The sequence below is a fragment of the Zootoca vivipara genome, chromosome 13 (assembly GCF_963506605.1).
Source record: "Zootoca vivipara chromosome 13, rZooViv1.1, whole genome shotgun sequence".
Classification (NCBI taxonomy): domain Eukaryota; kingdom Metazoa; phylum Chordata; class Lepidosauria; order Squamata; family Lacertidae; genus Zootoca; species Zootoca vivipara.
The window spans coordinates 6640565-6712653 of NC_083288.1; positions in this window are offsets into that span (position 1 = coordinate 6640565).

A 72089-nucleotide genomic window follows, 5' to 3' on the forward strand; every position below is an offset into this window, starting at 1 on the left:
ATATCGCTCAATGAGCAGGTGGGTATAATGCTGCTGGGGAATGGGTCCTGTGGGTGATGGTACCCTTAAAAAGTTCCAGTAGGTTCTCCCTCCTCCGCCCAGGTATGATTGAGGCTTCCTCCAGAATGGGGATGGGGCAAATTCATCCCCCCTAAAGGACAGAAAAGTGGCATTCTGAAATGCACAGTCTTAATTCTGTTTTTCAAATAAAATGCAGGTGGCTTTTCTTTGTATTTTGCCTCAATACAAAGGAACCTGTCAGGAAGCTGTGAGAGAATGGCGAACCAAACCAGAGCAACGCTCTAACTTCAATTGTCTATACATAGACAATTCTGATGTACGTGTTTGTTTACCTGATAGATTGTAATTGGTTCGGAATAGTCCTTTCCAATGAAATAAATGATTAAGGGCTTCGTCTAATGTGCCTGATTTTTTTAAAAAACAAAAACAGTTGACAGAACTTTGCTTATTCATTAATTGGGAAATATCTGATTCCTCTTCTTCTTAAAAAAACAAACAAAACCTTAACGTGCATTTCAGAAATTCAACTCCCCGCTCTTGTTTTGTCTAGAGAGCATGCAACCATTTATTCTGCCAGGAGCTGAGAGAAAAAGAAAATTACCTTGCCATCCTGAGAATGGAGGAGCATGTTGAAAACATGGGATTTCCCACATGCAATCAACAGAACTCCATGCTCTTTGCCACAAGTCTAAGTTTGATTTAGAAGTTCTAATGAACATCACATCTGTTTTAATAGAGTAGAATGGTACCCCCATCACAGCTAATCTCACACTTCAAGGAGCTCGGCTTGCTGAGCCAAAGCTACTCTACCCTAGAATTGGAGATGGGAGGATAGAATCAAATCTGGATGAAATCCACCCTGCAGAACCTTCCAGCAAAAGCAACTGGTGGTTGTTGGAGCATTCCAGGACTTATGAGTGAAGATCTGCCTACTTCCTGGGAAGAACCCCAATACACCATCCGGAAAGGCACCCAATAAATATTTATAATTTGTTTATTATCTGTATACCCCCACCCTACCTCCTACAGGAGCCCAAGTAATAAAACATTAATATAAGTCTTTAAAACAATTCCAGTACAGATGCAGAATGGGAAAGATCTCAACTTAAAAGGCTTGTTGAAAGGGGAAGGACTTCAGTAGGCACCAAAAAGACAACAGAAAAGGCAGCTGTCTAATATAAAAGGGGGAGGGAATTCCAAAGTGTGGACACCACAAGTAAAGGTAAAGGTAAATTGACCCCTGGCAGTTAAGTCCAGTCGCAGACAACTCTGAGGTTATGGCGCTCTTCTCTCTTTACAGGCCGAGGGAACCGGCGTTTGTCTGCAGACAGTTTTTCCAGGTCATGTGGCCAGCATGACTAAGTTGCTTCTGGTGTAACGGAACACCGAAACCAGAGCAGCGCATGGAAACGCCGTTTACCTTCCTGCCGGAGCAGTACCTATTTATCTACTTGCACTTTTTGGCGTGCTAGGTTGGCAGGAGCTGGGACCGAGCAATGGGAGCTCACCCTGTCGCAGGGATTCAAACCGCCAACCTTCTGGTCAGCAAGCCCAAGAGGCTCAGTGGTTTAGAGCACAGCGCCACCTGGGTCCCTGGCCACCACAAGTACTACAGGCCTAATCCCTGCATGATATGGACCTCTTTATAAGGTGGCATTTGCAGGAGGCCTTGCAGGATTACCTTGCCAGCCTGAGAACGGAGGAGCGTGTTGAAAACATGGGATTTCCCACATGCAATCAACAGAACTCCATGCTCTTTGCCACAAGTCTAAGTTTGATTTAGAAGTTCTAATGAACATCACATCTGTTTTAAAAGAGTAGAATGGTACCCCCATCACAGCTAATCTCACACTTCAAGGTGTGCAGAGTGCAGTGATTGATTGGGTATATAAGGGATGAGGTGATCTAAAGGTATCTTGGCCCCAAGCTGTATACGGTTTTATATACCAAAATCTGCACCGTGAACATAAGTCACCACTATTAAACCACAGAGCCTAGGGCTTGCCGATCAGAAGGTCGGTGGTTCGAATCCCCGCGACGGGGTGAGCTCCCGTTGCTCGGTCCCGGCTCCTGCCAACCTAGGAGTTTGAAAGCACATCAAAGTGCAAGTAGATAAATAGGTACAGCAGGAAGGTAAATGGTGTTTCCGTGTGCTGCTCTGGTTTGCCAGAAGTGGCTTTGTCATGCTGGCCACATGACCCGGAAGCTGTACGCTGGCTTCCTCGGCCAGTAAAGCGAGATGAGCACCGAAACCCCAGAGTCGGTCACGACTGGACCTAATGGTCAGGGGTCCCTTTAACTTTACCTTTTTACATCTGTGACGGAGCTCTGCTCCCACCCAGCCTTTCTAACACCATGCCAAACATGGGAGGAGGCAGACAAATTCCAGGACATCTCCACTTTGTGCAAATTCTCTTCCTACCTGAGCTTCATTTGTTGGAAGAAGGCCAGGGGAAGGTGTACTAGGGGAAGCAACATCCCTCTGATCTTAAAAACCAATTATCCGTTACAATCAATATCAGAATCCAGCTGCACAGTCCTTATCAGCTTCATCAGAGATGACATTTTCTTAATAGCATGCCAAAAATAGCCTTTTGACAGGACTATATTCCAGCAAGCATATTGTTATCAATGAGATAGAAATGTTAGGAAATTCGGAGTTGGGGACATTACCATCAAGCTGATTTCTGGCGCAAAGGTGCTCAGTGTACAAAAATGGAAAATAAATATCAATTATTTAAAAGGTCCCCCCCCACACACAAAGTGAATTTCATGTAGCTTGCAAAAAATACTATTAAATAAAAACACCACACAATAATGATAGATCCAGCCTAAATCATCCACTTTCCAAAAGTACACAATTACCAAAAAAAAAAAAAAAAAAGGAAAATGAAGATAAAATGAAATAATCATCAGTTATGGATATAGTTTCTATAAAATAGCAAAGCCAAGATTAATTAAATGCCTTCTGGGACAGCCTTATCCTTCTCTGATGTCTCAAAGAATAAGGTGCCAGGGCCTGATGCAGCTCTTTCAAGGAGGGCATTTGCAAAGTGAGTTCTGCTACTGAAAAGGTGCTTTTCCTCAGCCCATCTCATTTCACCAAGGTATCTGGAGCAAGACCTCAGGTGTTGAGCAGAATATGCAGGGAGGAAGATATGAAGAGAGGTGGCCTTGAAGTTACTCAATCCATTTAGGGCTTGAAAGGTCAAAAGCAACACTTTGAATTAAAGCCAGAAAACAACCAGCAACTACTGCAGATCTAACAAGAGAAGTGTGATATTGAATGCCTGACTCCAGCCACTAACATGACGGCAACATTTTACAGAGGTTGAAATTTCTGGATGTTTTTCAAGAGCAGCTTCATGTAGAGCATATTACAGTAGTATAACCAGGAGATCACAGTGTTGTTGTTTTTTCTGGGGGCACTTTCTTTTTCTTCAAATGTTAAAAGTGTGGCACTTTTTGTTTATAATTATTTTTATTAAAGATTTTCTTGGGTTACAAAGATAGTGCAATGTCTCATTTTTTTTCCTTCATGCATCATTTTTACACATCAATTTTACTTGTTGAGAGATAATGAGGAAGGGGGGAAAAGAGGTGGGTGGGTGGGATGGGAAGTTGGATGGGAAGTTGGATGTGGTGGATTACCGATGTTTCTGTTTTTCTTGATATGTGTAGGGGTTCGGTGTCAGCGTCGCTTGTGCAGGTTCTCTGTTGTTTGTTCGTGTTTCTATGTTGGTGAGAGAGGTCAGGATTTGTCTTAGAATGTGATTGTTCATTTGTGGTTGGCTTTGATGATCCTTAGTTTCTTGTGTGAGTGGGGAGGGAGGGTGTTTTGATTAGGTTAGCCATATTGATTTGTATGCTGATGGTAAGTTTTTGTCGTTGTCCTGTTGGGCTGTATAAGTGATGAAGGGGAACCATACTGGGGTGAAGGTGTCTTCTTCTGTACTTATTTCAACAACTTCATGGTGAGTTCTGGTACCTTTTACTCCAGAGAGAGAGAGAGAGAGAGAGAGAGAGAGAGAGAATAAATAAAAAGGATAAAGTGAAGCAGGCATTTCAGATATTTGGGAGGAGGGATTTTTTCTAGCAAGAATACATCACCAACACTGCTCTCAGGTCATATTGGCCTTGACCCATGCCTGCCCTGTAGATATAATTGGTTAAAGTCCAGTGTCAAATCTAATCAGACAATGTACCAAGTCAAACTCTAGGTATGTTTTACTGATTTTGGAAGGATGTCCTAAATTCACACTAGATCTTCGAGATTATCCTGACATTTCTGATGTTTGGGCCCATACACAGCAGGGGCAAAACTAATTAGGCAGCCTTTTAATTTTACAATGCACTCAGGAGCTAGGGTACAAAATTGCACAGACCAAGTTAATTAAAAGTCACAGCATCCTGTTCATTTGTCCTTTAATTAACTTCTCAATAAAGATAAATGACTGGTTTGTTTGATATTTGTATTATTTGTTGCATGTTCTTCCCTCCTTTGTGTGGTTCTGTTTAACAGACAGATGTTTTATATGTACAGTATGTTTTTAGCTGCTTTTAATCAACTTACAGTGGTACCTCTGGTTATGAACTTAATTCGTTCCTGGAGGTCCGTTCTTGAGCTGAAACCGTTCTTATCCTGAGGTGCGCTTTCGCTAATGGGGCCTCCTGCTGCACACATGCCTCTCGTGTGCATAGCTGCCAAGTCTCCTGTTTTTCACGGGAAACCCCCATATTTTAAACCGATTCCCGCTGGCAGCCTGGATTGGGAAAAATCCCGTAAATCCCCCAGATTTCCTACCTGCCAGGGAGGTCCATTTTGGGTCCTGGCGCTGCCCAATTTCCGGTGCCGCTCCGCCCATGCCTGGGCACAGAAAATTGGGTAGAGCGGCACCAGAAGTTGCTTCTACATGCGTAGAAGTGACTTCCGGTGCCGGCGGCATATGATTTCCGGTGCCCATACATGGGTAGCGCGGCACCGGAAGTTGCTTCTACGCATGTCCGGACATGCATAGAAGCGACTTCTGGTGCTGCGCTGCTGCTGATCCCACATTTTTCAACGGGATACTTGGCTGGTGTGTGATTTCCATTCACATCCTGGGGCAAAGTTTGTAACCAGGAGCAGCTACTTCTGGTTTGGCGGAGTTTGTAACCCAAAGCGTTCATAACCCGAAGTGTTCGTAACCAGAGATACCACTGTATGTGTAAGTGGCCTTGAGATACATGTTCACCAGACAATTAATAAAGCAATGATAATAATAACAATGCTGATACATTTTGAAGATCATTTTAATAGTATCTTCTGTGCCTTTTTATACCCCAATAACAAAGTCTGGTGTAGATTTTGTTGTTGCTGCTGTGTTCATAGGTATTTCCCTGAAAGGTCCCCCCCCCTTTAGTATACTTTAAAATATACACATACTGTATGTTTGGGACAAAATGTGGTTGAGATATAGAACCAGTGGATCAACAGGGGTGGAGTGATGTTGCGTGAGCAAAAAGCATGGCATCAGGATTGGTGATGCACACAGTCATTGAGTGAAGGCTCTCCATTCGGAAGTGTCATGGTACCCCAGCTACAACCTGGTCCATAGGAGGAAGGGGCTCCAGGCCAAACAGAGTGTTCCCCTCCCCTCCCCTCTCCTCTCCTCTCCTCTCCTTTCCCATGGAATTTTAACATGCACACAAACCAATCCCCAAAGGTGCAACAGAGTACAGATAATAAAGTAGGATAACTGTATATAAGGGTCTGGTGAGTTCTGTTTCAGTGTATCTGAAGAAGTGTGCATGCACATGAAAGCTCATACCAATGACAAACTTAGTTGGTCTCTAAGGTGCTACTGGAAGGATTTTTTTTATTTTGTTTCGACTACGTCAGACCAACACAGCTACCTACCTGTAACTAGGATAAATGTATTCTTCTTAGTTCTAACTAAATGGTTCCTAACAGTAAAAATCTTTTGTCCCAAGATCCTCCCTGATCTGACTGCCATTGCAAGTAGCTAGCTAGTTATTAGGCTTCTTATCTTCCAATCCACAAACGTTCCAAACATCAAAGAGGTACATTTTTCTTAATCCCGTACATAGAACTGGTCTGCTGGCATCAATCATTTCTCATTAATTTGTAACCCCTTTCTAAACAATTTATAAGACAGCAAAGGCTAGCAGCAGGATGCAAATTTCCCTCGTAATTTCCAACTATAAACTATATTTGTTATTTCTTTTTAACAGCCCAGTCCCTATAACTTGATTTTGTATCACTGGAGAACGTGTGTGTGTGTGTTTGTCTTTGTGTCTATTTTCAAGAGTTCTTCATTCCTGGACCATAAGATCTGACTCTGCTTTATGTGTTTGAATCCCCTAAATTCTTGTTTTATACGCTTTTATACTGCTGCTCTATTGGTTTTAAGTTGTACTTCTGTTTTCATGGTTTCATTTGTTTTTGATATTGTACACTGCCCAGAGAGTGGCAAAGGACTATTCAGTAGGTCCCAGCTCACTTGCCTCACCACCAGCCACTACTGTCAAACAGTCACGTGGCAAAGCTTCTGCCACTACGTTGGGCTCCCTGGGGCACCTGCCCATCTTATGCCTCATTATGAGGAAGAGAATCCTTCCTCAGAGAAAGCTATTCTGGGAAATGTAATGGAGAGAATACTTGTGCTGCTGCTTCATTCTGGCAACCACAAATTATATATAATGTTATGAAGGTTGTGCATCACCCCCAATCTCCAGAGTGCAGTAGCAGGATTCCAGGGGGTTCCAGGCACTCACCCAGGATTGTTGGGGAAATGGAGGCACAGCTGAAGTGTGTGTCTTTAAGAAATATGGTTTATTTTGCACATAGTTACACTGAAAGTCTTCAGTAGATGGGGTGCACAACATGATACCCCAGGTTTGTCTCTCATTGCCCCTCTCATAGCTTCAGCAAGCTTGGGTCCAAGCAGCAGTCCGTCATGGTATGCAACCTCCTCCAGCTAGTGGAGTCTCATACAGTGGTTCCGCTCCTTCCTCCTGGGCCGTGTTCAGAAAGTGGTGGTGGGGGGGTGAGTGTTCAGACCCCTGGGCTCTCACTTGGGGGGTGCCTCAGGGTTCTGTCCTCTCCCCCATGCTTTTTAACATCTATATGAAGCCGCTGGGAGAGATCATCAGGGGGTTTGGGCTGGGTGTTCATCAGTATGTGGATGACACCCAACTCTACCGTGTTTCTCATATTATAAGACATGTCTTATATTTATTTTTTCCTCAAAAAAACACACTATGGCTTATTTTCAAGGGATGTCTTATTTTTTTCCTCCTCCTCCTGCCGCGGCCGGCATTGCTGCTGCGCCTATCTCTATGTCTTATTTTCGGGGTATGGCTTATATTCCTTGAATGCTTAAAAATCCTGCTATGGCTTATTTTATGGGTATGTCTTAAAATATGAGAAACAGGGTATCTCTCTTTTAAATCAGAACCAGTGAAGGCGGTGAAGGTCCTGTGTGAGTGTCTGGAGGTGGTTGGAGGATGGATGGTGGCTACCAGATTGAAGTTGAATCCTGACAAGACAGAAGTACTGTTCGTGGGGGAAAGGGGGCAGGCAGGTGGGTGTGGGGGGATTCCATGGTCCTGAATGGGATAACTGTGCCCCTGAAGGACCAGGTGCGCAGCCTGGGAGTCATTTTGGACTCACAGCTGTCCATGGAGGCACAGGTTAATTCTGTGTCCAGGGCGGCTGTCTACCAGCTCCATCTGGTACGCAGGCTGAGACCCTACCTGCCCGCAGACTGTATCACCAGAGTGGTGCATGCTCTGGTTATCTCCCGCTTGGACTACTGCAATGCGCTCTACGTGGGGCTACCTTTGAAGGTGACCCGGAAACTGCAATTAATCCAGAATACGGCAGCTAGACTGGTGACTGGGAGCGGCCGCCGAGACCACATTACACCGGTCCTAAGAGACCTACATTGGCTCCCGGTACGTTTCCGAGCACAATTCAAAGTGTTGGTGCTGACCTTTAAAGCCCTAAACGGCCTCGGTCCAGTATACCTGAAGGAGCGTCTCCACCCCCATTGCTCAGCCCGGACACTGAGATCCAGCGCCGAGGGCATTCTGGCGGTTCCCTCACTGCAAGAAGCAAAGCTACAGGGAACCAGGCAGAGGGCCTTCTCAGTAGTGGCGCCCGCCCTGTGGAACGCCCTTCCATTGGAGGTCAGGGAGATAAACAACTACCTGACATTTAGAAAACACCTGAAGGCAGTCCTGTTTAGGGAAGTTTTTAATCTGTAATATTTTAATGTATTTGTTTTTGTATTTGTTGGAAGCTGCCCAGAGTGGCGGGGAAAACCCAGCCAGATGGGTAGGGTATAAATAAATAAATAAATAAATAAATAAATAAATAAATAATAATAGTGCCAAAATGGTTCTTCCTACTTCCTCCTCCTCATTCCCAGAACACTTTTTGATGACACAGGACACATTTTCCTGGAACAGCACTCCCTACCCTCATTGCAGCAACCTGCCAATTATCCTGACTCTGTCCACTCCTCAGAGCTGGGGCAGGGCAGGGGAGGGGAGGGGAGGGCAATTCTTTTGCATTGCCAATGGCCCTTAATGGCTCAGTACAGTGGAACCACAGTTGTCAAAGGCTTCGGAAGTCAAACATTTCGGCTTTCGAACGCCGACAACCCAGAAGTGAATGCTTCCGTTTTCGAATGTGCCTTGGAAGTTGAACAGCTTCCGAGGCGCCTTTCTCAATTTTTCCCCAATGGATTTTGCTGACTGGCAATTGCGCCTCGGTTGTTGAATGTCTTCCAGAATGGATTACGTTCGACGACCAAGGTTCCACTGTACTTGGTTCCCAATTATTCCTTAATGGCTCAGCACTTAGCTGACCTTGTCAGGCTCATTGCCGGATTTACGTATAAGCTAAACAAGCTATAGCTTAGGGTCACAATCTCTTGGGGCCCCCCAAAAAAATTAAAGGGAAAAAATGGGTGTACATTTCCAAAATATAACCGTGTTTCTCATATTATAAGACATGTCTTATATTTATTTTTTCCTCAAAAAAACACACTATGGCTTATTTTCAAGGGATGTCTTATTTTTTTTCCTCCTCCTCCTGCTGCGGCCGGCATTGCTGCTGTGCCTATCACTATGTCTTATTTTCGGGGTATGGCTTATATTCCTTGAATGCTTAAAAATCCTGCTATGGCTTATTTTATGGGTATGTCTTAAAATATGAGAAACAGGGAAGATAAAAAACAAATAAAATAAAACCAATGTGATAAAATATTTTGTTATGTGCAAATGGCTTTAGATATCTACAGTGGTACCTCTGGTTACGAACGCTTCTGGTTATGAACTCCACAATCCCGGAAGTAGCTGCTCCTGGTTTCAAACTTTGCCCCAGGATGCGAACGGAAATTGCACGCTGGAGGCATGCGTGCAGCGGGAATCCCCATTAGCAAAAGTGCATGTCAGGATAAGTGCACGGTTTCAGCTTAAGAATGGACCTCCAGAACAAATTAAGTTCATAACCAGAGGTATCACTGTATTAAAGGTACCCCTGACCATCAGGTCCAGTTGTGTCCAACTCTGGGGTTGTGGTGCTCATCTCGCTCTATAGGCCGAGGGAGCCAGCGTTTGTCCGCAGACAGCTTCCGGGTCATGTGGCCAGCATGACAAAGCTGCTTCTGGCGAACCAGAACAGTGCACGGAAACGCTGTTTACCTTCCCGCTGGAGCGGTCCTTATTTATCTACTTGCACTTTGATGTGCTTTCGAACTGCTAGGTGGGCAGGAGCTGGGACCGAGCAACAGGAGCTCACCCCATTGCAGGGATTCGAACCGCCGACCTTCTGATCAGCAAGCCCTAGACTCTGTGGTTTAACCCACAACGCCACCTGGGTCCCTTACCACTGTATTAGGTCCATAAATTACCATATAGCATATATTCAACACAAAAAAAAACAACAGTGACAATTTGTTGCTGATGAAGGACAGCTGGACATATAAAGGGCCCCATGACCTTCAGTAGCTTAGGGCCTCATCAAACCTAAATCCGACCCTGGTCAGGCTGGGTTGCATAAACTAACCCAGGAAATTATTCTATGGCCCAGTTCCTCAGCTTGTATTTTCCCTACATATCCCAAATATCTAAATGCTGGATGTGAGGGACAGGGGATATCCCCTCCGGCCACTGTGACACTACCTTTTATTAATTTCTACCATTCACTAACAGTCTATGGCAGTAACAGATCTATGGCAATAACGTTTAACAGATTTGCAAAGAGAATTTCTAGTCACCGTGGCAAAGTGGTGGTGGTGCAGACACTCTTCCAGTCATCTCGCCCAGAATACCTCAGCCTGGGAAGGAATTGGGCAGAGAGATCACCTGGGCTGCTGCGCTGTTCCTCAGCAAGCAGAGCCAGGCTGCACATGAGGTGGGATGAGGTGGCCGCCCTTAGTGGCACCCCCCCCCCAGCTATGCGCTGAGTCGCCCCAGCCCCTAGGGCAAGAGAGGGACCAGCAACAAAGCTCTGCAGAATGGGTCCCCTCCTGTCCAGTCAGTGAGAGGGGAAGCAAGCACAAAGCCTTGCTGCTGGGTGGCAGAAGGGACCATCACAGATGATCCCAGCTGGAGAGATTTCAAACGGGCTTCTGAAGCCCTTAGAGAATTTGCCACCCTCTACATCACAGGGGCGGCAGCAAAGCATTTCGACTCAGGCGCCTAAACGCCTTGGGCCGCCCCCTGTCAACAAGGCATTTTATTCTCTATGCTCCTCTGTGCCTAATTTTATTCAATAATGCTTCCCACCAATTTACCCTGGACAGATGCTACACTAACAAGCCTGTCATTCTGTGGCTCCCACCTGGAAGACTACTTTCTAAATTGACAGTATGTTGCCTAATTTCTAATCACTGAGTAAGGAGTCCCACTTTAGTGACGAGTTGAATATTTTTGTCAGGTGATTAGTACGTTCATATCTGAATTCTTAAAATTAAAAACAATAAACTTCCCAGAAGTATTTGGTTATTCATTCCATCTCTTTTCACCTTTGTTTGACTCAGGTTTACAGGGACTCTGCCTTTTAAAAAGTGGTTCAGGCATGCAGAAAAGTCCAACACAAATAATTCTGGTTCCCTGACAAGGAAATACTTTAGAAGTATTGCTTCTATTGATGATGATTAATTTTAGAATTTATACCCAACTACTTCAGCCAAGGGACGAGGGTGGCGCTGTGGTGTAAACCACTGAGCCTTGGGCTTGCCGATCAGAAGGTCGGCGGTTCGAATCCCCACAACGGGGTGAGCTCCTGTTGCTTGGTCCCTGCTCCTGCCCACCTAGCAGTTTGAAAGCATGTCAAAGGGCAAGTAGATAAATAGGGACCACTGTGGCGGGAAGGTGAACGGCGTTTCCGTGTGCTGCTTTGTTTTAGCCATAAGCGGCTTAGTCATGCTGGCTACATGACCCGGAAAAACTGTCTGTGGACAAACGCCAGCTCCCTCGGCCAGTAAAGCGAGATGAGTGCCACAACTCCAGAGTCGTTCGCAACTGGACTTAACTGTCAGGGGTCCTTTACCTTTACCTTTTTACTTCAGCCAATAAGGCTTACAGACGCTAATTAGATTAGATTGGCAGAATGACAGTTCCCCACATGAAAGGGGAGGCACATTTTGCGCGGTCGCATGCAGCCCCCTGGGATCCCTGGTGTAGCCCTGGAAGTTCGGAGGCCGGCACCTCCTTCCCGGGCTGGATAGTGGTGATCTCCGCCCCCTCACAGTTACCTGTCCAATCCAGCTCGGGCAGGCGTTGCCGGGGGGATTGGCCAGGTAGGAGGAGGTAACCTTACCTTGAACACTGCTGAAGCAGAGTCATTCCTGGGAAGCAGTCAACAGTGGTACCTCGGGTTAAGAACTTAATTCGTTCTGGAGGTTCATTCTTAACCTGAAACTGTTCTTAACCTGAGGTACCACTTTAGTTAATGGGGGCCTCCCATTGCTGCTGCTGCGCCGCTGTGCGATTTCTGTTCTCATTCTGAAGCAAAGTTCTTAACCCGAGGTACTATTTCTGGGTTAGCAGAGTCTGTAACCTGAAACATCTGTAACCTGAAGCGTCTGTAACCCAAGGTACCACTGTACACTTTAGTGGTGTTTGTGGTGTTATAAGAATTTTGAGGTCACACATATATAATAAATGTTCATAAATGTACCACGTCGCAAACAGTACAGGAAGACAGGCCTCAAAACCATTTTGACTCTCCCAAACTGACCAGAATTAAAGTGATATCCATCTTGTTGTAGGAATTTCCCCCACCCCACTGAATCACACACACACACACACACACATTTCCACATGACTAGCAACTTGGGAGCCATAATCCTGTCAGCCGGAGGCTCTGCCAACTGGACATTTCCCCATCAATGGTGTCAGACTGCTAGCCATCTCATTCACAATGGAAGACACCTCCAAACAAAAGACTCTTATGAAAATGTTAATTTCTCTTTGTGTTTAGGAATTCACACCTGGGAGGGGTGAGAGGAGGACTAGGAGGTGTCAAAAGTGCTCAGATTTCTACCTTGAACCCTCCTTTTTTGTGAGGTATTGATTACATAGCTGTGATGTAGGAATGATGTATTGGGGGTGTTTCTTGGTGATGGGAAAACTGATAAAAGCGGAGGTTCTCTTTTGTTCTGGGTTCCTTGTTCTCCTGTATGAGGGGAAGGTCCCTGTTGCAACAGCAAAAATAAAGGATTTGCTTCTCAAAATTCTCTGGTTGGCCTCTGTTACATATTCTCCAACCGATGGAGAACCCAATAAGGCTCTTGTGTACCCCATAAGGGAACAAGGGCAGATTTTTGCTTTTAACAGAGTGATCTTAAACTAATATAATACTATTATGCAATTAAGTGTCCTTTCTGCAGCTGAACAAGTTCATTGAACTTGAACAACAAGCAAAGCAGACGTATTTTACTTTATTTTTAAAATATATTACAAACTCATCAAGGGAGAGAAATATGCTATAAAGATGATCAAAGGAAAACCTAGATTCTTAAAAGGAAATGGAAATGGCTGCTAATCAGCGACATGCTTCTGCCCTCAAATTAGCATACTTTCAAAATGCAGGTAGCAGGGTGTTTCTAGATAAAGGAAATCTTTGGAAAATGTGACGGATGGCTGATAAAACGGATCTGCAGAATATACTCATGCCCATTGCTCCTTTTAATGGTACATATTTTAGACTAAATAAGTCTGGAGAACAAGATAGGGCTCCTTTTGATCACTGGAAAATATTATCATAACTCATGCAAAATGCAAGACATAAGCACTCAGGTAATGTATGCTAGGAAAGAATGTGCTTTCATTAAAGAGAGCACTCCTGTGGATCCACTTCCAAGACACTTCAAACACACACACACACCCCTCCTAAATAACTTTAGGCAGCCTTCAGAAAACCATATCAAAGAACTCCTAAAAGGTTCAAAGGAACTTTGCTTATGCATTTTAGGGTGGCTGAGCTGAACCGAAACACTTCATTGATCTAAGATGCAGCCAAAGATAATATAAAAAATGTCATTTTAAAGATCCTTGATGTTAAGGAAATGAATGGATAAGCTGAATTCATTTCAGTCTTAACAAACAATGACTTTTGAGAAATCTGCCTGGCATGAACATAGACTACAAACAAGAAAAATGGGCAGGTGTGGCTTGATTTATTCTGTTCCTGACAAAGCTGTTTCTCTTTTGTTACTTCTTAAATGTAAAAAGCTAGACTTCTGCCGTGAGTACCAAACAGATATGACATGGGAGAATGGTGGTAATTCAATATATTTAGGAACTTGCCTTTAAAAACTAAGAATATGCAGGTGAGGTGGGAAAGCCAGCTCTTTACTGGAGAAATGTTGTGTGGTGGAGGAGGTTTAACTTTTTCTGCCTGCTGTTTCCCTGTTTCCCTATCTAAACTTCCCTGATGTTACGTATAATTGGTTGAATTGACATTTACTGGCTAATTGTGTACTGGTGAAAAGGTTTTAACATGGGGATTTCCATGGGGATATATTAAAAGCAAACCGAGCTGTCTCTGAGCTTTAATTTGTTGATAATCCACTACTGTTGTTTTCTGCTAGCAAACACTTGTGTGTTGTAACCTTAGATCAGGTGACAAAGGCATTGAGCTGCAAATTTGCCATCTTGGAAGGGTGGTGGCTGGAGTTCTTTGGTCTCAAGACTCTGTGGTGTTAAGAAAAGCTATCTAGGAAAACAGCTCCAGGCAAAATGGATGCTCTTGGTTTGTTTGGGTTATTTCACATTTTCTATGATGCTGAGCCTGTGCTGGACAGGACAAAATATTGTATGGATATTTTTTTATGTATCTTTGATGTTTTTGTTGTGTTTTAAAGAAAGTTCTGCAAGTAAAATTTTGAATAATAAGTTATGGGTCTGGACAATTATTCATTCCAAAAGGAACAGGTTTTTTTAATGCACCCACTCACTTCAAACTATGCAATATTATTCAAACTATGCAATATTAATATTTGCAATACCTGAAACTACTAATAGGAGGAAGGGGATTCTGGTGCCTCCCAGTGTTAGAAACTCGGATAAATAAGCTAATTGACCAGTGGCACCTTAAACATAGGTTATGTTTGCAACAATGGAATGTCTAAGTGTCATTTTCTCACTGATAACATTTATTACTATTATTATTGGAATTAGAATTATAGAATCTTAGAGTTGGAAGGAACCCCAAGGATCATCTAGTCCAACCCCCTGTGATGCAGGAATCTCAGCTAAAGCATCCGTGACAGATGGCATCCAACCTCTGTTTAAAAACCTCCAAGGAAGGAGAGTCCACCACCTCTCGTGGGAGTCTGTTCCACGGCTGAACAGCTCTTACTGTCAGAAAGTTTTTCCGAATGTTTAGTCGGAATCTCCTTTCTTGCAACTTGAAGCCATTGGTTTGAGTCCTACCCTCCAGAACAGGAGAAAACAAGCTTGCTTCCTCCTCCATGTGACAGCCCTTAAGATATTTGAAGATGGCTATCATATCTCCTCACAGTCTCCTCTTTTCCAGGCTAATCATACTCTGCTCCTTCAAGCGCTCCTCGTAAGGCTTAGTTTCCAGATCCTTTTTCATCTTGGTTGCCTTCCTTGGCACATGTTCTAGCTTCTCAATCTCCTTCTTAATTTGCTGTGCCCAGAATTGGCTACAGTATTCCAAGTGTGGTCTGACTAAGTGGTACTATTACTTCCCTTGATCTGGACACTATACTTCTGTTGATGCAGCCTAGAATAGCATTCACTTTTTTTGCTGCTGCATCACACCATTGACTCACATTAAGCTTGTGGACCAACAAGACCCCTAGATCCTTTTCCCTGGTACTGCTACTAAGCCAGGTGTCCCCCATCCTATATTTGTGCATCTGGTTCTTCCTGTCTAAGTGCAGAACTTTACATTTGTCCCTACTGAAATTCATTTTGTTAGCTTGCGGGCAGTTCTCCAATTATTCATATCATTTCTATACTGCATAATATTTTAAAGAAAACATCTAAAAGATCTCCTCACCTGCATGACCACCCACTACCAGTTGAATGCTTCCTAGCTACTGTAATTGTGAAAAGCAGGTTACACATTTAGGATTCCAGGTGTGGGAGGGTTTCCTTTTGTACACCCTACTCAAGTTTTGCTGCGAATTCAAGCTGTAGGAGAGCTGCAACAAAGCACTCCACTGGCTTCCCATCCCACACAAATGGTCCAAGGGTAAAGTCCTGTATTCTGATGCAACACTGTTCTCGTTGTTGGGGGAGAAAGAAGAGACTGTCTCCTCCAGAGCAAACGTTGGAGACATCACTCACAGTTTCCAGAAGCTGGGGAAGAACAACAGTAAAGTATAATCCTGGCTGCATTATAGTTAATACCCCCATTATTATTGCTGGAAGGGAAATTTCTATTTATTAATACCGGCCTAGCTGGAGATGAGAGCAAAAATTAAGGTGAATGTTTCCTGCTGAGTAACTCTCTTCACCTGTTGCTATCTTTAAAGCCCCCAGCTGTTTATTCAGAACCATTAAATTAACCTTCGGGTTCCTCAAGATGAGTCAGCTTAAGGAAAAGTTGATGCTTCCTCTTTGGCATTGATCTAACTTGCCTCATCTCAGCCCTCCTCACAAACTAATCAATTGACATGTAGGCATGGTTCTTGTGATTCTTCCGTAAAAGAGAAGGACCTGGCCATCTTTTAAAATCAATCTTTTTAAAACACAACAACTGCGTATGCCAGCCTATAGATAAATATAGATATAGATTATGCATTTTCTTAAGGCAAAGTAGGGGGCTCAGTTTCAAAAGCGTCCTCTTGGTTAAATACATTTAATTGCTTCAGTCCTGCAAAATTTATGTGAAGAATTTAAATTAGAAAGTTGCTGAGTTGGGCTTCTGGTTGAATGTAGCTTTTTTGGTGTTTTACACTATTTGCCTATTGACTTCCTTCACTCCCTGATTGACAGCATAATCCTATGCGCCTTTACCCAGTATTATTATTATTATTAATTAATTAATTAAATTGTTATACCACCCTTCATCCAAAGATCACAGGGCAGTTTACAATATAAAAACACAAAAATATATAGCATAATAGCAAACAAAACTGTTAATTTTTTATACCCTGCTTTTCCTCAAAGGAGCACAAAGAAGAATACATGGCTCCCCCCTTTCCAATTTTATCCTCATAACAACCCGGTGACGTTACATGCAAGAAATTGTGACTGGTCCAAGGTCGTCCAGTGAGCTTCATGACTGGGATTTTAAATATGAATTTCCTCAGTTCTCCTATGACACCCCAGTATAGTCATGTCAAGGCTTACTCTCAAGGACCTCCCAGCCTTAGGTCACAAGCCTGGGCACACCTACCTGAGATTAAATCCCATTAAATGTGTTGGGATTTACTTCTGAGGTAATATGCGTAGGACTGAGTAGCACAAGATGTGAGAGCTAGAGGTCTGGAGATACTACATGACACATTTGGGCCTACTGACATTTCCTTGTAACCTCAAGAGGTGACGGGGGTGGACTTTGGTAATATTTTGTAAAAGAGCACCCTGTGCAAGGCCAAAATTTGGTTCCTCCACAAATGGATCTTCTCAATTATGGATCTTCTCAATGCTGTGCCTCCTCGGCTTGACACCCTGTGCAGGACAAGAGCTCACACTGCCCTAAATCCGGCTCTGGAGGTGACCTCAGATCCCCTGTCTTGTAGGTGCAGCAGAGTTGCTGGAGGAAGTGAGGTAGAAGAAGAAGAAGAAGAGTTTGGATTTGATATCCCGCTTTATCACTACCCGAAGGAGTCTCAAAGCGGCTAACAATCTCCTTTCCCCTCCTCCCCCACAACAGACACCCTGTGAGGTGGGTGGGGCTGAGAGACTTCAGAGAAGTGTGACTAGCCCAAGGTCACCCAGCAGCTGCATGTGGAGGAGCGGAGACTCGAACCCGGCTTACCAGATTACGAGTCTGCCGCTCTTAACCACTACACTACACCACACTGGCTCTCTGGTCACACAAATATCATCGGAAGTTTAATGTGAACCAATATTTTGACAACTAGCAAATATGTTGAGAATCTGCAATCACCGTATTTGCAGAAGAGGGTTTTTTGTAAGTAAATTTAGTTGTCTTCAATGCATTGTTTATGTATGAAAGGAGTTGTGTGTTAAAACTTCTCTCAGTGCACTAAGCTGGGTCCTTCTCCTTATCTTACAATATGAAGTTTCATGCATGCTGATGGAGTTTTCAAACTCTTGGTGATAATAATTATTTTCCTTTATTGTTAGCACAGTTACCGTGTTTCTCATATTATAAGACATGTCTTATATTTATTTTTTCCTCAAAAAAAACCACTATGGCTTATTTTCAAGGGATGTCTTATTTTTTTCCTCCTCCTCCTGCCACGGCTGGCATTGCTGCTGCGCCTATCACTATGTCTTATTTTCGGGGTATGGCTTATATTCCTTGAATGCTTAAAATCCTGCTATGGCTTATTTTATGGGTATGTCTTAAAATATGAGAAACAGGGTACTCTGGGGAAATTCTGTAACAATATGTTATTAATCAACAATGATGATTTGGCCATTTGTTTTAATACTCCATGTCTGAGGCTATGTTTTGGAAATATGCTAAAACAAAATTGCAGGAGCAGGTAAAAAAATGACACCATGTGGATGACACCATCACCCGTCTTTTGACAAAACATCTCCTGTTCTGTTTCCTTTCAGATAAACAGAAATTAACTTCAAATCATCATTGCTCCCCTTAAGTTTACATCACACATTCAGTAATGGGAACTAAACTGTGAAGTTTCAATGTGAAAATTAAATTCTGGCACCTTGGAGAATTAACATCTCAGTGAAATCCCAAAGCTGCAGCTAAATTATAAGAAAACAAAACAGGAAATTCATGTCAGCGCATTGCGTGTTCAGACCCAGAAACCTCCCCACTAAATAAATTCACACATGACTCAAATTTTGGTTTGGTTTTTGGCAGAATTTAAGCCACAACTTTATTGATTACAGAAAGTGAGTGGTTGCATAGGCTCTGGTTCGACTAGCTCCCTGCACCCTTGCAGGTAGCGCTGATTCAGAGCACCAGCATAGGTGAGCCAAGGATAAACAGGGTAAACAGAAAGCTGGGAACAGGCTATGTCCACCACCCAGATATCCCCCTGGACTCATATGGGTTGACCAAACCATTTGAGTCCCTGGATTCCTTTAACAGAATACCCTTCACATAGGGATGGCGAGAGCGTTCTCCCATCTTACCCCCATAGCAAGGTCAGGGCTATGAGTCTCCTAGGCTGGAATTTAGCTTGGTATGCAGTTTCCTCCTTAGTCGCAGTAGAGACACATGCCTGTGTGCCTGCTGGCAACATTTCTGGGCTTTCATTCTGATCGGCCATGACTGGTCAGGTAAGTGTCAAATTGGATTTCCGCTGCGCTGAACACCTTGCCCACATTTCACAAAACTCTTTTCCGGCACTTTCACCAGAAAGCAGGGCAGCGGGGAGAGTCTGTGAAATATTCACAGGGGCTTAACTATTCTTGCTTTTTCACCTTTTGAAAACTTTACGAGGTTGGCTGAGTGATTTGTGTTCTTGCTTTACCTTTATGTATTTGCACTGCACTCCGACCCTCCTCTGCCTTGTGCACTCCCTGAAATGACTCTGAGAGGAGTCCTTCCATGGGCATTCTATTAAATACGGTGGGCCTGGTGGCTGCTCGAAGAGTACAATGGTACCTCGGTTTACAAACACAATTGGTTCCGGAAGTCTGTACTTAACCTGAAGCGTACTTAACCTGAAGCGAACTTTCCCATTGAAAGTAATGGAAAGTGGATTAATCCATTCCAGACGGGTCCGCGGAGTACTTAAACTGAAAATACTCAAACCGAGGCGTACTTAAACCGAGGTATGACTGTATTGGAGAGCATGGGGGATTTATTTATTTATTTATTTATTTATTTATTTATTTATTTATTTAGTGTATAAGCTTTTACCTTTAAAACAACAGCAGGGCTCTCCCACAGGCAGCCTTCAAACTTGTGTTGTTGTTTTTTTGGAAATAATTTTTATTTGATTTTACAAATTACAACAATAGCAAATACATACTCAAATTTAGCGATTCCTATGAATTTCCCCCTCTCCATGGGTCCTATTGTCTACATTTTCAACTGCATATTATTTCATCATCCATATTTTCCCTATTGTCCAATGTATTTGTGACATTGCAAGTGCTATTAAAATCATGCTAATGTTTTCATTTGCTTACAGTGCTCTCTTAAATACATTATACAGTCATACCTCGGTTTAAGTACGCTTCGGTAATGAAGGATTCCACCCAAGGCCATAACTGCCCAAGGCAGACAGATGCCAACAATGGGAACTGAAGGGGTCTGAGTAGATGGGAAAGGAGGTTATGGGACTCATAGGAGATAGAGTTTGGGGCATCAAATTCAGTTTGGCTTGGAAACAAAACAAGCCACGTCCTACTTTTACAGAGGGAGAAAGGAGAGACTCGTGCTTCACTAATTCCTGATGGCTCCTAAAAGAGACACCCTGGAAGTTATTCCCAGCCACCGTCCCTTTCCTGCCATCTTCCCTTCTGTGCTATCCCCCAAATTGTGACTATCACACACATCCCCAAACAATACACGCCATTCCTATTTAAAAACAACATCCATCATTTAATTGGCCTGCCCTGTATGATTTATTGTATATTGGAAATTGATTTATATGTTGACTGTGCTCTCAGCCTTTTGTTTAGCTGCTGACAACCATGGAAAAAGCAGATGATCTAATGTTTTCCTATGAGATAATGAATCATCAGAATGGGGGAGAGAGGGAAAAAAACTCTTAATGAACATAAATTAAGATGAAGCCATAACATCTCTGGTTCATTGCTTTGTTAATTAGATTATTAGGCTGCAAACTGGTTTTTTTTTTAAAATGTGTTTGCTAGAAATGGAAACTTAACCTATCCATGCCCACTGTATTCATGAGTGTTTAGTTGCGTGGAGAGCATGGTGGAAGGGGAGAAGCCAGCAGCAATTCCTTTGAAGATCTTCAGCAGAATTTCCTGCACAAAACATTATGCAAAACTGTAAATAAACAAACAAACAAATCACTAAGCAAAAAAGATTTATGAAACTAGTGAAGTTTTTCAGGCAGTTGTGTCACAGTCCTGTCCACAGGAAGTCATTGGACCATAGAGTTGGAGGAGTCTTGTAGGCCATCTATCCCAAATCTTTTCTTAGTGTAGGAAATCCAGAGCTAGAGCATTCTCATGAGATATCTGCCTCCCCCCTTTGCTTGAAGACCTCCTGCAAGGAAGACTCTACTTGGTTTCATAGTTAAGCTGCTCTTGCCATCAAAAAGTTTATCTGAATGTTCCACTGCAAGCTTTCCTCCTGGAACTTAAATGTGTTAGAAGTAGCTCTGCCCTCTTATTGTATCCTGTTTTCTGAAACGAAAATACGGGGAAGTCAGGAAAGAGAACAAATAGGAATTTCTATTCATCCTTCTTTTTGATAAAGGCGTAATTGCAAGATTCTATGACCTTTGGTTAAACTTGGACCATAACCTAGATACAAGTATGAGAAAATGGGTGTGAGATTTGGACCAGGACATAATGGAACTGGATTTAGGATAACTTCCGTTCTAATTTAATTGCAACAGAGCTAAAGGAGAACTATTTTAAAACTCTATTGATGGTACTTAATGCCTTATAAAATGAATTTAATATATATGCTAGGATTGGGTAAATGTTAGAGATGTGGATTAAAGAAAGCAGGTTACATACATATCTTTTGGAATTGTTCTCAAATGAAAATATTCTGGAAATCCAGACTAATATTTCTGATATTTTAGGATATCATATACCCTTGGAGCCTAAAATAGTTCTACTTAGTCATCTAAAAGATGTTATTCCTGAAAATTAGCAAGACATTGTGTTCAACCTTATAACTGCTGCTAATACTATAATTGCTAAACATTGAGAAGAAAGCATATATTCTGCTTTCTTTGTTTTTTTAATAAATATTTTTATTTTGCAATAACGTAGAAACAGACAAAAACAAAAGAAAAAGAAAAAGAAAAATGAACATACATAAAAAGAAAAGAAAATAAGTAGAAAAACATATATATACAGCATATATTTTTACAATTTGTCAAGCTATACTGATGCTCCGCCGAGCCTGTGACTTCCTTCCTTCTCTACAATGGTTTTATTTTGCATTTTCTATATTTCTTTTTTTTTAACCATCATTTTTTATTTTATTTAAACATTTCTAAGTTAGGTACATACAGCAGTAAAATTAATATATATACAGAAATAAAAACAAACATACAAATCTGTGTACCTTTCCAATAAACTTACATTTGTACAATCAAACTTTGGTTGTGTCATATTTATCTTTACTTCTCTTATAGCGTTCATCTTCTCCACTTGTTCTTTCGAACTGGACTTCCTCCTGTTTTCTTTCTTGGTTTTATTTATAATTTCACCGTTTTCGGTGCCATACTCTTTCTTGCCTGTCCATTTCCCTTTATATATATATATATATATATATATATATATATATATATATATATATGTGTGTGTGTTCTTTCTATTTATTCTCATCTGTGTTTAACACATAGTTTTACTTGTATTTTTTGTGGACAATGGCTTATAATTCTTTGTTGTATTTTAAATGTAATTCTACTAGTGTTTTTAATCATTTGACATAATCCTTCAAATATTTCCTAAACTTATTCCATTCTTTTCGGTACCTTTGTTCTTTTTGGTCTCTTAGACTTCCTGTCATTTTTGCCAACTCTAAATATTCTGTCATTTTCTCTCTCCACTCGTCTACACTTGGGACCTCTGGTGTCTTCCACTTTTGGGCTAAGACGATTCTCGCTGCCGTAGTAGCGTACATGAAGAGGTTTTGGTCTTCCTTCTTAATCTCCCTCCCCAGTATACCCAACAGCATTTCTTCAGGTTTCTTTGGGAAAGTGTAACACAATAATCTTTTTAATTCGTTGTAGATTAATTCCCAATAGATCTTTACCTTGTTGCACGTCCACCAAAGATGGTAGAAATCCCCATCTTTTATATTACATTTCCAACATTTCTTATTATTTGTTTTATATATTTTAGCCAGTTTGACGGGCGTAAGATGCCACCTGTACATCATTTTCATGATGTTTTCCTTCAATATTATACAGGCAGTGAACTTGATCTGGTGGTTCCACAACTTTTGCCATTGATCTATATTTATATTATGGCCCAGGTCCACTGCCCACTTAATCATACATTCTTTTGTCGCCTCGTCTTTCGTGTGCCATTCAAGTAAAAGATCGTACATTTTGGACAGTAGTTTCTCGTTACCTTCCACTAATTCTGATTGGAATTTAGATTTTTTGTTTTCAAATCCGTGGTTCTTCCTATCTTTCATGAACAGGGCATTAATTTGATGATACTGCAGCCATCCTATTCCTATTTCTTTTAGTTGTTCGTATGGCTTAATTCTCCAGCCTTCTTTCGAATCTATGAGGATATCATCATACCGTAACCAATTTGCCTCCATGTTTGTCTTTTTTATACTTAGGACCTCTGTTGGCGACAGCCACCTTGGAGTTTTCCTTTCTAGGAGATGTTTATTTCTAACCCAAACCTCATATAGTGGTTTCCTAATTACATGGGTTATAAACCCTTTATGTCCCATTTTTTTCTCATACCAAAGGTAACTGTGCCAACCGAACACGTTGTTAAACCCCTCGAGGTCCAGGAGGTCAGTATCTTTAAGTGTCACCCATTCTTTCAACCATGTAATACAGGATGCCTCATAATACATTTGGAGATCTGGTAGTGCGCTTTCCTACATTTACCCCTGTCCCTATTACCTTTTACTCTCCTCATAGTTCTTACGGTCAGAGATGTTTATGTTGATGGTTGCCGGCATTATGTAAGACCTGTCAGTGTTTTCAAATCTTTATAATACTTTTTTACATATTCGATAAATTTACTCCAATCCACCCAAAACCTTTGATCTTTTTGATCTCTTATCCTTGCGGTCAATTTTGCCAATTCCATATATTCTATTAATTTCATTCTCCATTCATTGATTGTTAGAACGTCTATTGATTTCCATTTCTGCGCTAACTTCATTCTAGCTGCTGTGGTAGCATATAGAAATTTGATTTTTGATTTTTTTGTTTATCTCTTTTCCAACCATACCCAGTAAAAATGCTTCCGGTCTTTTGGGAAACATATATTGTAATATTCTTTTAAATTCATTGTAAATTTGTTCCCAAAATCCCTTAACTATATCACATAGCCACCACAGATGATAAAAGTCTCCTCCTACTTTTTTACACTCCCAACATCTTTTATCCCTCATTCTACATATTTTTGATAGTCTTACTGATGTTAAGTGACAGCAATACATCATTTTCATGATGTTTTCCTTTAGGACCGTGTAGGCAGTAAATTTCATATTTTGATTCCATAATTTGGACCACTAATCAAATTCTATATTGTGCCCCAGGTTGATTGCCCATTTTATCATAGCCTCTTTCACCACCTCATCTTTTGTATTCCACTCTAATAAAAGATCAAAAACATATATTCTACTTTCTTTGAATTTGGTCCATAACAACGATGGGGTAAGCTGACATTATAAAAGAACACATATAAACCAGCCTAACAAGTTTATGGGGAAATTGGTAGTTTAAAAAAATGTTTTGGTACAAGTTCAATGATAATGTCAAACCTTATTCTGCTTTCAACCTGCTGTAACAGTATTTCTTCATGTTCTTTACCTTTGGTTTATTTTGTTTAGGAAGGAAGGAAGGAAGGAAGGAAGGAAGGAAGGAAGGAAGGAAGGAAGGAAGGAAGGAAGGAATAGCTCTGCTCTCTGAGGCAGCAGACTTGATTGACTATTTTTGTTGCCATTCTCTGAACCCATTCCCATGCATCATTCTTAAATGTGGTGCGCAGCACTCTAGATGAGCTCTGACTACTGTGGAATAAATAGAAGTATTATTGCTTCTGACTCACCTTCAGGTTTTGATCAACTGCAGTCTCAAGATCCTTTTTCTCAGGAACTCATTTAGATGGTTCGTGCAAGTCAACTGCTTAGAGAACCACCGGGTAGCTTATTGGGAGACCAGGGCCAGTGAAGAAATTGCCACTAACCCCAAACTTACCTCATTTCATGTTTCTTTTCATGAGTGTTGAAAACTGCTTCCTGCTTTCAGCTAATGTTGTGGGCAACGTGTTTATCCTGTTGTTTTTCTGAGGCGGCTGGTTCCAGTGTCACTTTCCTGCTGTTTAATCGGATTGCTGTTGTGTCCAACATGATTTTGTCAATTACATCACAAACGGCTATCTGACAGGATGATGTTAAGGATCAACCTGAAATGGAAAACGGGGTGCCTCAGGGTTTGGTCCTGAGCCTGGTGTTGTTCTGCAGCATCATTCATGACTTGCGCAAAAGGAAATTGATCAGCTGTTTTGAAACTGCATTCAATGGGCTGCAATATAAGAAATAAGAAAAGCAATAATTAAAAAACCAATTAAAAACCATACAGCATCTAGCACAGCAGACTATCATTGCTACAAGATGCTGGGTGGGGTGGGGGATTATTAAGTGATCTGCCAAGACACACAGTAATTTTCAAATGGTCTGTGGGATTATTATTATTTTTTTAGAACCACTGATCTAGCTGTTTTGGTAGACTAAACATGAGTTAGAAGTGCAATGCAGTGGCATAAAAGACTAATGCAGTTCTAGGTTGCCTCAACAGAAGTATACGTCAGATCACAAGAAATAATAATGCCATTCTGTTTCCTTTGCTGACCTGGAGCACTTTGTCTAGTTCTTGATGCCACAGTTTAAGAGGGTATCAACAAACATAAACATTTCCAGAGGGTTTGATGAAGATGTTGAGGGGCCTAGAGGAGACCAGACCCCATGGGAAAATGTTGACACTCAGGTATATTTGGCCTGGAGGAGATAAAGAGAAGATATGATAGGCACCTTTATGTTTTTGAACAGCTGTCCCCTTTCTGTTTCTGCTGCTCAAGAAGTAGGATGCAAACCAATGGGTTTAGACTAAACTTTAGGAAGAACTTCCTTCAGCAGAACAAACTGCCTGAGAAAGTGGTAAATTCTCCTTTGTCACCAATTTTTAAGCGGAGACTAAGTGACCACCTATGAAGGATGCTACATTTATTTTTAAAATTTGTAAACCACTTAATTGTTGAAATTTGCTGCATTGGCAGGGGGTCGGACCACATACCTTTGAAATCACTCCCAGCTTTATTATGATTCTATGTTTATGAACCAAAGATACATGCTTTGCCACAATTAAAGCCCCATCTGCACTGTTCATTTAAAGTACCATCATACTACTTTAAACTGTCATGGCTCTCCCTGCAAGAATCCTGGAAACTGTGGTTTTTTAAAAGGGAACTGAGACTTGTTAGGAGACCGCTTCCTTTCCCAGAGCTACAATCCCCACAGCACTTAAACAATTAATCCCTATTCCCAGGCAACTCTGGGAATTGTAACTCTGTGAGATGAATAGGGGGCTCCAAACAACAACCCTTAACAAGCTTTAGCAAACCACAGTTCTCAGGGTTATTTGTGGGAAGACATGTTTTAAGTGGCAGGATGCTATGTTCAATGTACAGTGTAACAGAGGCTTGAGTGACACTGAAAAGAAGCAAGAGAGAAAAGGACAGAATTACAGTGTTTCATAAGGTGAAATTTTGTTACAGTATTGGGGTGAATTTGTCCAGTGGCATTAATTCTGTCACTTTTGAGGTAAATACTGACATTAGAAACTCTTCAGAGCAATTATAGAAGGGACGGCCAAGTCGGTGGGCTAAATGAATAAGGTCTAGTACCTCTCTCATCTTGAAGCTGTTTTGCTTCAGCACTCGATCTTAGCCAAAAGGCGAAGAAGCAATTGTATAGTACGTTAATAATACCATCGGTTATTAATAATCATATATGTATTAGGACAATAATATTATTTATATAGCCAAATGTAACTGGTTATATTTAGTGTACTATACTGTTTCTTTCTTAATGTATTTTTTGTGCATTCATGTGTTCTTTCATCACTTCATTTTCTGCAACTGAAATTATTTAAATAAAATATTAATTTAAAAAGAAGAAGCTGTTTTGCTTCAGTTACAACTCTTGGAGGCAAGATAAATTTGAGAGGAAGAGAATCAGAGCATCTACAGCCCCAAGAAAGGTCCTGTCCTGAGGTGTGTTTAAATTTTGGGAAATTCAGAATGACTGCCACCATACAAAATGGCCGCCTTCTTTACTGCTCACTGGGGGTTGCCATTATGGTAAGCAGGAGTAGAGTATATATTAGAGAAACACACACTTTTATAGAGTGGGTGGTGTGGGGTTTGGCCATTCTTTGGGGATACATTTGTATTGGGGGAGAGAAAGGGTTAATAGGTTGACCAATAAGAAAGCCCGGAGGAGGAGCCTACCTGATTTTGAGGCTCAGCCCAGAGGTTTTGACAGTTATTTCGGGTTGGTTCTTTTTTTCGGGGGGGGGGAGGTAGAGGAGTCAGAGTGAGTTAGAGACAGGGACAAGACTGAGAGGGAATAGAGTCACAGCATTTCGAATATATTTTAAAACTTGTTTGTGTTTGAAATAAACCTTACTCTTCATTGTTAACTCTACCTGGCTAGGACTCAGTAGTTCACTGGGGAGCCCTGGGTTTCCCCCCACAAAATTGGTGGCAGCAGAAGAATAAAGTAGTGGTGTACAGGTCAATAGTCTGTGAAACAACCGGGGGCTCTGTACGAACGCCACAGGGTGGGTCATTTCTTCTCATTTGACTTGAAACTTGCAGTATTGAAAGCCCCTCCAAAGAAAAGACAGTGGTTAATGTAGGTTTGTTAAATAATGTACAGTAGTACCTCGGTTTATGAACACAATTGGTTCCAGAAGTCTGTTCATAAACTGAAGTGTTCATAAACTGAAGCGAACTTTCCCATTGAAAGTAATGGAAAGTGGATTAATCTTCCAGACGGTCCGTGGAGTACTTAACCTGAAGCGAACTTTACGATTGAAAGTAATGGAAAGTGGATTAATCCATTCACAACGGGTCCGCGGAGTACTCAACCTGAAGCGTACTTAACCCGAAGCATGGGTGTAATTGGTTCCGGAAGTCTGTTCATAAGCTGAAGCATTCATAAACTGAAGCGATCTTTCCCATTGAAAGTAATGGAAAGTGAATTAATCCATTCCAGATGGGTCCGCGGCGTTCATAAACTGAAAATTCGTAAACCGAGGTGTTCCTAAACCGAGGTTCCACTGTATGTAAAGTCACAGCGTACCTTTCAAAGTACAGTGGTACCTCGGGTTACAGACGCTTCAGGTTACAGACGTCCCTAATCCAGAAATAGCACCTCGGGTTAAGAACTTTGCTTCAGGATGAGAACAGAAATTATGTGGTGCCGGCGCGGCGGCAGCAGGAGGCCCCATTAGCTAAAGTGGTGCCTCAGGTTAAGAACAGTTTCAGGTTAAGAACGGACCTCCATAACAAATTAAGTTCTTCACCCAAGCCACCACTGGGACTATTTTTAAACCAGAAGCACCAAAACACTTTGGAAAGTTTAAAAATAAGCAATGATGTTTTATAGCAGACCCAAAGATTTAAAACGTGTCCCAATGTCCCATGCTGTCTTGTGTGTGGGGGTCGGGGAGAATCAGAGTCATAGAGTCAGAGATTTTAGAGTTGGAAAGGGACTTCAAGGTTCATCTAGCGACCCCCTGCAAGGATCTTTCATCCAACGTGGGGCTCAAACACATGACCCTGAGAGAATCTCATGTTCTACCAACTGAGCTATCCCAACTGCAGCTTTACTCCTAAGTAAATGTGCTGACGAATCAGCAACATGATTTGGTGGAGCAAAGTTGGCAATAAGCATGGGCGGGATTTCTTGAAACTCTTTCCCCTTGAATCACTAGGTCGTTCTCATGATTGCTTTTTATTATTATTATTGAATCACCATTTCTCGACAGTCCTTGACTACAACCCTCCATCATTAAATCGTTGCTCTTGCAATCTTTCAACTGCATTCGTTGTCAACAGAAAATAAAACAGAAAGCGAAATGCTTTAGAAAAGGGACATCTTTTTAAAATGTGCAAAATTTTCTAAAGAAGTGCATTGAAGTCGGGTTTGTTTTTTGCCACAGAACTGGCCCACTTCCAAGCAGCAGTTATCACAGTAGGAAAGACGATAACTTGTACTTTAATAACATCTCTGCTGGCATGATAAATGGATCTGTGATTGGACCAATTGGGATTTCATGGTCTGAAGCTTTATGAATTTGTCAGTTCTGTTCAATTGTTTCCAGCAAAGTGACTCGATCATATTGTTCATGTTATTTGGAGGGGGGAGGGTGGGCTGGGGGGAGAGAATCTAAAATTAGATTGTGTACAGACTCTGGGCAATTGGTCCTTGTCCAGAATCATTTTCCTATCTGTTGATAGATTCATGTGGTAATAGTCGCAAACTCATTTGCGGCTAGTCACAGCCCATTAACCATCTGTTCCCCTATTAAGCAACCTTCTTTATATAATGTAAGTATTTAATTTTAATAAACTTTATCTACTACGCATTTATCTTAGACATAATAAGGAACTATTGAGAGCATGGCCAATGGGCCATGTAAAAACCATCATATTTTTGATAGAATAGCTTCTGTGTAAGGCAAGGGAAAAAATTACCCCAAGAGTAGTTCTCAAATAGCTTTAAGAAAAAAATAGTATTTTCTTAACGTCAGCATGAACAAAAGGGGGGGGGGGAAGCCACATTATGAGATAATTAATGCTTAAATGCAGAATGGGACTGGAGAAGCCTTGCTTTTTGCTATGAAGTTCAGCACAGTGATCAATTTAGATTGCATTTCAGAGACACCAAATCTCACATCTTCTTGGCAGTACTTAGTGATGGCTATTCCACCACCCACAAGAGCTTTGTCAGCCGGTCTTATGAATTGTACACCATCCAGCCATAGCAGATACTGCAGCGCTATAGTTAAACATTATAAAGTGACTTGAAATCAATTGGAAGCCTAGTTTCATACAGATATCATCCAAATTCACAGCATAGCTCTTCATGTGGGTGTATTAGCCAAAGAAGGAAGAAGAAAAGATTTTGACTTTTGTATATCTACACAGTTTTGGACGTGATGAGGTTTTTGCCATTAAGCACCTAGGTTCAGCTACCCTGCTAGTGTATGTTATTATTAATAATACTACTAATAATGATGGTAAATATAATTGCAGCATTTTTCCTCTCGTAGGAGGGCCAGCAGTAGGGAACTCCTGCGCAGAGTATCATAAAGAGGAGTGGGAGGAAAGAATGGGATGTTTTACTGTATTATATTATTGTTTCCAAATGTACATGAAGTTGTAATACAAGCAAAAGCAAAACTCCCAGAAAGGCCACTGTTTCAAGGAGCTTATGTCTAATTCAACTTAATTTTGGCAGATGGATAGAAATATTATTAGTAGCAAAAGTATTGGTATTATTATAATATTTATATTTATACCCCTCCTTTTTCCCCTGACAAGGATTCAAGATGGCTTACAAGATGGCTTACCATTAGGTCCAGTCGTGACCGACTCTGGGGTTGCGCGCTCATCTCGCATTATTGGCCGAGGGAGCCGGCGTACAGCTTCCAGGTCATGTGGCCAGCATGACAAAGCCGCTTCTGGCAAACCAGAGCAGCACATGGAAACGCCGTTTACCTTCCCGCTGTAGCGGTTCCTATTTATCTACTTGCATTTTGACATGCTTTCAAACTTCTAGGTTGGCAGGAGCTGGGACCAAGCAACGGGAGCTCACCCCGTCACAGGGATTCGAACCACCGACCTTCTGATCAGCAAGCCCTAGGCTCAGTGGTTTAGACCACAGCACTCTCTCTCTCTCTCTCTCTCTCTCTCTCTCTCTCTCTCTCTCTCTCACACACACACACACACACACACACACACACACACACACACACACACAAATCTATTAAAAAGAGACAGATAATTACAAGTAACAAATAGTACAGAACCAGCCCTTTCAATAAAAGCAGTCAGTTCCCAGAAGCCTGTTGGACAAGAAGGCTTCACCTGCCAATGGAAGGACAACAAGGAAGGAGCCAGTCTGGCTTCTCTAGGGAGGGAGTTCCAAAGTTGTCTGGGAGCAGCCACCACCAAGAAGGCCCTCTCCTGTTTCCCTACCCAATGGAATTGTGAAGGTGGTGGGAATGTGGGAAGGGCCACTTCTGAAGTTCTCAGAACCTAGGCAGGTTTTTATGACGGAATATGGTATTTCAGATAAACCATATTCCCACCAGTGAGGTGGGTCAGGCCAAGAAATGATGGCTAGCTGGATGTCAACCAGGGAGCGTCATAACTAAAAGAGGCTTATACTGAGTCTCTACTTCAGCATGGATGTATCGTGCATGCACACCACTCTGGCTCTTATTTGTCAGAATCAACTGTTGAGAACTCTCTCTTTCAATGTGCCAGTCACTTCGCTGTGGCATAATCCCATGTGCGTGGATGGGGTGTCAGGAGAGGAGTGCAGTGGTACCTTGGTTCTCAAACGACTTGGTACACAGACAACTTGGAACCCGAACACTGCAAACCTGGAAGTAAGTGTTCTGGTTTGCGAACTTTTTTCAGAAGTCGAACGTGCTATGTTTTGAGTATTACACTTCCAATTTGAGTGCCACACTTCTGTTTTGAGTGCCACACTTCTGTTTTGAGTGTTACGCTTTTGTTTTGAGTGTTATGTTTTTGCTATTTCTTTTGCGTTTTTGTTTTTGCAGCTCTTTTTTGTTTTGTTTTTGTGTGGAACCCAGTTCGGCTATGGATTGATTGTGTGACTGCAGTACATTGTTTATTCCTTTCATTTGGCCTCGTTAGATTGCCTTTTTAGGGGTTGTTTTTAAAACTCTGGAACAGATTAATCCATTTTCCATTACTTTCTATGGGAAAGTGTGCCTTGGTTTTGGAACGCTTTGGTTTTGGAACGGACTTCTGGAACTGATTAAGTTTGAGAACCAAGGTACCACTGTAGTACCTCTGGTGGCTAAACATGCTTCTTCTCAGGTGGCTTGTCTACCTTTGGTCCGCACCCTGCATTCAGCACCCAGACAGGTGTGCCCACTCTAGGGGACTCAGTGGCACATGATGCATGAACATGATGTTGCGTGTGGTGCGCAGTGCAGCTTCAGTGGCTGGCTTCTCCAGAGTGCTTGGCCTTCTCCAGAAGAAGTGGCATCATGACACATATGTCACACATGCAAGACATGTGACAGGCCCCCTCAATCTTGGGAGCAGCCTGGCAGCTCTGCTCCCAGAAGCTGTCAACATGTGACAAAGGCCACATTCTGGGAACGTCTTTGACTGGCGAGGGAAGCCAATGGGTCTCAAATCCTTGGTGAGCTGGGGACTTCCCGTGCATGCAAAGACACGCTCTGGTGGATTGAGCAAACAGGACCAATCGTGGGTCCAATAAGAAAGAAGCAAGATTCTGCATTTGCTGTAGAGCAGGCATCCCCAAACTGCGGCCCTTCAGATGTTTTCGCCTACAACTCCCATGATCCCTAGCTAACAGGACCAGTGGTCAGGGAAGATGGGAATTGTGGTCCAAAAACATCTGGAGGGCCGCAGTTTGGGGGTGCCTGCTGTAGAGGGAAGTGAGGGGCAGGTGAGGCTCGTTCACCTGGGAAGATAGCCCATCTAGGAGAAGGAAAACTCTGATCCCAAATCCTCCACTGCCTTGCAGGACATCTTTGGGAGAAGAAAAGGCTCGGCAGTAAACCCTACACAAATCCAGAATGGAGTCCCTAAGACGGTTGGATGGCACCTTGTACGTCTTCTTTTGGCCAAGCTGGCACCAAATGTATTGCTCTGCTTACCTTTGGACCACATCAGAGAGGCCAAGAGGGTGGTCTTGTCATTTGGGCAGCCCAGGACCTCCATACACACTGTACAGGCCTGTGCCCCAGGGAGGTCACCGAAGTGATTTGACTTTGCCCCTAGAGGTGCACTCCATTGTCTCTTGAGATAGACAGATGCCAACAACAACAGTCCCATGGGTTTGCAACAAAGTCAATTGCTATTCAGTCACCGTTAGGTTGAAAATATCCACATGACAGGGCCCACCAGTGGTCCTTTGCCCCTACCCACCTAGTGGCATGGGTGCTGCTTCCCTGTAGAGGGATCCCTGACACTGCTGTGCTGAGTGCTGTCAGAAAGAAGGGGATTCTTAGGTGCAATGTTTGGGATTCACTGAGGCAGCATTGACTGCGGCAAAAAAAATATTACTTCCCAGTGCTGCAGGTCTTCTTCAAATCGGACACATAATGGCAAAACAGATGATTTTCATAGACGATGGGGTTATTTTATCAGTTAAAGCATGTTGTCTTTCTCCTGAAGGTTAGCAAGAAGTATTTCGTGGGAGTTGCCATAGGAACCTTGCACACACAAAACTGAATGTAAAAAAGAAATTTTATGGTGAGCTGAAAGGAACGGCAGATGAAGGAAGGGAGGTTACAAACCCTCTCTGTAAATCATTTACAGAACATTTAAAATGGGGCAATAAAACTGACAGACTTTTTTTCTTTTGATCTTGGGCCTTCTGTTGAGCAAAATGTTCAAGATAGATTTGACCTTGTGTTAACAACGAGTTACTTCTCACAAAACTTTTACAAAATCTGTGTGTCTCTTGGCAATTATGAAAGGCATATATATAAACTGCCACTTTTCTTAGCAAAGCTACAGTAATTTTTTGCATATCTTATTGAGTCTGGTTATTTCTCTAGAAGGGAAACCAATGAATTACATTGCATAAAAATAACAGAGTCGGATGGTTTCTAAACATGTGCCCCCCCCCCAAAAAAAACCCAAAGGTCCATGGTGGTTCCATCCATTACTAATGTACATTTTGATGGAAAAAACCAGACTCAGCATAGGCACATAGCTCCTCTGCTTTTGACATAAGAAACTCTAGCCCTTGATGAATAGCTGTTCTCTCTCTTGCATCATGGCTATACCTCCATGGGTTGGTAGAGAGTCCTTTTTATGGGAGATTCTATTTAAAAACATGGAGTGATTTAACTCTTGGGTTTTGACTGCTCTAAGTAAGGGTTTCCCAAACTACGGCCTGGGGGCCGGATGCGGCCCAATTGCCTTCTAAATCTGGCCTGCGGACGGTCCGGGAATCAGCATGTTTTTACATGAGTAGAATGTGTCCTTTTATTTAAAATGCATCTCTGGGTTATTTGTGGGGCCTGCCTGGTGTTTTTACATGAGTAGAATGTGTCTTTTTATTTAAAATGCATCTCTGGGTTATTTGTGGGGCATAGGAATTCATTCATATATATTTTTCAAAATATAGTCCGGCCCCCCCACAAGGTCTGAGGGACAGTGGACCGGCCCACAGCTGAAAAAGTTTGCTGACCCCTGCTCTAAGTAGTAACGGACCAGCCTTTGCTTTCTCATGAGATCCCCCATGCTTTTATCCTTTGTACGCACCAGGTTAATTTATTCTAGCCCTCCATATGCTAATCAGCTCCTGATGTGGCAATGAGGAGAAGCAAAACATGAATCTTTTAGCATGCAGATGGGTTTCACTCAGACATCTTTTGGAGTAAGTGTGGGCTGGGAGCATGGCTACGACTCCTGCCAACAGCAAAGCAAGGTTCAAAATGATCTGGTTACAGGTTGCTTATCCACAAACATCCCCACGGAACCTATAAACATTTTTTTCTGCCCCTTAGTTTGCTAGTCGTAAAATAACCAGGGAGCGTAACTTTGCCAGTGTTGCTTGCACTGCCTGGAAACACTATCAATCTGCAGCAAAGCAGCTTCAGGGAGAGAGAGAGAGAGAGAGAGAGAGAGAGAGAGAGAGAGAGAGAGAGAATATTCTGCAGACTGGATCATTTCAACATATCCGGGAACTTTTGCTATGTTCCCTAATGGTCCCTCTCTCTTGTGCGGAGAGAAGTGTTATCTGTATAGAAATGGCTCTTTCAGAGCTGATTCTCCCTAAAATTCATAGAATTTTAGAGTTGGGAGCACAGGAGTCATCTAGTCCAACCCCCTGCAATGCAGGAATCTTTTTGCCCAACGTGGGTTTCAAACCCACAACCCTAAGATTAAGAGTCTCACATGCTACAGACTAAGCCAGGCATCCCCAAACTGCGGCCCTCCAGATGATTTGGCCTACAACTCCCATGATCCCTAGCTAAGAGGACCAGTGGTCAGGGATGATGGGAATTGAAGTCCAAAACATCTGGAGGGCCGAAGTTTGGGGATACCTGGACTAAGCTATCCGAAGAATGTTTGCTGTTTGGAATAGCAGATATAATGAAGAGAGAGGCAGAGAGAAGCAGTCATCCATGGAAGCAGAAGCCCAGGTTATACAAGAATCATTCTTAAAAAAACTTCCTTTGGAGTGAATCATTTCAGGTCACAGGTGTGGTTTGTCTCATGTTTGAATATTCCCACATGAGGTTGGGAATCCCCGCAAATAGATAAACATCTGGTGAGGAGGATGGTTAGGCAGAACCTACCTCCCTAAAATCTTAGACAGCATCTTAAAAAGCAGAGACATCACCTTGCCGACACAGGTCCGTATAGTTAAAACTACGGTTTTCCCAGTAGTGATGTATGGAAGTGAGAGCTGGACCATAAAGAAGGCTGATCGCCGAAGAATTGATGCTTTTGAATTATAGTGCTGGAGGAGACTCTTGAGAGTCCCATGGACTACAAGAAGATCAAACCTATCCATTCTGAAGGAAATCAGCCCTGAGTGCTCATTGGAAGGACATATCCTGAAGCTGAGGCTACAATACTTTGGCCACCTCATGAGAAGAGAAGACTCCCTGGAAAAGACCCTGATGCTGGGAAAGATTGAGGGCACAAGGAGAAGGGGACGACAGAGGACGAGATGGTTGAACACAGTGTTCTCGAAGCTACGAGCATGAGTCTGACCAAACTGCGGGAGGCAGTGGAAGACAGGAGTGCTTGGCGTGGTATGGTCCATGGGGTCATGAAGAGTCGGACACGACTAAGCAACAACAACAACAACAACAACAACAACCTCCTTAAGATACTAGTATCCTTAGCATAGCATGGTTGTTGTTTTTTTAAAAAAGGAAAATAGAGATTCTGCAGTCCCCATGTACAGCCTGAATGGTATAGGCTGGGCATAAACAAACTCGGCCTTCCAGATGTTTTGGGTCTACACCTCCCATAATCCCTAGCTAACAGGACCAGTGCTAACAGGACCAGTTGTAGTCCACTCCCAGATGGGAGTGGACTACAACTCCCATCATCCCTGACCACTGGTCCTGTTAGCTAGGGATGATGGGAGTTGTAGTCCCAAAACATCTGGAGGGCTGAGTTTGCCTATGTCTGGTATAGGCCAAAGTTAGCTTTACCACTTGATTGGATAAACTGGTCCACAGAGAGCTAGGAGAGGAAAAAGAGAGAATTGATGAAGGCATGCTTTTGAGGTGAGAGCAGGAGATCAAGGAGGTGAAAATTGAAGTGTTGGTAAAACCCGGGATCTGAAATGAAAGTAGGGCGCTGGAAACTCTGCACTTCTTTTGTGCATAGACTGACTTTGTACATTTCAGGAGAAGCTATAGCTAGTGAAGAAACATAGCTGCTGAACTATAAATAACGCAAAGGTTTAAAGCTCAGCCTTGTCAGGCTTATATGTGTGTTTGTTTTTTCTTAATTCTTTACAGACATAATATTTTATTTATTCAGATTGCCCCATGCCCTTCCTCCCAAAGGATTTCAGAGTGGCAAACCTTAGAATGTAACACTGGGTAGTATTCAGCTAAGTTGAGCAGACCCACAGAAATTAATGGACATGGCTTCATTGTGCTCATTAGCCTCAATGGGTCTACTCTAAAACTTAGCTGAATGCCATTTAAAATAAGATAAAAACATGCCTAAAAGCATTTAAATAATGAGCTTTTTATTGGAGCGAGTTCTTAACTCTTTGGTGCATCATTAAAAAATAATAATTAAAGTGTCACATGTCCCAAGTTCAGTTTTGGGGGGAAGTTGCCCATTTTCTCTTCATTAGACTTTGTGGGAAAATACACCGTGTGTGTGTTTGTGTGTGTGTGTGTGTGTGTGTAATGGGGGAAGTGCATAGCTGCCAAGTCTCCCGTATTCCCCGGGAAATCCCCGTTTTTCCAGCTGTTCCTAGCTGGGGGAAAAAATTGTTTTTTTTTTTTGTTTTTCCCTGGTTTATTCTGGCGCGGCGGCCATTTTGGAACTGGGCGGAGCATGCTCAGAAGTGACTTTTGATTCTGCTCTACCCAGTTCCAAAATGGCTGCAGTGTGACTTCTGGCGCGGCGGCCATTTTGGAACTGAGCAAAGCAGCATCAAAAGTAACTCCTGAGCATGCTCAGCCCAGTTCCAAAATGGCGGCAGCGCTACTTCTGGTCTGCTACTTCCGGCCCGGTCCCTTATTTCTCCGACAGCAACTTGGCAGGTATGGGGAAGTGGTATTTGCAATCTTGGTATCTGCTCATCCACAGCATCAATGGGCAGATGTGGATACATCACCTATTACTGGCACTGCTTGCACCTGTTTTCAAAAGGACACACTGTGGGGCAAGGCAGAATCAATCTGCAATGAGCTTTTATTTCAGAAATGAAACCCACTTCTCAAGAAGTGCTTTTCAGGGGCAAAAAGATACACTAGATTACTAGATACTATTCTAGATTGTGTGTGGACTATGCGGAGAAGAAAAGTGCTCAGTTTGCATTGATTCTAGAATTATTTGTCTGTAACCCCTGTCAACCACAGAAACACAATCCAACTGCCTGTCACGAAAATTAACCAAAACAATCGAACTCCGTTTGAGGCTGATCTTCTAGCGTGGCTTTTTTCTTCTTCATCAAAATGAACATGCCTGCATTTCTGTGTAGCGATGGATAGTGCCCTTCAGCTGGTTAGAAGCTGGAGTGTAATTATATTGTTATGAGTTTGTGAGTACCAGACCCCTTTAATCCCTGGACCCAGTAAGTGTCAGAACTTAATCAAGGCTTGAGGTGTTAAAATGGGGTGGGGGCGGGGGCAGACAATTCTAACCCCTGGTTCCAACAACTGTTCAAAGCTGAATAAGCCAGGCTAATTTCCAGGGTTGAGGTGATTGCCTGAGTGATGGACTATTGTGGAGGGGGCGGGGAGAGAAGGTGATGGGCCAATAAGAGAGCAAATAAAAGGCGGCTCTGTGCCAGATGACAAATGGGTGGGGCCCCTCCTCCAGCTCTTAAATAGTGAGGGCAAAAGCCAGTGTGACTGGGAGCGACCGCCGAGACCACATAACACCGGTCTTGAAAGATCTACATTGGCTCCCAGTACGTTTCCGAGCACAGTTCAAAGTGTTGGTGCTGACCTTTAAAGCCCTAAATGGCCTCGGTCCAGTATACCTGAAGGAGCGTCTCCACCCCCATCATTCTGCCCGGACACTGAGGTCCAGCGCCAAGGGCCTTCTGGTGGTTCCCTCGTTGCGAGAAGCCAAGTTGCAGGGAACCAGGCAGAGGGCCTTCTCGGTAGTGGCGCCCACCCCGTGGAACGCCCTCCCATCAGATGTCAAAGAGAAAAACAGCTACCAGATTTTTAGAAGACATCTGAAGGCAGCCCTGTTTAGGGAGGCTTTTAATGTTTAATAGATTATTTTATTTTATTTTTTCTGTTGGGAGCCGCCCAGAGTGGCTGGGGAAACCCAGCCAGATGGGCGGGGTATAATAATAATAATAATAATAATAATAATAATAATAATAATAATAATAATAATAATTACAGTTGAAAGGGTGTGTGAAAAAGTGGCAGGCTGGAAAAAGCAGAGAGCGAGCAAGCCATGACAGATCTTTGCTTGAATTCAAGGCTGCAGCTATGAGAGAAGGAGACCCCTTCGGTGTGTTGACCCTGTGAACCCCTCCATCATAGGCCCACCTTCTAAATATGTAGAATAAACCTTTTATCCTAAAGACACCACAGTCTCTGCAGAGCATCACTTCAAAAAGGAAAAATGGACCCAGTGTAAGTGCCTAGAACTCCTAGAATCCCACAGCGCTTGGAGATTGAAGAGGTGTACAACAATATGTTAAGCAAAGAGACTTTGGGCAGGACCTGAAGCTTAGTCTGAGTTGCTTCCACAGTTTCTCAAACCAGTTGGCTCCAAACAGTAAATTTCAGGGTTACTCTGGAAGGTCCAAACCCCTGCTCTGGTAAGATTTATGGGTGCCCCACAAACAAACCTCCCTCCTCTATCAGAAGCAAAGCCACACTCTACACCTCCCTGTGTCTTATGTCTATCTCTTCTCCAGTGGAAATGGGGAAGCAGAAAGGAGGTCCACTTTTCACTCTACAAGCAACCAACCAACCAAACACAAACACTGGATCCCTCCCCCCCCAATCAAATTGCAATGATTTTCTGGCGCCTTCGTAACTGAAGAAAATGCAAACAAAAGCCCACCTAGCAGTCAGTTGATTGGGTTTGAAGCCTGTTTTACTTTTTCAAATCTTCCCGGGATTGGAAATGTTGTGTATTGAGTCAAAGGATTTTATATCTGTATTACTATTGTCTGTATTTGCATTAGGGTAAAGTAACTGCCTTTTGGTTCCAGAAGGTACAGCTACTATTGGTTCATTTAAGCTGCTGTATTTGGATACTCTGTCTTATTGGGTTCCTCCAAAAGGTAGCACTGTGATTGCCTGATATTGTTACCTCCAAAATGAATCCCTTTCTAGGTAGTCCCCCGTCCCTATAAATGTAGCTTTCCTCTCCTCAGAGCTCAGTCTTTAATAAAGAAGTGTTACTAGAGAACTGTCTCCAGCATATAATGTCAAGAGAGCTGAAATCACGAACCCCACGTCACAACAGGAGAAATCCGAATTCACTGTACCAAAAAAAGTGGTGGTTTCTGAATAAGGGCAATATCGTATGAATGATGCCCAGAAATATTGGACTCAAACAGCCTCAAAGTCCAGTATGGAAAAGCCCTTAGGAGCGGCTCTCTTCCCTGTCAGGTCTGGAGTTTTACAATTTAGAGCTTGCATCTTTTTTCCAGAAATGCACGAAGCTCCCTAAAGGCCTGTGCTAATATAAACTGATGCAACAGCCTTGCCAGCTTGCCTCTGCCAGCCAGTTTTTTTTAGCAATAATAATTTATTATGTCACGATCTTGAAAGGCTAAAAGGGATTTGTGCACTGTAAATATCATGTTGTTATATCTCCTATGTTTTTAATCATTTATGTGCTTGTATTCTAAGCACTGGCTGCTTTCTCTTGCTAGCTTGTACTTCTATAGGAATATAAATCTTTCACCACATACTATTTCCGTTCCGCCGCTTAGAAGAAAAATCCCTGGGTTAATTATGCACAACCTACATAGAGAGACAGCCAAGAGCTGTGTTTGTTAAAAGGTGAAGAGTTTAGGAACAGGACGAATTTTTCACCCTGACTCAAATTAAGGGAGAAGACGCTGGGGCAGCGTCGCTCGGAAGTCCCAGGGCCACATTAACACATTTGCATCGTGAAGCCTCTGGTGCAGGGAACAAGTTCTTGAGAGAAGGCCTAATCCAGTGCAGTCCATAAACATTCCTCAGCTCCTGAAGCCCTTGTCTTGTGACATCTGGCTTTATCAATCCCATTAATGTCAGCTTCCTCACTCAAACCCTCAGAGGGAACCAAACAAAGCTCTCTATGACCATTCAGAGTGAAGTAAATCCATTCCAGATGCTACAATCCATTCCTTATGTTGGGAGTAGCAGAAAGCATATTTTTGCACTATCCCTCCAACATTCCTCAGGTGAAAAGAGGGACACTTTTCACTTCCCCTGACCCTCCACAGCACCCCATTTTTGTGTCTCCCCCTTCACAGAACAGAGTGGTGCATGCTCTAGATATTAGGAATGCTTTGATGGTGTTTCCTGCTTGGCAGAGAGTTGGACTGGATGGCCCTTGTGGTCTCTTCCAACTCTATGATTCTATGATCTCCTGCTAGGACCACTGCACATAGCTGTCAAGTTTTCCCTTTTCTCGTGAGGAAGCCTATTAAGCATAACAGAATTTTCCTTTAAAAAAGGGAGAACTTGACAGCTATGCCACTGCAATGCACTCTACGTGGGGCTACCATTGAAGGTGACGCGGAAACTGCAACTAATCCAGCATGCGGCAGCTAGACTGGTGACTGGGAGCAGCCGGCGAGAACACATAACAGCGGTCTTGAAAAACCTACATTGGCTCCCAGTACATTTCCAAGCACAATTCAAAGTGTTGGTGCTGACCTAAATGGCCTTGGTCCAGTATACCTGAAGGAACCTCTCCACCCCCAGCGTTGAGTCCGAACACCAAGGTCCAGCGCCAAGGGCCTTCTGGCGGTTCCCTCACTGTGAGAAGTGAGGTTACAGGGAACCAGGCAGAGGGCCTTCTTGGTAGTGGCACCCACCCTGTGGAATGCCCTCCCATCAGATGTCAAGGAAATAAGCAACTATCTGACTTTTAGAAGACATCTGAAGGCAGCCCTATATAGGGAAGTTTTGAATGTTGGATGTTTTATCGTGTTCTTAATATTCTGTTGGGAGCCGCCAGGTGGGTGGGGTATAAGTAATTTCTTCTTCTTCTTCTTCTTCTTCTTCTTCTTCTTCTTCTTCTTCTTCTTCTTCTTCTTCTTCTTCTTCTTCTTCTTCTCCCTCTCCCTCTCCCTCTCCCTCTCCCTCTCCCTCTCCCTCTCCCTCTCCCTCTCCCTCTCCCTCTACATTTCTACACCCTCCATCAGCCTAAGAAAAACCCTAAATCCTTGGTAGATTTACAAAAAGAAAAAGAAACACACCAATAAATAAATTTTAGAAACGGGCAAGATTACGTGTGGACGCACAAAGCATTTTTTGTTTTAAAAAATCAAGACTCCTTTTGCTGTGCTCCCCTTTCTTCCTGCCCCAGTCAGCCCTGTCTTCCACCTGCTCCTCAGAGATGGCACATCACATGGGGCTGGTATTTGTTGGTGGCAAACTCTCCTCCTCTTCGCCTGCTCTCCAGCAGCCCAAGGGAGGAGGTCAGCAGCAGTGGCAATGAAGAGGCAATGGGAGGCTCCCTCACAGCTTCCACTACTGCCATCACTTGGGACTAGCGCCCGCTCATCCTCCTCCCTGAGCTCAGCAGTGGTGGCACTGGAAATAGAGGCATTCTGGGATCAGATCTGAAGCTGGGATGGCTTTCGGAATTCTGGGACTGTCCCTAGAAAATCAAGACACTTGGAGGGCGGGTTATAGGGAGCAGAGTGGCAGGTGCATTGGATCGGATTTCTGCGTGCACCACACTCCCTCCTGCCCCTCCCCCAATTAACTGGCACCAATGCTTTTTTGCTTTTTGCATCTGTCTTGCTTAAAAATTTTTTTGTTAGTGTGGGTTAGGGCTTACCATGGGCTTTTCCCTAGAAAAACCCTCAGTTTAGCACTGAATGGGAACAAATAGAGCTTTTTGCGGATTGCCATTTGTTCTGATTTAGTGTGGGGTTTTTCCAGGGGAAAGCAGCGGGGCAAAGGCAAAACCACTCAAACCTGTGCCTGCAAAGCATGGGGCAAGCAGAAAACGGCTTGGACCCACGCTTTCTGGGCACGGGGGAAGCGGATGTGTGGGCAAGACCTCGCTTGAGATGTCATTCCGCAGTGTTCTTCAGCCTTGTGCTTGCCCCGAAAATGAATCAGGCCCTTTGGCATTCCATTTGACTGATGCTTTCAATTTCCACTGGGGATTATGGGGGGGTTGCAATTTCACACTTATGCTGCCCGTGGGAAAAGCTGGTGCCAATGTTGCAATGCTGGCACTGCCTTCACTTTGCAAACAGTTAAGGGAAATAAGTGAAATAAGTGGTTTTCAAAAGAGGAGGGAATTAAGGTGCTGGAGGAGACTCTTGAGAATCCCATGGACTGCAAGAAGATCAAACCTATCCATTCTTAAGGAAATCAGCCCTGAGTGCTCCCTGGAAGGACAGATCGTGAAGCTGAGGCTCCAATACTTTGGCCACCTCATGAGAAGAGAAGAATCCTTGGAAAAGACCCTGATGTTGGGAAAGATTGAGGGCACTAGGAGAAGGGGACGACAGAGGACGAGATGGTTGGACAGTGTTCTCGAAGCTACCAACATGAGTTTGACCAAACTGCGGGAGGCAGTGGAAGACAGGAGTGCCTGGCCTGCTATGGTCCATGGGGTCATGAAGAGTCGGACATGACTAAACGGCTAAACAACAACAACAAAAAAAAAATCCTCTCCCTGATCCTGACCTTCTTTTCTTTCTTTCTTTCTTTCTTTCTTTCTTTCTTTCTTTCTTTCTTTCTTTCTTTCTTTCTTTCTTTCTTTGCTACACTTTTGCTGTTTGTAAATTTGCTGCGCCTGCTTTGCTGTTCGGGAAGATGTTCGGTTAAAGACTGGGGGAAAATACAAAATGGAGGGTTGTAAATTCTCCCCCAACTGGAGGGGATGTTTGGGTGGGTGGGTGGGGGGCCTGGAGATAGGCAAGGCTTGCCACCGGCTGCAGTCCTGACGTGATGGCAGCTCTTTATTTTACTTTGAAGAAAAACGTTTGCGGGGCAGCTGCCAGTTCTGCTCCCAGAATGCTCCAGGCATACAATTTCCAGGGAGCACTCTAGAAAGAGGCAGTGGTGGCTGCCAGTCAGAGGCTGCTCAGTGGGGCTCTGTTGCAGCATGTCCATATATTAAGAGAAATGAACAGGAAGATGCATGCATGTTTTTGTGCATATTTTTTTTTATTTAAAAAGTGAATCACAAATTGATGCAGAAATGGGGTGTACAGTCGTACCTCGGTTTACGAACCGCTCGGGTTGCGAACAGTTCGGGTTACGAACTCCGCAAATCCAGAAGTGTTTTCGATTTGCACATGCGCAGAAGCACGAAAATTGCGCTTTGCGCATGCGCAGAAGCGGTGCTTGGTTTGCGAACTTTTCGGGTTACGAACTGCGACCCGGAACGGATCGAGTTCGTAACCCGAGGTACTACTGTACTGACCTAAGGTTGGAAAGAAGAGAGAAACTGAAAGAAGCCAAAACTGAATGATTTGCCCATTCCTAGGTAGTGACTGGTAATTCACTGGTTTCAGGCTCCTTATCAGAATGTATTGAATTATATTGACTGTTTTTTTTCCTAGCTTGTAAACAAATGCATTATAATAATCTATTTGTATTTGTTTCCCACCAAAATGCACCTTTCTCTATCAGAAAAGTGAGGACACAATACTTTTTTCTTTTCTTTTTTTAAGTTTGTGGAATCTGCATTTCAGATTTTGACCCAGTATTGTTCATTGGCAGTGAAAATTTAAAAATAGAATAAAATAAACAGCAAACAGCAAATCATAAAACCTGCCTTTAACTAGAATAATTGATCTGAGTGTGTGGAACATGAAAACTCCCAGAGCTTGTTAGTCTTTATGATGTTGTTTTAATTAAAAAGCATTATACAGGAGAAAAATAAATATTTTATAAACCATCAACTTTCATTTTGCTAAAAGGAAAATTTTAGTCACTGAAAGGATGTTGTTCTGGAAAGCAGAATGGGGCATTGCGCATGATGCCTTCTTATTCCTTCGTCTTAAATTCCAAAAGTTCTTCACAACTTAATCATATAGGTCCATGCACTGGTAGCTTCACAGAAGCTCATTTCAGGCTCAGGGGTCCAGCTCACAGCGGCGGCCTCAGTAGTAGGTTCCCCCTACCACTGGTCCTGCATGGGGTGCTGTATTCTATGGTTATTTATTACTTACTAAATTTCTATACTCTTTACTGGAGGATCACAGGGTGGTTTGCAATTTAAAAACACAAAAATACAGAACCTGATAACAAACATGCAATGCAATGCAATGCAATGCAATGCAATGCAATGCAATGCAATGCAATGCAATGCAATGCAATGCAATGCAATGCAATGCAATGCAATGCAATGCAATGCAATACACACACACACCCCGCCAGTTTAAAAGGGCATAGATCTGCCAAAGGCCTGGGAGAAGAGGAACATTTTTTGCCCGGCGCCTAAAGATGCATAATGAAGGCTGTGGGAATGTTCAGGGATGCAGGAGAGGATATATTGTTTGATTATATCCTTTCCAACCTGTGTTAACAAATTCTACAATTTAGCAGAGTTTACTCACATTCTGTTCACAAATGGATCCCAGAAGGCAGGCTTAAGTTAGAAAAGTAATATACCTGGAAACTATCCCACAAGGAGATAGTCCCTTTCTCCTCTCTTGGCTGCAAGTTGGAAGCCAAGAGAGCATCTTAGGCTAAGCAGATGTTGCTTCTTTGACGAATGTGGTCAGTCCTCCTTTTGTTACCTGGGCAGGTGAGGTCACTCCCACCTCTAGTCACATGCAGAGGAAGTCTGTCTCAGCCTAGGAGAAACAGGAAGTTCTGACTGGCTGGTCCAGACATCCCCTTTTATGTCCACTCTAGAGATGTTGTACTTGACTGCTCTTGTGTTTCACATCCCACAAAGGTGCAGGTGAGACTTGTTTTGGAGGAGGCAGAAAAAGAAGGGCCTGAGATGATGATGGCAGGATCCAAGTCAGTTCCTATGGGGAGAGACGGACCTTGAGGTATTGTGGTCCTGAGTTGTTTGAGAGCCAGTGTGCTGTAGTGGTTAAGAGCGGTAGAACCGGGTTCGCTTCCCTGCTCCTCCACCTGCAGCTGCTGGGTGACCTTGGGCTGGTCACACTTCTCTGAAGTCTCTCAGCCTCACTCACCTCACAGAGTGTTTGTTGTGGGAGGGGGGGAAGGGAAAGGAGATTGTTAACCGCTTTGAGACTCCTTAGGGTAGTGATAAAGCGGGATATCAATTCGGAACTCTTCTTTGAAGACGCGGGTGGCACTGTGGTCTAAACCACTGAGCCTCTTGGGCTTGCCGATCAGAAGTTTGGTGGTTCGAATTCCCGCGACATTGTGAGCTCCCGTTGCTCGGTCCCATCTCCTGCCAACCTAGCAGTTCGAAAGCACGTCAAAGTGCAAGTAGATAAATAGGTACAGCTCTAGCGGGAAGGTAAACGGCGTTTCCGTGCGCTGCTCTGGTTCGTCAGAAACGGCTTAGTCATGCTGGCCACATGACCCAGAAGCTGTATGCTAGCTCCCTTGGCCTATAGAGTGAGATGAGCGCCACAACCTCAGAGTCGTCCTCGACTGGACTTAACGATCAGGGATCCCTTTACCTTTTAGGTCAAAACCAGCACTTTGAATTGAGCCCAGAAACTAACTGGAAAACACCCAAACCTACATTGTTCATCCTGTTGTCCATTGTGATGAAACTATGTCCCCTATGCACCCCATTCATTTCAATGCCAAGGAAATGCAATGCAAACAGGAAACGTAGCAAGTTGTGTATCGTTTGTGAACTCAAAGCAACAGCAGCAGCGAATATCAATTGTATTTGCTGGCTTTATTTCTGTTCTGGACATAGAACATTTAAGCAAACATTGGCAATATCTTGCTCCCATTTCTGTTGTCATTTGAATTCTCCAACATCCCTAGACAAAGCCAGTGACCTATAAGTCTGTGGCTCACTATCAAGACATAAGCCCGATTATTTAGGACTGGTTTTCTGGCTCCAGTCCTTGGTCCTACTGTTTTATCTCTCAACGCTTTGGTTTGTACATGAGGCTGTGTTCCATGCGCCAAATCTACATTCTTCTTTTCCAGGGGGTTGGGCATCATAACTAGTTTAAAAACTAGATCCAAAGGCATTAGGCCTCCTAGCTGAAGGAGCAGATTAAAAGGGGATGAGTCAGCTGCATCAATATTTCAGCTCACTTTGTCTCATGTGGTTGCTAAGAGAGAGGGAGGGAAGAGTGATGAGGCATTGTATTAAAGTCAAGACTGGATGGAGTGGAGAAGAGAGGGATAGGGGGTTGTGCATCATGTACCCAGACTGAAGGTTTGGCCCGAGCAATTAATTAGACTATTGATGGATATTGGAGGACTTTTAACTATACATTTCATCATTAGCATGCTGGTATAGATTGCAGCTTGACCTATGTGGCCAACTCAGACGCAAAAAGAGATTAAGGAGCTCTGAGAAATGAGCGAGTGGGAATAAACAATGGCTGTTATGGATGGCATTTGTCCTTATCGTCAATGTGCAAGGACAGGCCTCATGATCAGCAAAGGAGGATTCTCAGAAACATATTAATAGCAAAGGACAGATCCGGCAGATCTTGCCAGGGAATGACTCTGCAAACTATATGCGTTCTTGGCTGCTCACAGGGCCTCCCCCTCCCCATCCAAAACAGAGTCAAGGACTTGAAAGGGGCATCACAATCCACATCTCAACATTCTTTTGACCTTGAGGCCTTGTCAACAGGTAACACTTGCATGTGTTCAGAGGTGTTCACTGGTTGCCGATTTGCTCCCAGGCCAGGTTCAAAGTGTTGCTATTAGTATATAAAGCCCCTTATAACTTGGGACCAGATTTCCTATGAAATCAACTTATCCCACAATTGTCCACTCAACCGCTTTGATTGGTAGAATTGGCATGAGTACAGGTGCCATGTAATACCTGTTCTGTAGTTCTAAGAACTTGATAGTTTACACTTATTTTTGCCCCCCCCCCCGAAATTTTATTAAGGTTTTTTTCCATAATACAATACAATTAAACACAATCTAATCTAAATAAAAGCAGGAAAAGGAAAAGAAAAAAGAAAAGAAAAAGTGGTGTCCTCTGTCAAACTCCCTGTCTATTGAGATTGAGCTGGTACCTTCATTGTACTCTGTTTGACACCTGCCAAAAGCATTCCTGTTTGGACAAGCCTGCCCAGATGCTTAGAAAGTTGAGGCAATTTTTATATCCCTGTTCCATAGTTTCTCCCAACTTTCTATCGTGATTGATTTTCCCAAATCTTGTCCCCAGCGGATCATTGATGTTTTAGTTAATTCTTCTTTTGTCTCCCACTCCAATAATAGACTATATAAATTTTTTATAGATTTACTCTTGCCAATTGTTAAAATTTTATCAAATTTAGAAATTTCTTTATTGAATCCTATCTTTCTATCTTTTTGGAACCTTTGGTTTAATTGAAAATATTGTAGCCAACTACTTAAAAGATGTTTTAATTCATTATAATTTCTTAATTTTAATTCACCCCCATCCTCCACTAATACATTTTTATATGTTAGCCAATTTGAACCCATATTTCTTCTTCTAACTGCCACCACTTCGAGTGGCGATATCCATCCGGGAGTTTTTGTTTCCAGGATACCGCAGTATTTTTTTCCATATTCTATAAATGATACAAATCTTGTATGATTTGTATCATTTACATTTATTGATCAATGTTTAAAAATTTATTTATGTATTTTCTTTTCTTGATCTTTTTCTTTTTCATACTTTTTCTTTTTCTTTTTGTGTTTGTATGATTTGTAATACCAGTACTGAAATAGAAAAATAAAAATTATTTTTAAAAAAAGAAAAAAAGAAAGTTGAGGCAATTTTAATCTGTTTTAGTATTTCAACTTTCCCATGTTTTAAAGTAGTGTTACAAATCTTGCTTGATTTTACTGTTTTATCTTTTGTAATCTCCTTTGAAGTATTTTACAACCAAGTTCTCTTTCTTCACACACACACACACACACACACACACACACACACACACACTGTGTTACTGCTGTACTACCTTACTTTTTCTAACAGGGAGTCTTAAGGTGGGCCTAATTTCTGGCTTCCCTGGTGATATTGTGGGGATCATTTCATCTCCCATTTTTCCTTAGCTTAGGGATGAGGAAGCTTCATTCCCTCAAGAGAAACCTTCTGGAAGCTGCTCACCAAGGGCGAGCGTGGGCAGAGGGAAGAGTAGGCAGATCAGTTGATGACTTGTAAGTGGGTGGCACTGTGGGTTAAAGCACTGAGCCTAGGGATTGCCGATCAGAAAGTCGGCTGTTCGAATCCCTGTGACAGGGTGAGCTCCCGTTGCTCAGTCCCTGCTCCTGCCAACCTAGCAGTTTGAAAGCACGAAGTGCAAGTAGATAAATAGGTACCACTACGGCGGGAAGGTAAACAGAGTTTCCATGTGCTGCTATGGTTCGTCAGAAGTGGCTTAATCATGCTGGCCACATGACCTGGAAGCTGTACGCCAGCTCCCTCGGCCAATAACACAAGATGAGCGCCGCAACCCCAGAGTCGTCCGCGACTGGACCTAATGGTCAGGGGTCCCTTTACCTTTACTTTTACCTTTATATTGCAGGCTTCATTCCAGCGACGTAAAGATGAAAAAAGGCCCATTCTCAGACTTTTCTAGTAATTGAGGCATCTTGGACTTTCAGCTTCCTAATGCACATAAAATTTCCCAAGCAATTTTGACAATGGAAACGGATGAAGTCTTAATTCTGGCTGCTAGTGGAAGCCCAAAGTGCCCTTGATCAGTATCCTGAATCTTTAGGCACTGTAGCATGGGTTAAATTTCCAAAGAGACCTTAAACTTTGAGACCTTAAAATTTGGAGATATAGATCCTGTTATAGAAACTGGGGTGTGGAACTTGTCCCCATTTTATCATAAATTCTTTTGTTTGTTCATCTTTTAATTTCTACTCAAGTACAAATTATACATTTTAGAAAGGTTTTTCTTTGTATTTTGTAGAATTTCTGATTGGAATTTAGACTCTTCCCTCAAAAAGCCAATTATCTTATCATGCGCAAATTTATTGTTTAGTTGGTAGTACTGAAGCCAGCTAGTGCAGTATACTTTTAATTCTTCATACGGTTTAAGTTTTAACTGTCCTCCTCCTTCCTCTTTTATCAATTGTCTATATGTTGCTCCAATTTTATCCATATTTTTCGTTTTGATTGAAAGTATATCAAATGGGGCCATCCATCATGGGGTTTGGGTTTCCAGAAGTCTATGATATTTCCTCCAGGCCTTAATTAATGGATTCCTGATAATATGGTTCATAAAACCCTGATGTACTATTGTCTTGTCTTCCAATAAGTAAGCGTGCCATCCATATGTTATATCATGCCCCTCAACGTCTAATAAATCGGTATTCTCAAGACGAATCCACTCCTTAATCCAACAGAGGCAGGATGCCTCAAAGTAGATATTCAAATCAGGGAGGCCAACCCCCCCCCAATTCAAATCCCCACGACGGGGTGAGCTCCCGTTGCTCAGTCCCAGCTCCTACCAACCTAGCAGTTTGAAAGCACGCCAGTGCAAGTAGATAAATAGGTACCACTGTGGCGGGAAGGTAAACAGCATTTCTGTGCACCCTGGCTTCCATTGCAGTGTCCCATTGTGCCAGAAGCAGTTTAGTCATGCTGGCCACATGACCCGGAAAGCTATATGCGGACAAACGCCAGCTGAAGCGCGATGAGCACCGCACCCCATAGTCACATTTGATTGGACTTAACCGTCCAGGGGTCCTTTACCTTTTTCAACCTTTTTAGGCTCAGGCTGTATATTGTTGTTGTTGTTTAGTCGTTTAGTCGTGTCCGACTTTTCGTGACCCCATGGACCATAGCACGCCAGGCACTCCTGTCTTGCACTGCCTCCTGCAGTTTGGTCAAACTCATGTTCGTAGATTCGAGAACACTGTCCAACCATCTCATCCTCTGTCGTCCCCTTCTCCTTGTGCCCTCCATCTTTCCCAACATCAGGGTCTTTTCCAGGGAGTCTTCTCTTCTCATGAGGTGGCCAAAGTATTGGAGCTTCACGATCTGTCCTTCCAGTGAGCACTCAGGGCTGATTTCCTTCAGAATGGATAGGTTTGATCTTCTTGCAGTCCATGGGACTCTCAAGAGTCTCCTCCAGCACCATAATTCAAAAGCATCAATTCTTTGGCGATCAGCCTTCTTTATGGTCCAGCTCTCACTTCCATACATCACTACTGGGAAAACCATAGCTTTAACTCTACGGACCTTTGTAGGCAAGGTGATGTCTCTGCTTTTTAAGATGCTGTCTAGCATCTTAACATCTTTAAGAGGCTGTATATATGTGTAAGCAAACCATATATCATAAATACACCACCAGGCTCCACTGCACCCCATTTCAAGAGGAAACATAGAATCATAGAATCCTAGAGTTGGAAGAGACCACAAGGGCCATCCAGTCCAACCCCCTGCCAAGAAGGAAACACCATCAAAGCATTCTTGACATATGCCTGTCAAGCCTCTGCATGACGCTTACCCAACATGAATGCTGGGTAAGCGTCAAGAACCCCTGGAATCTCACACCACTCAGAGATTGATGTGATGTGCAGCAATGCAATCAATTCTACCTTACCCCAAGGAGCATATATTAGGGTTATTTTTTATGTCTCACAAAAGATGAAGGTGCTTCTGAACAATAATCATATGTAGTCTAAAAACAGGAGGATATTTAGAGCCTAGCCTCTCTAAATGGAACCTCGGGTGTGTGTGTGTGTGGCCAATAACATCCGCAGAATATCTTGCCAAGCAATTGGCTCCCTAACTAATTTCCATGGGTAGAAATGTGATTTAACCCCTCCCCAGCGAAAAGTTATAAGCGTTACGCAAATCATTCCTTGCTATTCTCAACATTCCCTGAATATTTCATGTGAGCAGGAGCCCAGAAATCCAACTCAAAAAACGTCACGCAGCGCAAAAAAAATTGAGGCATCCCATTAATAAAGGTGCCTTTTATCAATACAACATGTTGCACATGAAAGTTGCCTCATTAAGGAAAGGCTGAAAAGCAAGTCACCACCCCCTCTGCATTCTTGCTGCAATTCTCTCCTGAATAATTCGTATATATATCTGCTTTCTGTCAGGCCAGGCAGTAAGAGAGTGTATTCCAAATGAGGTTTTTTTGCAATAAATGGGAGATTAATTTGATGATCCAGATGATACAATGTGAGCCAAAGGTGAAAAGAAGTGTTCCATTAGCAGGCCTTGAGACTCCAGCAGGGGCTGAGAAATTGCTGCTGATGAATTAATGAATGCAAATCACTGGATCTTACACCTTTTACATAATGATCCATACAAGGTGGTGTCCTCGCTCATAAAACAATGCAGTGCAAAAGGAAAGCATGTTTGGCACTCATGCTAATAATGTAAGAAATAAGTAACAAAAGTAGGATCAAAAGAGCCCAAAGGAAAAATTCTAATAGAGTGCATAACAAAGACTAGATGTCCTTCATCTAGATACGCTGGGCAAGACATACACTCTACACACACAAATAAACAAAAACACACATTTGTAAAAATAAGGTTTAACAATGTTTGCCTTCTTCATGAGGTCTGTGATAAGGGTAAGTTACAGATTAAAAAGGCATACGATTTTATTAAAAAATATAAAGAATCTAATCCATTATATACCCCAACTTTATTTATTTGTGTATGTTTATTATGTTTTGTAAATTCAGCCATGTTTTATCAATTCAGGGAGTTGTGGCCTTGATTTTTCATAGTATCCAGGTTAGAGAGAGTTTAGGAGGAGGTTGAGATCACCTGAAGTTAAACACATTTTGGTTTCCAATTTAATAGCTGCTGCAAAGAAAAGGGGGGTCTAGCAAATCTGTTTGACTATATCTGCTTGGAACGTAAAACTAGAAATTGTTATTGCAAGGATAAGACTTAGAAATTGACTTCAAGTTATTTGTTAATGAATTAACACTGATGATGCGCTTGCATCACTCAGTGGGACTAAACATAAAAAATCAACATATAATCTAAGAACAATAAACCCAGATAGAAGCAACCAAAAAAGTTCTCAACAGGTCTGATCATAGAATCATAGAAATGTGGAGTTGAAAGAGACCCTAAGGGTCATCTAGTCCAACCCCCTGCAACGCAGGAATCTCAACTAAAGCATCTGTGACAGATGGCCATCCAACCTCTGCTGGAAGGAGAGTCCACAGATGTCTGATATATACATTGTGAGCTGAAAAAAGGATCAAGAAAGAGGGCCAAAAAGCCTTCCAAGGCAAAATACCCCACAAATGAGGCTGCAACCACAGCAAAGGCCACAGACAGAACATTGAGAAGGCCTTTCCCAGCAGTTCTCAGGGAGCAGACAGGCTGGTATGAGAGAAAGCATTGACAGCTTGGACCCAACTCATTTAGGAGTTAAAAGTAACTACCAACCAGTGCCACTACTGCTAGATTGGAGCAATGCGCTCCCATAGGTGCCACTGATGCAACAATCTGGACCAATGGATGCTTCCCCACACAGAGGGAGAGATAGCTCACTCGGTAGAGCATGAGATTCTTAATCTCTGCGTCTTGAGTTCAAGCCCCTTGCTGGGTGTTCGATTTCTACACTAGATGATCCTTGTGGATCCTTGTGGTTTACCCCACAGTGCCACCCGTGTCCTCTATATCTACAATATCAGATCTCAATTTCATCCTTAATTGAGTACTGGCAATAACCGTTTTGCACGGGGATTGCGTTCCTCCTTCACCCCATTACATCCCACCCCCTTTTCCAGTCACTTCCAGGTTGTGGCAGTGCCCGTGTGCAGAAAAACTGTCTTTGCCTGTGTAGGGATGGAATGGGGGGGCAGGTTTGGCATAGAATTAATCAGGACCACCCGCTTCCAATGAGCTGAGAGTTACTCCTGTATCATACATACAAATGACAAGTATGGCATTCCAGGCTAGGACCAGTATCCCCAAATCGTGTATGTGTTCATCTTCCACTGGAAAGTATAAAATAAGCACTGTACTAAATGCTGTTGTACTGGAAATAAATTCTGCAGAGGTTTTGCAGGTCAGAAGAATTAATTTCACATTCTATGTCAATTACTGAGGAAATTAGTTTTCAAGAGATTATAGGACTCTTCAGCAATCATCATACAGGATCCGCATGATTCCTCTCAGCTGCATTAATTTTAGATGGCTTAATAATTTATTCAAGCACAACAGAGGAAGGCATTTTCTCACTAAGCAATGAAATCAATATTATTGATCATGTCCTAATTCCTACACATCTGGCCCAGCACCATTGCCTATATTGCTCTCCTTCAACACTCATTTTAAGCTCCAAACAGTTCCAGTTTGCACAACACCTCTCCCCTTTTATAAGAAAGAGGAGGAGGAGGAATGGGAATCAGACAGCTATGCTGTTGGGGTTTTGAATGGCAGTGTCCAGTTTATGTAATCTCCCATAAAAGGAAAACAGTGGTACCTCGGGTTACAGACGCTTCAGGTTACAGACACCACTAACCCAGAAATAGTACCTCAGGTTAAGAACTTTGCTTCAGGGCGAGAACAGAAATCGTGTGGCAGCAGCAGGAGGCCCCATTAGCTAAAGTGGTACCTCCAGAACAAATTAAGTTCTTAACCCGAGGTACCACTGTAGTGCCACCCCAACTATACGTGTTCGGTGAACCACCATGTGTTTCACAGCTTGAAACAAAGCAGTGCTCAAATCAATCTCCATTAAAAGTATATGAATTTAAGCCAAGGCTGATCATACTTGTGAGGGATAGAGGGTATGAGACAGAAATAAGATGCTCCATTTTTGCCTTGACCTTGGCCATTTTGTGTTCTCCAGCCTATGTTTCAATAAAGCCTTTTCCACATGTGCTCCTAGAAAAACCCATTTAAGCACCTAACTTTGGTCATGTGATTGACACCTGCTCCTCTGAAGAAGATAAAGGGTGATAGGACACAGTGATGGCCTGGAGCGGACCAAATGGGGGAGGAAACTACTTCAATGCTGGGGGGGGGGGTTCTGTGTGGATATAGGAAATGCCAGATCTGTATGTTGCGGGTGCTTTGGTTGGAGAAAGGCTTCAGATGATAATTGCAGAGTCCAGGGGGACATGGGTGGCACTGTGGTCTAAACCATTGAGCCTCTTGGGCTTGCTGATCAGAAGGTCAGTGGTTCAAATCCCCGCAACAGGGTGAGCTCCTGTTGCTCTGTCCCAGCTCCTGCCAACTTAGCAGTTTGAAAGCACACCAGTGCAAGTAGATAAATAGGTACCACTGTGGTAGGAAGGTAAACGACATTCCCATGCACTCTGGTTTCCATCATGGTGTTCTGTTGTGCCAGAAGTGGTTTAGTCCTGCAGGCCACATGACCTGGAAAACTGTCTGTGGACAAACTCTGGATCCCTTGGCCTGAAAGCGAGATGAGCGCCGCAACCCCATAGTCACCTTTGACTGGACTTATCCATCCAGGGGTCCTTTACCTTTTACCTTTACTGGGTCAGTTCATATGAGGAGAGGGAGACCTTGAGGCATTGCGGTCCTGAACTGTTTAAGACTTTACAGAACTGTTTTCGGAGGCAGCCCCACATATAAAGCATTGCAGTAATTTAACCTAGAGGTTGGCACAGCATAGACAACAGGAATTTGGCTATCCCTTTCCAGAGAGTGGCAAAGTTGGGCCACCAGCTGAAGCTGATGGAAGGCAGTCTGCACCACTGAGGCTACCTGAGCCTCAAGCAACAACAAAGGATCCAGAAGTACCCCCAAGCTATGTTCCTGCTCCTTCAGAGGGAGTGTAACCCCATGAAGAGCAGGCAATCTCCCATCCATCCGGACTAGGGAGCCACCAACTAACAGAGCCTCAGTTTTATCTGGATTGAGCTGCACCTTGTCATCGTGTTTTTTTAATTACTTTATGCAACTACTATGCACATTTGTATTTCAATAAAGGCCTATCTTTCCAAATGGAGCCTGCATCCTTTTCTTTCGATTTACTGGGAGGGATACCTCTGGTCTAGGAACCCCTTTTAAATTTATCCAACATCTCCACCAACTTAATGCTCATCCAGATCTTCTGGGCCACTGCAAGAAGTAACCTGTACATTTTGGATTTCATATGTCGTCCCAATCCTAGTCCCACCCCACGAAAAAAAAAAGAGAAACAGAGCTGGAGGGGGGGGGGTCAGAAAACCTTTGACAAATGCATTTTCTGAATCCTGGATTTTAAACAACCTCCTTTCTTTTAGTATGATTTCACTGATGCCTCTTAATAACTGCAACCTAGCCAGCATCAGATAGCAAGCATGTTGTTTCAGAAAAGATTATGTAAAACCCTTTGCAAAGCTCTGAAATAATTCAGTTCACACCTATGGCAGCAAATTAACATGCCGTCAGAGACACTGTCATGGAGGTAGCTGTTGCTATCAAAACAAATTTGCATTAATTTATTTGAATGCTGATGATAAACCTTAACACTCCGGGTTGGTAGCTGTTTTGCTGCTAAATCAAATCAGTGGAACCGGAATACATCAACCACTTACTGTTGTACACAAAACTAAATCAAGGTGCCATTGATCAAGAAGCCTAAGGGTAGCCATGATCTTAAAAACCTTCAGCTACATTTCAACGTCAATAGATCTGTTCCCCTTAAGCTTACTGATAGTAGCTCATGAATGCCCACGAGAAAATATTACTAAGCTACCAAAAAAAGGGAGGAATTTCAGGCATGATACATCCATTCCCTGTAGGTGCAGTTTTGTGCCAATGAAGAGTCCTCAGATGACCCATTCACAATCGACTTTGCTATTCCTTGTCATTTTGGATTATTCAGCAGTGTCCAGTTACTTGCATGGAAAAACCAACCAGTGGTGGCAGTAACTCCCAGCCATTCTAGGTTCTTATCAACCAGTCTTCCTAACAGTAGGAAACAAATTAACAGAGAAGAAAAAAAGGAAATTCACAACAGATCAGCCAGGATCCAGTGGACTGGAAGAGAAAAATCTCCAAACCAGATGTGGTGTGGAAGCAGCACTTGCACTCATTCCTAATTTTGTTCATCAAGGTTACCAACACGAACAAGTATTGATGAAACACAGTGCGAAAAGGAGTCTTGATGCCTTATTGGGCACAATCATACCAAAATTTATTCTTCCACATACACACAAGTGGTACACCAGTACACACTGGTTATCTAGAAGAGGGGGAAATGTGCATGAATAAAAAGAACACAAGGTTGCAAGAAACTACATGCTCCAGTTCTGGAGTTAATTTTAGAAGCTCTCCAAAGTTAAACCCAGAAGGCATTCTGGGCAAAGTGTGGAGCATAGCCAATTCATGGAACAATAGCAGATTGGAACGGGGGAAATCTGCTCATCGCTAATTTGATTCATGTGCTGCAGAGGTGGGTCCCGTATTATTACTAAATCAATCGGCTTTTTGTAAGAAAGAAGTACCTTCAAATGAGCCATTTCCTGATTGCAAAACTACTGTAATCTGGCAACTAAGTCTTATTGCATGGAAATACAGCTGTCATATTTAGCTTTAAATGTAGGAATAATTAAAAATGATTGCTGCAGTTGGAAAACCAGCTGCATGGCATGCCCCCTCCAAGATGAGTCATCTATTTTACTGAACACCAGAACAGACTACCAAATATCCTATAGCAATTTCTGATGCAACCAGAAACAAGCAGGGAGAAACTTTTCCCCTTGCTCTAAAACACTTCTAATCTTGTTTATAACCCTGTGGTGCTAGGTTTATATATCTATAGCTATCTATCCGTGAATAAATAAAAACAGGCAACTAGTAAATCCACATTCCTAATGATGTATTAATTAGAAGGCATTCCAGAGTGTGTTATGATCAACACCAGTAACATAACATGTGGATTTAAGTCATATTAATTCTACTTGAGTTACATTCATTATGTATTTGTCTCACGTCCAAAATGGCTTTTCCAATATTTGCTTATTGCCAGCTTGGAAAAAAAAATTGTACCAAGGTTTAAATGAGTCTTTTTACATGTTACATATTCTTTTCCCGGAAAAACTGTATTAGGAAATTTTATATGGGGTTGCATAGGCTCTGGTTCGACTAGCTCCCTTCACCCTTGCAGGTAGCGCTGACCCAGAGCTTTATCATAGGTCAGCCAAGGGTGAACACCTGAGGAGATGAAAAGCCTGGGAGCAGACTCTATTCACTCCCCAGATGCTCCCCTGGACTCTTTCAGGGGTTGGCCAAACCAAGATGAGTCCCTGGATTCCTTTAATGGAATACCCTTCGCATAGGGATGGCAAGACCATTCTCCCATCCCTATCAAATGAACCAGTCCCTATCCTCAACCTTACAAGCTGTGACAAATTGCTACGCAGCAGGTGAAACCCAAATGGCAACAGCCAATCAGCCAAGTGGGAAAATTCCTTCCGTTCCCCTGTCCCAATGACAGACGACACACGACGGCATAGCAAGGTCAATCGCAAAAGGCCCTAAAATTAGAGAGAGGTGGGCGGGTGTTCTGATGCAGGCGTCGAAAGAGGAAGCTCTGGGACATGTGCATGGGTTCATATAGGTCCCTCAATCCTTTTAGACTGCAACCCCATTGGCCAGACTGAAACCCAGCATCGAGGGACCTACCAATCAGGTGTTGTGGCTGTCCAATGGACCCACCCACAACCAAGAGGTCAGTCTCCAGATCTCACCGCAACATGTGCCCTCTTTTAGGGAGGACATGGCTTTTGCCATTTTTGGTTTGGAATGTACTTGGTTCTTAACCTGTTATGTTCTTGGTTCTTAACCTACGTGCAAATTCCTGTACATAAATATCTATATTTTCTAAGTGTGAAAGTCTGAATGTAATGGCATATTGTGATTTAAAACTTGGTTTTTAAAAAAGGTGTGGAAATGTACCCAAATAAACCCAGATGTGTTTTTTGGGGGGGGGATTTATAATTGAAAGTCCTATGCCACACTGCCATTTTTTAAAAAACAGCTGATGTATGTATTTTGCATATATGTATTTTGCATGTATGTATTTTGCATTTAAAATTTGTATTGTAAATGATATTTTCCCCGTAATATTAAAACACCCACGAGTTCTATTTCCAATTTGTAACTTTAGAATTTTCCCAATTGCTTCAATTCTTTTATGTTTGCAATTCCTCCAAACATTGCAAATTTCACTCCGTTGTGCTGCTCAGAGCAGCAGGTGGGTTTCAGACTTTTGTTTGCATGTTTGCTTCTTAGGTGCATGAGAGCTGAAGTTTCCAGTGCATCCTTTTGCCTGGGAGCAAACAGAAAACAACAACAAAAACTCGATTCATATGCATCTAAGTGGTAAGCTCAGCGAGCATGCTCAGGCCATGTGGATGAGGCTTATACCGTCTCAGCAATGGACAGCCAGTTATCTGGGCTGCCAATTCCAGTCACAACAGATACTTCCGTTTAATGTGCACAAAATGTTATGTATATTTGAAATGTGTTGCATTTGAAAACTTATGTAGAGGCATGCATTTTGCAAAACGAGTCAGCAGCATGGGCTTGCACCCGCGACCGCAGGTGCCCAGGGCTGTGCGCCATCACCGGGGCGCATGCACACTATGTCACCACACCCCCATCATGATGATGTCACTCTCACACATAGCAGGGCGTGGTGATGTAGCATGTGCACGCCAGTGGGTGTGATGGTGCAGTACGTGCATGCCCCCCAGCAAGCATGTGTGGCTGTGCCACACTTTGTGGGTGCCCCCTCCTTTAAAATGTTGTGGTAGCCAGGGCCCCAGGGAGTCGTTGCCTTTGAAGAGAATTGTGCATTAGACATGGAGGTTTAACTCTAGTGAATGCAGAAGAGGGTGGAGATTTCCATTTCATTTTTTAGAAAGCTATTTTTATATAAAAGCTTTAAAAACAAAGAAAAGGTGATATACAGAATCAATACAAATATCAAGAGTTATTAATGTAGAAACGAAAAGAAATAAAAGGAAAAGAAAAGTCTTCCAATTCTCTGTTGATCAGCTGTAAAAACTTATGCAAAACTCTTGCTTCATAATAACATCCAGCTTTTACTTTCTATAAACCAACCTTTTATTCCGTCCTCAAACCCAGCTATCCCAACCTCATTTTCCTTTGTGTGCAAAAAGTCCATAAGGGGTTTCCGATCATTAATAAATGTCAACAATGATTTTTCTCTAATTAAGCACATCAACTTTGCCATCTCAGCCAAATTCATTAATTTCAATAACCATTCTTCCATAAAAAGGTAAAGGGACCCCTGGCCATTAGGTCCAGTCATGACCGACTCTGGGGTTGCAGCGCTCATCTCATGTTATTGGTTGAGGGAGCTGGCGTACAGGTTCCAGGTCATGTGGCCAGCATGATAAAGCCGCTTCTGGCAAACCAGAGCAGTGCACAAAACGCCGTTTACCTTCCTGCTTGGAGCAGTACCTATTTATCTACTTGCACTTTGACATGCTTTCGAACTGCTAGGTTGCTAGGAGCTGGGACCAAGCAACAGGAGCTCACCCCGTTGCGGGAATTCGAACCGCCGACCTTCTGATCAGCAAGTGGTTTAACCCACAGCGCCACCCGTGTTCCACCACCCACCCATGTAAGTCTTTCCATCTTTGTGCATATGACAATCTCACCAGTGTGATCATATATTGCTATAATCTTCCATATTATTTTTCTAGTTGTATAAGAAGGTTCCATTTCCATGTGTATGCTAAGAGATTATTAATCCTTGGGAAATTTGAGAACTCAGCAGTCATTGGAGCCAGTGTTGTTGAAGAAGGGGATCCTTCTCAGAGATCAGAGATCAGAGAGAGAGGAAAATTTTCGACTTAAAAAAGACTGGACCATTGTTGTTTGTTTAAGAGCAATATGTTATTTTGTATTTGCAATTTGTAACTAGTTTAAGACTGTTTGCAGTGAAACTTTTTGGAACTCTTTCTTCTGGAGGAGAGATCATTAGTATATACTGTGCACAAATCAGGGATACCATTTGCATCAACTCTAATATGGGGGTGAGTGCAGTGCCGGAGTTACGTATAAGCTAAACAAGCTATAGCTTAGGCCCCCACTCTCTTGCCCCCCCACCCCCCAATATACTTCTTCTTAATTTTATTTCACTATTAATATACTTCTTCTTAATTGTATTTCACTATTAATGTACTTCTTCTTAATTGTATTTCAGTTCAACAATTTGATAAAATACATATTTTGTTATGTGCAAATGGCTTTAGATACCTATTAGGTCCATAAATTACCCTATAGCATACATTCAACACTAAAAAATCAGCGGCAATTTGTTGTTGACAAAGGACAGCTGGGCATATAAAGGGCCCCGTTACCTTCAGTAGCTTAGGGCCTCATCAAAACTTAACCCAGCCCTGGGTGAGTGGCAGGGAACTCCCGCAACTGTGCCAACATTCTGAGACTTTTTCCTCAGGGAAAAAAAGGTCTTCTTCTTCGTCTTCGTCTTGTCTGGGAAAGCTCAGAAAAACCACCCTAATTATGACTCAGGCCACAGGAACCTGTCTCTCAGTAGCGAACTAGCTATATTCAGCATCTCGGATTGTGCCTGGAAAAGAATGTTCCTCTCAGGCAGATGCTGGATTGCAATTGCAGGGATCTATGTATATCAGAATACCTTTACTCAATGCCTTTGATGATAAATTGATAATAATTGTCTTGGGCATTAACAGAGTGTTTAATCAAGTACAACTGCAAATATTTTTGAAATGCCAGAAGGAGAAATGATACTTTCTTTTAGGGATTTCTGCCAATAAGGAGGACATTTGAAGCAGCAACTTTCAAGGTCCCATGCTGCAATTGGTTATTTCTCCTTCCCCATCAGTCCCACTGAAATGTCATACTGATGATAAATTACACATAACAGAGTCATTACATTGGCAGAGATGACAACAGGGACTTGTTTGAACTTTTAAGAAACTTTAAATATCTAAAATAAATGATTTTGCTAGGAACAGAAGAAGAAGAAAACGCCTCACTCAACTCATTAGTCAGGATGCATCCAACCCCCCCCCCCCAATACATTATGGAAAATTAGAATTTTGTTCTTTCTGAGGAATAGTTTTTCTGATTTACACTGTAAGCTCAACAGAGTGAAGGAAACAACACATAATATCCCAGGGACTCATTAGTTTACTTTTTTTCCCCTATTCCACTCCCACTCCTTACATTTGTTTATGTACTGGAACATTTCAGTGTATGGAATGCAGAAGCCATTCAATATTTCTAAAATAACCTTCACTGGAGCAGGAAAAACCCAACACTTTGGGGATTAGGTTGATCAAAATACTCCAGGAATCTGGACAGAGAACGGCACACTCGGTAAAGATGCTGAAAATTACCAAAACAACAACATCAACCCAACTGAGTTCACTTTCTTTCCTCTTTGGATCAGGTAGCAAAACCTAGACATGCCCTGACATCATGATCTCATGGATTTCCCCACTTCTGGCAGCAGGTGACGTGCAGCAGGTTTGGGAAAATTCATTATGTCCCAATCTCAGGAGGAGAGCTGTCAAAGACATGGCGAGCAGAGAGGAATTGGCAGAGGGGGAGGAAGAGGCAGAGGTAAACAGAAGGCTGTGTGTCAGGGCCATCTGAAGCATATCTGGTGCAAAGCTTCCTCCGGCGCCCCCCCCCTTTCCCAGAGTTTTTTTAGGGAGGACAGCGCTGCTAGCGGGGCTGGAGAAGGCGGGCAGTGGCTGGAGAGCAGCTCCTCCGGCGGGGAAGAGACGGAGGCTGGCCACGGCGCCTCCAGGCTCAGCTGGCCACTTTGTGCCACAGTGGCCACGGCAGACGGATGCTCCGGGCGTGGCACTGCTTCTGCACAGCATGGTGAGAGGAGCATTGCTGCAAGTACAGCCCCCATTTTCAGCCTTTCCCACCCACAAAAACCCTTAAAAATGCTATCCACAAATTCCGCACCCGTCTCTATTGTAGGGGCTTGAGGGACGCAAGGTGGGACTGGGTGCAGACTTCATCCAGGGGCCTAGAAACAGACAGGAATGTGGGGGAAAGGGAATGTGGGGAAAAGGGAATGAGAAAGGCAACTTTGAAAGGCAGAAGCTTGCTTGACATTGTCAAGGTTAGGGAAGTACCAGGACTCATCTCATTCCACATTCTTGTGTTAGGTTTTTCCTTTCAGACTGATGTGGTCAATGGTGCTACACAGAGATGTGTGTTTGTAACCTTGTTCTGAATGTTAACACACCTGTGAGCTTTTGCTAATTTGAATAATTGAAGGTAGAGTTTGCTCACTGTAATGTGATTGGGTAATTGACTATTTTGAATTCTGTATTTAAGCTACCCAAATGGTTCATGGGTGTGGTGGTGATGTATTGTGAAATGAGAGGAATGGAGTAGAGGAGTGTGGTGTATATAATTGTAAATAAAAGCAAGCAAAGATACTGAAGACGACTTTGTTATTTCGTCGACCCTGCCGCTGTTGCCACTCGGTTGGTGCGTATTGCCCAACATCTTGTTCCTAACTGTACTCTATGGGTCAATCACAAGGGTGGCCTTAGGCGAGTATATATTTATGGTGCTTGCAAAAGTGAAATCTCTGCCACCCAATGGCTGAACTGGTTGTGGCCTTTGATGGTACAGAGCGTTTATGAACATTCCAACTTCTCGGGCAATAAACCAGTCTCCTTTTTCACAGTATGCCTTCTCTGACAAGAGACAATGTTAGTTTCACTGCGAATCAAAAGTTTTCCAGAAAGGGGATTCCTCCTGTTGTTGCTACTACTTTTGCAATAGAGCATTGTGTTGTACAAACTCTAAAGATGATAAAGAGGACTGCAATGGGACCAAGAAGAGGGAGAGAGAGAACTGAACATTGATGTGAACTTAGGGTTCACCCACACTTCCATTTGTGCTGCGATTTGTACGCACTGGTCTGTGATTTCCAGGCAGGGGTCCAAGCAGGGTGCTTTGTTTGTTTGTTTTGTCCTACCACTTTCCTCTGGAAAACCCACTCTTTACCGATGAATTGGAACAAATGTCTATCAGGTTTTCTACGGATTGTCATTTGTTCTGATTCAGTGGTAAACAGTGGGTTTTCCCAGGAAAAACAGTGGGACAGACAGACAGACAGACAGACAGACAGACAAATCCCATTTGCACCCATGTCTGGAAACTACCAACCTGTGCCTACGAATTGTGGTAGAAACAGAATCATTGATGAGCGCTATGTATAAAATTTCTTGTTTTCAGGATTTTAGTTAGTTGGTGTTTCCTTCTTCTTCTTTTTCATTAAAACAAAACAAAACCCTGCTTTAAGATAGAAGCAATCTGAGGAAAAAAGGAATGTCTGAATGAGCCCTTCCATGGACATTACATGAAAGCTGCTGTTCCACTCTAATCACCAGAATAACATTACTGCTCTAATACTACTTTTTCTCTCATAAAATCCACACCTGGTGTTGAAGCAATCCTGGAAATTACGTCCAAAGTGCCTCAGATAATAGCCAAACATCATCAAAGGGCTGTCATTTTACTGACATATTAGAGCACATGCCATCAGAGAAACTGTATGAGCCAATGTCTGGCAAGGAAAGGCCTGTTTTGTTGCATGTGCAAATAGTATTTCATATTTTTGTCCTTCCTATGGGCTGTGGAAATTCTGCTGTTTACCAGAGTGCTCTCCTAGAAAGTCTATAGCTACCAAGAGGCTAAAGACATAATTGCCAAATTTGCCTCATGTCTAATGCCAGATACACAGATTTGTTTATGTGAGAGTGAGACATTAAATTCATTAAAAAAAGAAAACAGAGTGCAATCTGGTGGCTGATTCATGTACTGACTGTCTGGTTCACAAGTCACCTAAGCCATAAAGTCATTTGGCAGTGGTAAGCAGAGGTGTTTGTGTGTGCCTATTAGGGTTGCCACCTTTGTCCTGGCACAATACAGGACAGGGTGGGTGAGATGGTTGAGGGGCGATGTTCCTTTTCATCTGGTGCTGAAGTGACTTCAGAGCAATCCATTACAATCTATTGCAGCCTAGCAGAATGGTCCCTCTGGAATTTGTCACACACACACTCACAGATATACAAGAATTTGAAAATTTGTCTATGCTTGGCTACCCAGAGCGTAAAGACACGATTCTTTGACCTTTCACACACCCTTTCAAACACATGCATTTGGAGAGGATCCCTAACTTGGCAGGACAAAACTGTACCAAATTCACATGTGGTGGGGGGTGTACATATGTACAATTTTTCTGGCAAAGGGTGTTTAAGGAGATAACAGAAACAAACTCGCTCTCCCTTCGTGCCCCGCGGCCGAGCGCAGAGAGGCCAGGGAGGGTTGTCAGGAGGAGGCAGCGGCGGACCAAGATGGTGGCATCGGGCTCCGGGGCCGCGGTGGCGGCGGGAGCCGGACCGGGCTCCTCCTTGTCCTCTTGCTGCTGGTTGCCAGGGGGGAGCGTAGGGGGGGGAGGAAAAGAAAGCAGCCTCCTCCTCCTTGCGCTTTAGTGCAAGCGCAGTGAGGCGCTGTGCGTCCAGTCTCTGCGTCCAGTCCCTGTGTCTGTGGGGCACATGTGCAGTAGCGCAAACCCAGGGACACAGGGACTGGATGCAGAGACACTTGGACTTTATTATATAGGATGTTGGGGTGGAAGGTTCACAGGCTAGGAAGGACTTGTCTACCAGCTCCATCTGGTACGCAGGCTGAGACCCTACCTGCCTGCGGACTGCCTTGCCAGAGTGGTGCATGCTCTAGTTATCTCCCGCTTGGACTACTGCAATGCGCTCTATGTGGGGCTACCTTTGAAGGTGACCTGGAAACTACAACTAATCCAGAATGCGGCTGCTAGACTGGTGACTGGGAGCGGCCGCTGAGACCACATAACACCGGTCTTGAAAGATCTACATTGGCTCCCAGTACGTTTCCGAGCACAATTCAAAGTGTTGGTGCTGACCTTTAAAGCCCTGAAGGAGCGTCTCCACCCCCATCGTTCAGCCCAGACACTGAGATCCAGCACCGAGGGCCTTCTGGTGCAAGAAGTGAGATTACAGGCAACCAGGCAGAGGGCCTTCTCTGTAGTGGCACCCGCCCTGTGGAACGCCCTTCCATCAAATGTCAAGGAAATAAGCAGCTATCCTATTTTTTAAAGACATCTGAAGGCAGCCCTGTTTAGGGAAGGTTTTAATATTTAATGCTGTATTGTTTTTAACACTCGATTGGGAGCTGCCCAGAGTGGCTGGGGAAATTCAGTCAGATGGGCCGGGTATAAATAAATTATTATTATTATTATTATTATTATTATTATTATTATTAGCAAAAATAGCTTCCTGACAATCAAGTTTCCCTTTGCATAGGATGCTGCCTCATACTGTGTCAGACAGAGTGGGAAAGGACATCCTTGTCAGGGTCTCCCCTCATTTGGAGCAGCTGGCAAGCCCTTTTCCATGTTGTCGGAATTTGTGGGCACTGAAGAAACATTTCCACTGTGGGCTGTGGAAGAAGCATGGCTATGACACACACTGAAAGTGATGCTTGCCTATGTGGCTCTGTGACCCCTTCCTCACATGTTCCTTCAATGCCTAGGGTGGGTGGGTGGGTTGGGAACAGTGGGCAAAGCTTGGTGAGATCAAGAATTTTTTTAAAAAAAAGGTAAAGGACCACTGACAGTTAAGTCCAGTCGCAGACGACTCTGGGGTTGTGGCGCTCCTCTTGCTTTACTGGCCGAGGGAGCCAGCAGTTTTTCCAGGTCATGTGGCCAGCATGACTAAGCTGCTTCTGGTGCAATGGAACACCGAAGCCAAAGCAGTGCACGGAAACACCGTTTACCTTCCCTCCCTATCTACTTGAAGTTTGACGTGCTTTCGAACTGCTAGGTGGGCAGGAGCTGGGACCGAGCAACGGGAGCTCACCCCGTCACGGGGATTCAAACCGCCGACCTTTTGATTGGCAAGCCCAAGAGACTCAGTGGCTTAGACCACAGCTTCACTCGCGTCCCAAGAATAAATCAAGAATAAATGCCATTAATTTGGGATCCTGCCTTTGCCTGGCCAAGAACACAATGCCTTCTGGTTGATACATTTCAGCTTCCCACTTAAGCCACTAAACTTAGGGACCTTGAGTTGGTGATAAAAACCCTCCAGGTCTAGTTTTGAAAGAGCCATCTCAAGGGAGCAGGCCGTCTTAAGTGTGGCTACATTACTGGGCTGAATATGACGCTCTTTAAAGTAACCTTTCAGTCTCTCTCCATCTCCTGACCACCGACCCCTCTGACAGTGGTCCTGATATGATCTGTGTTGCATAAAAAGGTAAAGGTAAAGGACCCCTGACAGTTAAGTCCAGTCGCGAATGACTCTGGAGTTGCTTTACTGGCCGAGGGAGCCAGTGTTTGTCCGCAGACAGTTTTCCGGGTCATGTGGCCAGCATGACAAAGCTGCTTCTGGTGAAACCAGAGCAGTGTACAGAAACACTGTTTACCTTCCCGCCGCAGCGGTACCTATTTATCTACTTGCACTTTGACGTGCTTTCAAAATGCTAGGTTGGCAGGAGCTGGGACCAAGCAACGGGAGCTCACCCCATCGTGGGGATTCGAACCGCCGACCCTCCGATCAGCAAGCCCTAGGCTCAGTGGTTTATTAGACCACAGCACCACCCGCATATGCTCATTTTAAAAATGGTTTTTATACTTCACCGAATGTTCCCACCAAACCTGTCACGGTGGCCGGAGAAGGCTACTTCAGAGTAACGACTCTACACAGCTCTGCATTTTGTCTTTTATTGGTGCTGAGTATTTACAGTGCTAATGGCAGTGCTATTTACAAAGACACATCTGTTCAGCTTGAATCAGAACCTCCAAGTGGCTTTTGGCGCGTCTTGCGCCAGCATAACAACTTGGGGAGACCCATCCTCTTCCCCCAACGCTTTCTGCGAAGTTCCGGAGTTGGGGGGACTGGCCTGCCCCCCTTCCTTCCCCCTTCCTGTCCCACCTGGGACGATGGCTCTTCTACCCTGCCAGAGCCTTGGACACCACTTCCTGTTTCCCCACTTGAGCTGGAGCTTTCCCTCTTTTCAGCCTCGCTCGGGGCTGGGCTGGAACTCAGGAGGGGAGGGGCTTCGCGATATCCCTTGCCCCTCACAAAACCCATTCATAAATCATTGCAAGCACTCTGTTAATAAGGTGAGATGGGACAATCTCAATATGTCGGAAACCAGCCGTTCATATCATTGCTGCTGTGAGTTCCCCAACAGCAATCTTTAGACTTTAAGGTAGCACTGATGAATAAATCACCTGTCTGTGTGTTTTACAGAGCAGAGGCAGAAACTATACAGATGAAGTGTTTAAAAAATGCCTTGTTAATTGCCCATCAATTAATGAAACATATGCAGATGTCACACCAGCAATATCAGATGCCCGTACTGGGACAAAAGGAAGAGGGTGAATACTGCAGAAAAGTCCCATCACTTGCATAGTTATACAAATATGGTCCAAATTAAGTAAAATGAGAACAACAATGAGAAAGCCAAAATGCAACTTTTTAGGTCAAATAGTGTTCCCTAAAAATATGTAGAGCTGTGGCTCTCTGTGGTTATACATCAAGAGTAGGCAAACTAAGGCCCAGGGGCCTGATTCAGCCCAATCGCTTTCTCAATGCAACCTGCAGATGGTCTGGGAATCAGTGTGTTTTCACATGAGTAGAATGTGCCCTTTTATTTAAAATGCACCTATGGGTTATTTGTGGGGCATATGAATTCCTTTTTTATGAACAAATAAAAAATTCTGAGGGACAATGGACTGGCCCCCTGCTGGAAAAGTGAAAGTCTTTCAGTATCAATAAACTCAGGGCCATCTCAAGCAGGCCGGGCGCCCTGGCACTGAGGCACGGAGATCGCTCTGGCGCCCCGCCCTCGCAGCGTGCAGCACGGCTTCTGCGTGGCTTTGTCGCGCAGCGCCCCCCCTGCCAGCCCGGCGCCCAGGCGCCCCGCGCCACCGGGACTACACCTAGAGCTGGGCCTGAATAAACTCATGTTCCTGACCTAAAGCAACAACACCATAGCATTCCCATAACTACAGAAGGAGCTCATCTGAAAGCAGGGTGTGAACAAATCGCCATGGAGTTTTATCTCAAAAGAAGGGGAATTGGGTGGTTTCAAATGACATTCATATATGCACATTTCTCTATTACTTTTAATAGTCCAAACACTTATAGATTGTCATGTTTGCAACAATCAACCCTCGAAGTGTTTCACACAGAAAATACAGAGGCTTCAAAACAATTCATATAAGCAGCAATCCATTTAAAACACGAAAGCGTTTAAAATCGTTTCTGACAGAAAGTCAAGTTTATTAAAAAATAAATAAACAGCCACAGCACTCCATCAAGTTAAAAAAACCAAAAACCCACACATTTAAAATTTAGAGGCTATAAAGATCATGTTTAACTATACTTAAATGCAATGATATTTGGGACACTACAGATGTTCTATGAGTACCTGTGACCTTATGACTGACAAAAGCACACACACCATTTATTTTATTTTATGTTTAGAATATTTGCACCAGATAAAAAGGAAATAAAGCTTAGAATACGTAAAATAGAATAAAATGATTTTATTCAGTGTTGCTCCTGAAGTATAATGAAGACGCGCTGAATTATAATCTATTAAACAACTCAAGCACTTGCAAATGTAGAACACAAGAAAAGGAGAAAAAAGGTAACAATTTGCCCCTCTTGCTTTGCTCTTCCCCTCGGTGAGATTGCTTTTTGATTTTAAACTTCAAACAAGCATTTCTAACAGGTATCCTTGGAGAAAACAAGAAGCAGAGATGTTGATCATCTGATGCGCGCCACTCCTGTAATCACAGCCAGCGGTTTTAATAAATAGCTGCTCCACTTCACCTCTGATTTCAGAGTCCTCACTATCGCCCAACAAGTTCACAAGAGCTTTTCATAATCGTCAAAGGAGATGGGCTGGAGAGCTCTTGTAATGGTGCTATGCTAACAAAGCACCTGTTTCTCGTGCCAATTGGCCCAAGATCCTGGAACATTACCTAATTACAAGGAGGCAGAGTGCAAAGCACATCAAGAACAAGAGGCTTGTCGAAGCTTTTTTTAAAAAAAGAGAAAAGAAATACCAATGCTGAGCTTGATTGTAATTATCCAGGTTTAGCCGGGGGTGGGGGGAGAAATCAATTTAACTCAGTGAGTTAAAATTATAATATGCAAATCCAAAGAGGAAGCAACGATTTCCCTTCCCCCCTCCTTCTATACCTCTTATCTACAATCCTGCATGGAATCTGGCCTGGACTCCACATTCTGCAAAATAGGAGTGAGTCTTCATGGTTCTGGGGAAGTAAAAAAAAAAAAGGTAAAGGACCCCTCACAGTTAAGTCCAGTCGCGAACGACTCTGGAATTGCACCACTCATATCGCTTTACTGGCTGAGGGAGCCGATGTTTGTCCGGAGATAGCTTCCGGGTCATGCGGACAGCATGACTAAGCACTTCTGGCAAAACCAGATCAGCGTACGGAAACGCCGTTTACCTTCCTGCCAGAGCAGTACCTATTTATCTACTTGCACTTTGACATGCTTTCGAACTGCTAGGTTGGCAGGAGGTGGGACCAAGCAACTGGAGCTCACCCCATCATGGGGATTTGAACCATTGACCTTCCGATCAGCAAGCCCTGGGCTCAGTGGTTTAGACCACAGCACCACCTGCATCCCTGTGGAAGTAGGACAGACTATAACACTTCATAACATGGGTGAGGGGTATCTTCTGCTTGGAAAAAACAGGCACCTCTCTGTAAGCAGTTGCATGGAGCAAGATTCAAAACCAGCACCCCTCATCTATGGAATCTATTTTACTGCCTAGGGATTGTTCTCCCAACTAATTTCTGCTGCATGTATTGAGCAGGCCTCATTCATGTATGACCACACTGATGGAAGCCAGGGAATTTCACCAGAACTGCATATGGCAAGACTGCAACTTAAATGCAAATATTGTTGTTGCTTAGTTGTTTTGTTGTGTCTGACTCTTCATGACCCCATGGACCAGAGCATGCCAGGCACTCCTGTCTTCCACTGCCTCCCACAGTTTGGTCAGAGTCATGTTGGTAGCTTCGAGAACACTGTCCAACCATCTCGTCCTCTGTTGTGCCCTTCTCCTTGTGCTCTCAATCTTTCCCAACATCAGGGACTTTTCCAGGGAGTCTTCTCTTCTCATGAGGTGGCCAAAGTATTGGAGCCTCAGCTTCACAATCTGTCCTTCCAGTGAGCACTCAGAGCTTATTTCCTTCAGAATGGAGAGGTTTGATCTTCTTGCAGTCCATGGGACTCTCAAGAGTCTCCTCCAGCACCATAATTCAAAAGCATCAATTCTTCAGCAATCAGCCTTCTTTATGGTCCAGCTCTCATTTCCATACATCACTACTGGGAAAATCATAGCTTTAACTATACGGACCTTTGTAGGCAAGGTGATGTCTCTGCTTTTTAAGATGCTGTCTGGGTTTATCATTGCTTTTCTCCCAAGAAGCAGGCGTCTTTTAATTTCGTGACTGCTGTCACCATCTGCAGTGATCAAGGAGCCCAGGAAAGTAAAATCTCTCACTGTCTCCATTTCTTCCCCTTCTATTTGCCAGGTGGTGATGGGACCAGTGGCCATGATCTTAGTTTTTTTGATGTTGAGCTTCAGGTGATAGAAATTGCTTCTGTACTTTCACCACTTACGGCCCTTTGTGCAAAAATTCTACTTCAGGGTCAGTGCTGGGTTTGAGTTGACCGTGGACAAATGCCCTTTGATACTCCAATGGAACCTCAACTGCCTAGGACTGCTGAGAGCACCAGATTTATAAAAGATCTATAAAAGGGGTGGCAATGGCAGGGATGTGTGCTGGATGGGTTGTTGAGTGCCCTGTTCGAGCTAACTATATTTTACAGAATGGGTTTTTTGTTTGTTTGTTAGTGTTGCATACCATCCAGACCTGTTAATATTGTTTATCATCCAGTCTCCCACCATATCCAGCACAACATACAGGTGAAACTCGAAAAATTGTAATATCATCGAAAAGTGCATTTATTTCAGTAACACAATTTAAAAGGTGAAACCAATATATGAGATAGATGCTTGACATGCAAATCAAGATATGTCAAGCCTTTATTTGTTGTAATTGTCATTATTTGTCGTTAGGCGGATCAATTTTAAATGGAATGTAATTAATAAAATGTAATAGCGATGTTTATTTTTGTATTATTGTAACTATTTGTTTTATTACTGTGGAATTTCCAAAAGAAAGCATTTGTAAAAAATTAAAAGAAAAATAAAAAATAAGAAGTTGCATTACTGAAATAAATGCACTTTTCGACAATATTCTAATTTTCCGAGTTTCACCTGTAGATTTGTGCTCATTATAGACTAAGCACCAAAATTAGTTTTGATTTTCACTTTAGCAGCACAACAAAAGTCCTGTGGTCAAATCCCAGACAGGAAGCTGGCACATCTAAGCCCGTCTAGCAATCTAAGAAAACCCGCCGTGTCCCACAAACAAAGAACAAGGATTATCTCAAGAAGGAAGACAAGTAGCTCTGGAGATTGAGTGCTGATGCTGATTGGTTTTGATAAATAGATGCAGTTCTGTGTCCTTTTCTGGGAAAAGTCAGTAAACTGAAGTGCTGATGTTGGATAATTCTCTCAGTGCAATTAACTATCTGTTGCGGCGCTGACATAGGGCTGGATTATCCATCAATCACCCACAAAAACAAGTGTACTGCTGAAGAAAACCCTTGCCTTCCCCCCCCCCACCCAGACTAGAGCTGAAATGACTC